Source organism: Petromyzon marinus, unplaced genomic scaffold, assembly GCF_048934315.1.
Source record: "Petromyzon marinus isolate PM22_M1 ecotype Great Lakes invasive population unplaced genomic scaffold, UKy_Petmar_22M1.pri1.0 PM_Scaffold_225, whole genome shotgun sequence".
NCBI lineage: Eukaryota > Metazoa > Chordata > Hyperoartia > Petromyzontiformes > Petromyzontidae > Petromyzon > Petromyzon marinus.
In genome coordinates this window covers 72,408-144,496 of record NW_027423197.1, presented here as the reverse complement: position 1 = coordinate 144,496, position 72,089 = coordinate 72,408, and positions in this window count along the sequence as shown.

Below are 72,089 nucleotides of genomic sequence, written 5' to 3'. Positions count from 1 at the left end.
TGGTGGATGGCAGCTTTGTCTGTGGGTTCCTGAGGATCGGTTCGAAGACCAGATCCTCAGCCGATCACGGTTGGTTCAGCCTCCTGACGGCGAGGGAGCTCCATGTCTGCAGGACGCTTCTGTAGAAGGGTGGCAGCTGTCCCAGTGGGAGGCCCTGCAGGTCCATGTAGAATAGTTGCTTGGAGCACTGCAGACCCCCCAGCTGTTTCAGGAGGAAGGAGGCCGTGACGCTCCAGGCCGGTGCAGGGGCGGCGTGCAGGAACTTTTGCGCTGCCTGCAGTCGGAAGGTGGCCAGCTGACTCCGCACGCACACCAGCCCGTGACCGCCCTCGTCCAGTGGCAGGGCCAGGACCCCAGCCGCGACCCGATGTCCTCCACCTGACCAGAAGAAGTCGAGGACTTGCTTCTGAAGTGCGTTGACAAGGCTCATGGGGGGGTGCAGGGAGAAGAGTCGGTGCCACAGTATGGACGTCACCAGCTGGTTCTCCACCAACGTCTTTGTCCTGAAGGTGAGGAACTTGCACAGGCGACTCCAGGTGGCCAGCCGCTCCTTCACCTTCTCCTCCAGCTCGACCCAGTTCCTCTGCGGTGGTTCCTCCTCTGGTCCGAGGAACCCCCCCAGGTGGTGCAGCGATGTTGTGCTCCAATTGATGGCTTTTGCCTTCTCAGGACACTCAGTCATGTCCCACGCTCCAACCAGCAGGCCGCTGCACTTTTGCCAGTTCATTTTTGATGACGAGGCTTTCGAAAAGACCTCCTGGCACTCATGCAGCAGGGCGACATCAGCCAGGGAGCGCAGGATGAGGAGGACGTCGTCGGCGTATGCCGTCAGGACCAACTTGATGCTTGGTTCCCTCAGCACCAGGCCGCTGAGTCTCCGCCTTATGAGATTCAGGAAAGGCTCTAATTCCAGGGCATAAAGTTGGCCCGACAATGGGCATCCCTGTCTCACTCCTCGCTCGAATTTGGCCGGGGCAGTGAGGGCGCCGTTGATCTTGATCATGCACTCCGCCTTGGTGTAGAGTAGGCGGATCGTTCGGACAAAGGCATCCGAAAACCCAAGGTCTTGAGGGTTCCTCCTCTTCCTCCCCCTCCTCCGTTCCGAACACAGATGGACTCGTCCGTCTGAACAAAGCTCGTCGCTCTCTGTGGTGTTAATCCCTCATACTAACATCATGCCAATCCCCCAGTTACATGCTAATTTACTGTTGATATCTAAACTCCTCTCCCCCCTCCTCCGTTCTGAACATAGATGGACTCGTCCGTCTTAACAAAGCTCGTCTCTCTCCGTGGTGCTAATCCCTCACACCAACATCATGCTCATCCCCCAGTTACATGCTAATTTATATGTAAACTGCTTTGTCAAGGTGCTCTGTTCCTCCCACACAGCTTAAAAGACGCTGCCATGCTTGGCAGGGTTCACTCAAGCGCTGTCTTCCAGACAGTCCTGTTTCTTCACCTGAGGAAGGCTACTTGTGTTGTGGCCGAAACGTTGTGAGAATTTTATTCTGTTATTATTATTTTTATTATTTCATCTCCATTCTACGTGACTTTACCGAAAGAACCCAGAAGAACAATGAGCTATCATTATTTTGTTGTTGTTTGCAAAGTGCAGGGTCTTGAGGACTTTGTGGAAAAGTGCGGAATAAATGCAAAGTAACTCCCAAGAAGTGGTGGTGGTTGGACAAAAAGGACAATGGTGACGCCGATGGCTAAGGTCTCCTCCTGCGATGGCGAGATGTAAACTCCCTCGCATGGTATACAGGAGGTCGTGGGTTCGATCCCTATCCCGACCTTAACGCCTGTTATGTATTTGGAGTCCACGTGTTCTCTCTATCTTCCCTCTGCATTTAATCTGGCTGCTGATATACATTACCACGTGATGAGCCACTTCGTTGATCTATCATTTGTGGCCAGGTGGCTTCTGAAAAGAGCTTTATACCTGGTATTTTTTTTAAGGTGGCCATGGTGCTCACCGTGATCTACATGTTCCTCATGACGGGCACGCTGCTCGCTATGGTCGGCGACATTGTCAAGAACGGTATCCTCACACCCAGCAGCATCTTCTTCATCACTCTCGCGGGCATCCATCTCATCGCCGCGGCGCTGCACCCGCGCGAGTTCTTCTGCATCGTGCACGGATTCTTGTACCTCATCTGCATTCCCACGGGATACCTGCTGCTGCTCATCTACTCATTGGTCAACATGTACAACGTATCATGGGGCACGCGTGAGACCAAGGCGCCTACTGAGCCCTCCCCTAAGGAGGTGAGTTACTTTATGTGTTATCGTTATTGTCGTTGTTGTTTTTGTGTCGAACGTTATTTGGAGTTTCGCTCCATTCTCCTCTGTTGCTCCGTCCCGCACCTCCGATTAGCATGATTGGCTACGTACATTGCAAAAAAGTGTAACATATGCCCCCAACCCCCGCCAAGACGAAGGCAGCGATCCCCATATAGCTTTTAACCGACCGTTGGGGCAAGTGCTGTTAGCGAGTAGCACCTGTGAAGTCCGGAATGGCACATAAGAGGGTAGGTGGCCAGCACCATGCCCGGCCGCCTTTGTCTCCATTGTTGTCATGTTTACTACATCACATTTGGCTATTTTTGAGGCTTTTTGAGGGAAGGCCAAGGACTGGTCCAGATGTATGTATGTTGAACTTCTTTCACACCATGTGTAGCCAACTGTGCTAATTGGAGGTGCGAAGGAAGGAACGTTTCTAAACACAAAGAGCAGTTTTTTAAGAAATTAGTTTTCAATGTAATGATTTAAAAGTGCATAGCTCCAATTGCTTTCTCATATTGGAAGGAAGAGGGTTCCAGATGGACGCACAAGCGCACCCAAAAGCACGCGATGTGGTCACTGTCTTTGTTCAATGGTTAGCCAAAATCCACTGATGAGAGGATGACCGGAGCTTGCAAAATTATCGTTTATGTTTCTTGACAAGAACGGTGGTGGTGGCTGTGCCACTCGTGTCCATTAATCCAACACGGTGGGTATCGAGGAGGAGTCATTCACTGACTTTCCAGGAGAATGTAGTATGACAATTATGGACTCTATCTGTTCCATCTGAATAGAACGCAATGTTTCCCCCTCGCATTTGTGGGTCTATTCCATGGTGTTCTGGTTTCCCGTTGGCCAATAAAATCTTCATACATGGAGGACCGCAGAGCTTGGACAGTTATTGGCGCCAGTTCACTGAGCAGCTGAAACTGCCTTCCAGCTTGTGTGCGCTTCCCGCTGGTTTGATATCATTGAAGGACCCTGCCTTCAGCACAATGTCAATCCTCCTGTCCCAGCAGAAGAAGGAACGCAAGCATCGTTTGAATGGAACGAAATGCTGTATACTGCCACTCGAGTGGGACTGCTTCCAGTGGAGGATCAGCGTCCATCCGAAGAAATACTCGGCACTGAGTCAGGAGGATGACAGTTCAAGGTGCCACCACCTCACTGAGAGCCTGTAGCCATGCTTTTAACTTTGATCCTTACCTCTCGTGTATCGATAGTTCAACGTTTATGTCCCATATTATTGAGGGACTGTGTTATCTTGGTGTGGTTTGGGACTGTTGTTTTGCTGCCTTGCCCCAAGTTATGCATTTAGTATTGAAAAATTGGCAGTAACTGATGTACTCATGCAAGTTGCACTCATATACTTTATTTATTTTATTATCTTTCCTATACTTAGCACTGCTATCGTTTTATGTTCTAACTTTACAATCCCCTACACCTACTGGGCATCTGTGAAAATAGGTTCATAGCTCATCGGACTCCTCCTGCAGTAGAAATACAGATTATGATTATTGATTGGCTGTGTCGGGTGGAGGAGGATTTACAACGTAACATTTTACTCAAGTCAATACTGAGTCTTGTCTCAACTTATTAACTGTGATTCTAGTTGTGCTTGTATCTTAGGCGCCGTGGTGGCTAGATGTTAACTACCTCCCCTGGTATGCAGGAGGTAGTGGCTTCGATCCCAAACCTGACGATGCCTGTTGCCTATATGGAGTCTGCGTCTATTCCTTTCTCTCCCCATGTTGGTGTGGATTTTACTCCGGATCCCCTGATTTTTTCCCTCCTCATTTAGAATCATCATGTGATTAGAGTATTTGGCTGCTGTAATTTCCACGTGATAAGCCGCTCATTGAGTTATAATTTGTGATATTCAGGTCGATTCTACAAAAAAGCTTCCTAGCTCAGTGGGCCTTACATGGTAAAATAAAAATAATGGTTTAGTTTAACAGTTCATCATCATCCCTCCCAGCCGAGTGGAGTCGTGCACGGTGGAACTCGACAGAGAGATGAAGCTGCGTCCAATTGAGGCCAGACAACAGGACACTACGAGCACTCAGATGGAGCATCCAGAAGGAGCAGAGATCGAGGCGAGAGGAGAGGACATCGCGAACACTCATATGGAGCACCCAGAAGGAGCAGAGACGAGACCAGAGGACATCGTGAGCACTCAGACAGATCATCCAGAAGGAGTAGAGAGTGAGGAGAGACGACAGGGCATCGCAAGCACTCAGACGGAGCATCCTGAAGGAGCAGAGATCGAGTCGAGAGGAGAGAACATCGCAAACAGTCAGATGGAGTATCCAGAAGGAGCAGAGACGAGACCAGAGGACATTGCGAGCACTCAGACAGATCATCCAGTAGGAGTAGAGAGCGAGGAGAAACGACAGGGCATCGCGAGCACTGGGACAGAGCATCCTGAAGGAGCAGAGATCGAGTCGAGAGAAGAGGACATCGCAAACACTCAGATGGAGCATTCAGAAGGAGCAGAGGCGAGACTAGAAGACATCGCGAGCACTCAGACAGAGCATCCAGAAGAAGTAGAGAGCAAAAGTCGACCTCCAGAGCAATCAGACACAGACCTCGCCCTCCATACCAAAGGTAATATTTTCATCAAACAAAGACAAAGTCTTCTTGGTTCTTTCGTTAAAGTCACATAGAATGGAAATAAAATAATAAAAATAAAATTCTCACGACGTTTTGGCCACAACACAAGTAGGTTTCTTCAGGTGGAGGAACAGAACTCTCAGGACGACAGCGCTTCAATGAACGCTGCTAAGATTCGCAACGTCTTTTAAGCTAGGTGGGAGAAGTAAAGCGCCTTGACAAAGGAGTTTACATATCAAACAGGATAATTGAGCATTGAAATAGCGGTGTTAAAGTGTTGGATCAGCAGGGTGTTAAAGTCAGAAATTCGCATGGAACTAGGAGATTAGCATGATGTTATTGTGAGAGATTAGCATGTGACTGGTCACGGAAATAGCTATGGACTGCAACTATCCAACTATCATACAATAAACCGATGTGAAAAAAACTAAGTATAAACTACATCAATATAATAAATGTACTCAATATATTCTTCAATAAGTTGAGCTATTAACATAAAGTAACTGGGTATACACTACACTATATAATGAATACCATATAGTAAACTAATAAAAAACTAAAATATAAACTACATCAATGTTATCAATAAACTCTATATACTCTCCAAACAGCTGAGCTACTAACAATAAGTCGTTATACATTACAATGCCATATGGCGAAAAAATGGGTGGTGGTATTTTCTTTTCAACGTTAGCACCACGGAAAGCGACGAGCTTTGTTCAGACGGACGAGTCCATCTATGCTCGGAACGAAGGAGGGGGGAGAAACAGCCACGATGCGCTGCTCTGTTCTGTGTTGCGTTACAACTATGTTATAAACTAGACTACAATACATTGCAATGTTATACCTTCCAATCTAAACTACAGTGTATAATATCATATACAGCCCAATGTAAGCTCTAACATTATGCATTATATTGATATGTCCCCAACTAAACTTTTTCTACATTACACGACTATACACCGTAATATACACTGCCATAGACAAACCCACCATTAAATTATACAATGCGTTACTATACACTACCCTATACTTTAGACTGTAAAATAGACTTGTAATATTACACTATGTATTATTCTACCAACCCTACTGTATACCACACTACTGTATATTCACTATACAATTACGATACCATATATTGCCTTATGAATTATGTTAAACATTACAATGTTAAACTATTTATTATACAACATGCTATACCTTTGACCGTTGTGTGAACGGTATTTAGAGACATTGTCAGGGAATGGACTGCAGTCTGAAAGTCACCGTATAATACAATCAATTAAGAACCGAAATGGTTTATAACGTCTTTCCAATGGTTACTAAGCCAGAATCCATCTTCTCGGTTGAAATTGCCTCTGTGTTTGTATATGTGGATGGCCTCATGAACGAATGTCTCATGGTAGCCGGATGGCTTGCAGAGAACCTCCGTGTCTTGTGAGCCCACTAAATTATAACAGTGATCTGCCACGGCTGAGGTGTTCGTCCTACCGTGTTTCAAGTCTGCTTTATGTTCACGGATGCGGTCCGAGATATGTCGTTTGGTTTCTCCAATGTAGCTGCTACCACAGAGGCAACTTAGTTTGTAGACGCCCGGGTACTGTATGTCTGGAACCACATCTTTTACAGACGGAACCAGATCACGCATTTTATGTACTGTGTTGAATCGGACCTGGATCTTGTGTTTATTCAGGATTTTGGAGATCTTTTTTGTGACCCCCGCAATGTAGGGTAAGGTGATGGTTTTGAATGGCTCCTCAAGAGAATCCTTCTTCATGGCTGGAGTGATGGTTTTGCGGATTGTGTAGTCGGAGTAACCATTAGCCTTGAGAGCTTGGTGTACGTGCTAGAGTTCACTGGCAATGTGTTCCTGGTCGGAAATGCATTGGGCTCTATGGTATAGAGTCTTGATGAGGGAGTTCTTCTGGGACGGATGGTGGTGGGAATCTGGTTTTAAGTAAACATCCATATGCGTAGCTTTCCTGTAGACACAGTGGCTCATTGAACCATCAGGTCTCCTTTTAATTAGGACATCCAAATAGGGTAGCTTGCCATCTTTTTCGACTTCCATGGTAAATCTGATGGCTGGGTGTATGGAATTGATGTTAGAGCTTACATTGGGCTGTGTATACGATATTATACAATGTAGTTTAGATTGGAAGGTATAACATTGCAATGTATAGTAGTCTAGTTTATAAAATAGTTGTAACGCAACACAGGACAGAGCAGCGCATCGTGGATGTTTCTCTCCCCTCCTCCGTTCCAAGCATAGATGGACTCGTCCGTCTGAACAAAGCTCGTCGCTTTCCGTGGTGCTAACGTTGAAAAGAAAAAACCGCCACCCATTTTTTCGCCATATGGCATTGTAATGTATAACGACTTATTGTTAGTAGCTCAGCTGATTGGAGAGTATATAGAGTTTATTGATAACATTGATGTAGTTTATACTTAGTTTTTTCACATCGGTGTATTGTATGATAGTTGGGTAGTTGCAGTCGTTTAGCGTCCATATACTAAATGCCTCTGTTGATATATAAACTTCGACTTTAACATAGCTATTTCCGTGACCAGTCACATGCTAATCCCTCACATTAACATCATGCTAATCTCCCAGTTACAAGCTAATTTCTGACTTTAACATCCTGCTGATCCAACACTTTAACACCGCTATTTCAATGCTAAATTATCCTGTTTGATATGTAAACACCTTTGTCAAGGCGCTTAACTTCTCCCACCTAGCTTAAAAGACGCTGCGAATCTTTGCAGCGTTCATTGAAGCGCTGTCGTCCCGACAGTTCTGTTCCTTCACCTGAAGAAGGCTACTTGAGTTGTGGCCGAAACGTCGTGAGAATTTTATTTTATTATGTTTTATTTGTATTATTTTATTTCCATTCTACGTGACTTTACCGAAAGAACCAAGAAGATGAATCCCTGCAGTCACGAAAGCTTTAAATCGAAAATTAAATGCGAAGTCATTGCTTGTCAGTTAAAAAAGACCGAGCATCTGAAATCACGCGATGCGGTGACCATCTTTGTTTGATGAATGGATGAACGAAGTGTGGGTGATGGTTAATGCTCCTAGACGAGATTAGCAAGCTATTGTGATTCATTTGTGGCAAGCACTCTGGTGTTGGACCAGAAGACGCCAAAAGGCGTACAACTCAAAAACAGCGCACTATCAGAGTATTGAGGGCTCGGGGTGAGCATTTAACACCAGTGGAGACTAGGCTCTAAGAAAAGCCGTCTCGGGTGTGGACCAATCAAATTCAAGGACAGTGCATATTATTATCAGAGTTGTCTCTTTTGTTTGCATTTTGATTGCTTGTGTTGTGGTTATTGCAAACACGATGCCTTGAATAAAGGTGTCAGTTTTTGTGCCAGTTAAAAGAGTAAAACCTATTACTATTACAATATTAATATTATTCATCGGAGTAAGTTGTTGTTATTTGGACAATCGCACAAAGTGAACCTTCTGTCCCGTGGATGGGAATGCATAGGAGGAAGACGAGTTTTGGAAGAGCATGATCAGTGACTACCTCAAGCCTCTGGAGGAAGATGACGATCACAGGAAACGCGTGAAGCAGGAACTCTTCGAGATAAGAAACAAGGTACTGGCAACGCGTCATCGCGAGTACCGGAGATGCTTCGATAACAGAAAAATTGCGTTCCAGCGACAACGCGTTGTGCAAACAGCAGGCGTTAAGCGAGTACTTACCGTACTTGGCATGTGGTAGAAGAAGATTTAAACGGCATTGAATTACCTATGCCTTATTATTCCAACGAATTAATTGTTAATTGTTCCAATAATCCGCTAATCCTGTAAAATACATGAACAATAAAACAATAACAACAGAAGTGACCATTTGGCGTCGAGAGTGGACAGTGGGGGAGAAAAATGAACGCACAAAGAGGGGATCCATAAACAGCCCGGGGTCATCCCCCCCGCCACTCGGCCAATGCAATGTAAATCAGGCCTGGTCTGTCTGTCCCAACGTGCAGGGCACTTTCGTCTACTTCATGATCAATGCACTGTGGCTGGTGGCGACCCTGGCACTGCAGTTCGTGGGAGCCGACTTCTACATCCAGATCCCGAGCACGAAGAACGAGGGGACGGTCATCGACGTGCTGCCCCTCGCCTTCATGTTCCTCATCACCTTCTCCAGCATGCTCATTGTCCAGTTCCTGGCCATGCTGTACCACAGCTGAGGAGGAGGGGAGGGGGTCGACCCATGCGTGGCCATAGGGGGTGTGTGTGCATGCCGACTCAGTGACCAACAACAGTAACGATTATCTGAAATGGTCCTGGACTTCCCCCCTTGTGCCGTACCGGCCTTCATAGGTGCCACTCGCTGACAGCACTTGCCCCAACAGTATCTTAAGGCTATCCAGGAGATCCATGTCTTTGCCTTTATGTGAGTGTGGGCAGTGTGCTTATGACCAGCTCCGGTTTCGCAGCCGAGGTCTCACTCCGAAACAGTCGGGCAGCATTATCTTTTCATCGGCTGTGTAACACTGGGTGGAAACTACTTGGTTTGTCATTCCATGCGAAGCTCCGGATTTTATTTGACCACATTGATATCTTCCCTTCTTTATTCTTTCGAGAAGGATGTTGAGGTGTCTAAAGTAACATCTGCACCGGTTAGAAACATTCAGGTCACCCTGCCTACAATGCATCCTGGGTTTAACCAGACTGGATTGTGTCAGGAGCTCACATATTCTTAAAAGATCTAGACACACTCCCATTGGTGAGCTCCTCTCACAAGCGTGGCTGTGTTGGCTGGGTCATGTAGCCCCCATGCCCAGCCACTGCATGGCAAAGCAACTATTATTTGGCAGGATAGATCAGACTAAAGGGCACGGCATGGGCTAGGGAAAAAAAGGAATGATATGGTACAAGAGGATATATAGAGATGAGTGGACTTGCCAATAACTGGTACCAGCGGTCTCAAGATTGGCCACTCCTGAGGAGATGCTACTTGGCAGTTGGAGGCAGTCGCCCACCAGCAATAATGGAGGGCAGAGGAGCGATGCTCGCATCCATAAGCAGAGCACCGGGCAGCTAAACACAACAATTTGGCACAGTAGGGGTCACAGCTGGTGCATTGTCAGTCATCTCAGTCAGTCAACCATTGGCTCCTAGGTCTGTCCCGTTAACTCCTGACAATTTGCCACCGTGGCGCCCCGTGCCCCTCCCCCTTCCCCTCCGTGCCCCCCCCCCCTCTGCCCCCGTTCAGGTTGTTCACGCTGCTGCACGTGCTCTCCTACGTGGAGTCGTCGTCGTCGGGCCAGCAGTCAAAGAGGGGTGCTGTTGGTCGAGACAACAAAGCATTCGTCAATGATGGAGACGACGATGACGCTCAGCAGCGCCGTCTCAGAGAGATTGTCTTACAGATCCCTGGACCCCCTCCTCACACGCCGCACGTGGGTCCCCTCCCCGCACACAGCACATGGACCCCTTCCACTCACGGCGCACCTGGACCCCCTCCTCACAAGCCGCAAGTGGCCCCCCTCCATGCACGCTGCTCGTGGACCCCCTCCTCGCACGCTGCTCGTGGACCCCCTCCTCGCACGCTGCTCGTGGACCCCCTACTCGCACACTGCACGTGAATCCCTTCCTCGCATCCTCGCACGCTGCACGTGGACCCCCTACTCGCATGTCATACGTGGACCCATGCACGTCGTGGTTTATCAATGACGGTGCAGTCAGTAAAGGTGCAGCCCTGCAAGATGCTTCCCTTGTTGGAAGAGGTGGGAGTTACCCACGCTTTACCCCACCACCGCATGCGACCTGCCGATCGACCAACTGTGCTGTATCCATTTACGCAGCTGGGTGGACAGAGGCAGCGAGATTTAAGAAGCTTGCAGCGTCGCTCCAAATGCCAGGCCTAAGGATCGACCTCTAGATCGCAAGTGTGGTGACGAGTTAATTGCAGCAGGGCAGCCTCTCATTACAATGGAATGCACTCAAAAGTCCTGCTGTACAACAACGGTGGACATCACTTGTGATATCATCGGCTAAAGTAAATGTAGGGGCTTTGAAGCTGCTCCTGGCCACGGACAGAGAAGTCGCTTCTATGTAGCAGTGGTCAGATGAACGAAACGTCCTGTTGTTGTTTGTATGTTAAATTTATTTTGCACTGCACTTAGCCAACCATGCTATCGTGGATGTAAACATCACCCACACATAGACTGTCCCGTTAACCATAGAAGTTGATCAAATCACATTATTACGCCTGATTAATTTAGAGGTCGAGCGACCCAGATGGGAAATCTTGTTTTGAGAAAGGTTTCTCTACCAAACACAGAAAACGATTCCCCATATCGCTTTAATAGACTTATGGAGCTGTTAGTGAGCACCTAATAACGGCAGGCACAGCACACAAGGTGGATGGCCAGCACCAAGTCAAACTGCATTACCGCACCATTTTATCATTTGAGGCTGAGTCGACCTAGGGGAGGCCCAGAACCGGTTTAGATAATCACCACTATTGTTGGTGGCCATGAGTGGAAGTGAAACTAGCGTCCCAAGGCTCAAATACTTGTGCAGGGCTATGAACACGAGTTTTATTTCACGTTCACTGATGGTCAGATATATATGCCAACATATATTTATAGATATTTTATAATACTCTTTGGTTCTTTCGGTAAAGTCACATAGGTATAAAATTAAATAAATCACGACGTTTCTATTGCAACACAAGCAATCATCATCAGGTGGGAAACCCAACAGCAAGAAGTTTTTTTCTACTGAAGTGGGAGAGAGATGCCATGGTAAGAGGTTTCTAGGTAAGAACGGGGGGCAGGGCAAGGGGGGGGGGAAGAGGGGGTGTGTGGGCTAGGGGGAGGGGATCGTTGCGTGGACGCTAGATTGATATGTATAATGTGGTTTATTTACAGAGATGTAGAGTTACATTGAGACTGTGTGGATAAATAAAACAAGACAGAGAAGAAGCAGTCATCCATCCAGAGCACCACGTTCAGATAGTTTCCCAAAAATATTGTATTGGAGATGTGAATCCATAATTTTAATGCTAAGGCAATGTTTCGCTGCTATTTGCCGCTGAGAAGATGTTATCTCCCTCGATCGGTACACAGGAGGTCATGCTGGACCCTGGCGGTGCCTCTGTTATACTTTTGGAGTTGGCGTGTGCTCTCGCTGTGGTGGTCGGAGCTTGGGTTTTTATCCGGGTTCCTTGGTTCAGATGATTAGACTGCTGTTATAAATTCTCACGTGTGGTGATATCAGCTACTGCGATCATCAGCTATCATTACGTGTGACCAGCTCGCCTATGAACAAGAGCTAAGAGCACAGTTGAGTTTAACTGGTAAATAAAACTGTGAATTCCCTTGCACCTTCTGAGGACGGTAGTGTCTTGGTCAACAGGTCACTTACCAAACGCTTAACGATCGATCCAAACCTTTTAGGTCCACGCTTCGCTGGGCGCGTATAGTGGTTACGCACACGTAAAGCTCTGTGTTTTTCTGGTGGATGCGTTGTCGGGCTGGTCCCATGGTGTCTGAAACGTGGAACAGCACGAAGGCGTTGGTGGTGAGCGGTAAAACGTGCACTCCTCCCCCATCACCCCCAGATTAATGTAGGTTACACTCCTCTGCTTGACAATAAATCCCAAAGGTTATTTTTAGTTTATAACGTCGCGATTTATAGCTTTTGTTAAACTTGACAAGATTACGTTTTAGTCCATGGCAATGAGAATAGAGTTCGTTTGTAGGAGAACATATTTGCACGATGCTATTTAAGTAAATTAACATACAATGTGGTAACACGGCACGTACTGATTATATGCACTTTATTGCCTATTGTTTTTTACTTTGCACAAATATAGTTTACTGAACTTTTGCAAGCCGTTATCAGTCATGTATTCTCGACTGCTTGCATATAGATAGTGGCGCAGCCCTGCAATGAATCACCCCTCCAGGCGATTGAGACAGCCTGCCACCTACAGATTGCGCAACAGCGCCCCATACGACTTCCAGCCGTTTGAACTCGGTCGTTGGTGTAATTTGCATTCTTATCTGGAGTAAACCAACCTCCAAATCTACATATCGCTGGGTTCACAGTTTAGCGCGCTAATCAATACTGCACCACTCACTTTAGCATTGCCACATCCAAATAAATAAATGCGTATGCACCAACCGCTTGAAATAATGCCACATCGCATAGTCGTCGTGTCGACAATTAGAGAGGTAGCCAGGTTGCTCAAAGATCAGCGCTGGACTGGTACCATTGAGAAGCTGGGTTCAACCCCGGCTACTGAAACTAAACTTTTATTTTTATTTTACCAGGTAAAGTCCACTAAGATATATACAGCTTTTTTTTAAAATAAGCGACCTGGCCACAAATAATAGCTCAACGAAGTGGATCATTAATCACGTGTACATTTGTAGCAGCAGTCAAATACTCTTAACGCACTTTGATACCAAATATGGAGAACAATCCCAGCGACCACGAAGAGAAAGAGGCATGCAATCTCCAAACAGGCATAGCATACAACAGGCATAGCAGGCGAGGTAGTTAACATCTCCTAGTCACCGTGGCACCCTGCCTGTGACTGGCAGGGCTCTCCCGGTATAGTTAGTTGATGGCCTCAGCCCGGTCACCAACGATTCAAAGACGGATTGTAAAAAAACAAATTAATTGGTATTGGTTCCCACGTGACCACTTGATTTGATTTGCTCTGACGGATGGTGGAGAGTATATCTGAATATTGCCTTTATACTCAAACCATCTAACCCAAAGTAAACAGACAGTCCTCGACTTGCGAGTGTCCGACTTACGAACGCCCACTTCCATGAAATATATAAAAAAATAAAAATATTGATTTAAAATGCGAACTTGCAATTGCAAACTGAACTGCCGGCTTACGAACCGTTCGAATTTCGAACAGGTCTCAGGAACGAACTAGGTTCGTAACCCGAATACTGCCCAGAAATAACTTCTGCTCAATAGGTTTGTGGTCATATATAGTTACTAATTATTGTTAACATGGGGATAGTACATTTGTGTGATGTAGGTGCTGGATGTGGTCATAGCTGGGATCCTATCCTTTTCTATATTTATAGAGCACCTTTGGTCAAGGCACGCTTTCCAACATTTAAAAGCTGTAACAAAAACAAAGTGATTTATATGGCAAGGGCAGTGCAAGGGCCGAGGAATGAGTGTCCCGAACAGAGGACATGTGGCTTCATGCAAGAGATATAGGGAAGGAACGGAACAAAATGGAACGGTAAAAAGGGAAGAGGAAGGGGATGGGCTATTAAAAAGAGGTGAGGCCTTCAGAGAGGAATGGAAGAAGGTTATGGAGGTGGCCTGCTTCATGTTCAAGTATCTCTCTATTTACAAAGTTCGATTTTACGATATTTCACGTTCATGCAATTGACAAATTACGTGTTCTAATGCTGTACTGTGCTGTGTGATTGTCAGGAGGCCCCCATGGTGTCAGCCAGCACTGGTCTCAAACCCTCGGTACCCACTATATCTGTTTACCTGCTATGAAGTAGGAGCATTGCTCGAAACGTCGACAATTATATACATGTCCTTTCAATGCATTGTTGTTAACGAGTGTGTTGTAGAGGAGGTTAATTGACCATACTTCACCACGCTGACCAAACCGGGTTGGTGGAGGTAGGTGAACATTGTATAAACGTGGAGAGGAAGCAAAGTACGGTACAATATTTGAATTCATACGCACACAGTGGGGAGCACAGGCGTTGCCTCTGCCAGTGATCTCAGTCAACCCACCGCTCCTGGGTCTGTCCCGTGAACTCCTCCTGCACCCAGCTGGCACAGCAGTCAACCCATAGCACCTGGGCCTGTCCTGGGACTCCTACCAGTAGCAAGCCTCCCACACTGCAAGTCGACTCAAAGTGCACTTAGCCTGTGACAAGCGCCGTGGTGCCGTCACCACCACTTAATGGCGGATGGCGGCTGTTGTTAATGCACGGTGGAACAGAGTTCAGCTTCCAATGAGTAGGATGGTACGGTGTATGTGTGTATAAAGCAGCAGCACTGGAGAGACAAAGGTGGCCGGGTGTGGTGGTACCGGGTTTTATCGGTACTTCTTGCTAACAGCACTTGTCCCAACAGCCTCATAGAGGCTATACATGAGTCTTTGTCTTTGCAGTGGTTTGTGCACTGCGCCACGGTCTCTGTGACCTTTATTGCACTGAGGTCCAGGTCGTTATAGGTCCAGCCTTGACGAACGCCTTTCAACGTATTGCATGCTTCTCCAAATTATAAGACGAATCCAAAAACATACATATTTGGCCTCACACAAGACAAACATCGCCCGTATAGCCTGAACAGACTGTTGGGGAAAGTGCTGTAAGCGAGCACCAATGAAGGCTGACACAGCACACGAGGGTTGGGTGGCCAGAACCACGCCCGGACGCCTTTATCTCTACAGTGGCCATGTTAACACATTACACCGTACCGGGTAATAATGTGAGGCTGAGTCGAAGTTAGGGGAGGCCGTGAGCAGGAATCGAACTCGGGTCACCAAGTTCGTAGCGCCGAGCGCTGCTCTTCACAATAACAAAAAGTCGCCATTCGCCACTAAGTGGTGGTGACGTTACCATGACACTTGTGCCGGGCGATGTGCACTTTGAGGCCACGTGAATTGTCGAAGACCCTCTAACAGTAGGTCACAGGACAGACCCAGGTGCCATGGGTTGACTGAGATGACTGGCAGATGCACCACCTGTGCCTCCTATTGTGCCAACTTCCTGTATTTTTTTCGACCCGGTTATCCGCTCATTGTTGTGAGCGTCGCTCCTCTGCCCTCCGCTGTTGTTGGAGGACGATTACCTCAAACTTCCCAATAGCGTTTTCTAGGTGCACGTATCCTGGCACTGCACAGTAGCATCCTTAACGAGCCTCCTCGCTCACTCTACACGAAGCTGCGGGTCGTGCTCTTACATGTGGACGTCTCCTGGATTATAACTTTTGCTTTAAAATGCACAAGCTAAATGTGCGTCTCAGAATCGGTAGACCGCGGTAGAATGGAGAAGGATGTTGGAGTGGTGGTGCCGCGCCTGGCACATTAAAATAACAACCCGCCGAGCCGAGTTAGATAGCAAGACACGGCTAACATCTGCAGTGGCGAAGTGATGACACCTTGGATGAAGGTGAATCATTCCAAAAGCACGATTAATGATGATCCATACCTCGAGATTCCTGGCTGGCTGCTGGCTGGGCGCCTCTCCACTCCAACCACAATTACTCCACTGTTAGTGGCTGATGTAGGCCGTTGCTACAGAAACTATCTGGATAACATAACTGGCTATGCGGGATTATTTGTCGAACAAATGAAATTAAACGGCTTAAACGGAAGTCCGGCAGACGTCTAATAATAGTAATAATTATAATCATTATTAATTGGCATAGATAGCGACACCGAAAAGATGGAAATAACGAATAGAGAAGACTGACCACGGCTCATTTAAAATCGCTCTAACTTTTAAATGTGCTCCTATCAACGTAATTATTTTGCCAAGATGCTTATTTCCTAGATGTGCGTGTATGTATATATATAACCTCAGTCTTTGCGTTTTATTATCAGAATCAGAATCTTTAGTTATCCTGGAGAAATATGATAAGCTATGAAGATATTTTTCAGAGATGTCCAGTAGGGATGGGTCAGAAACTTAAACGATTGGAGTAAGCAAATCACTCAAGATAAATGTATCAATAAATGAAAAACTAAAAAAAGCTATTTAATTTACCAGGTAAGGCCCACTGACTTATTAGCTATTTTCAGAATAGACTTGGCCACAAATGATAGCTCCACAAAGTGGCTTATTGTGTGGACATTGTATTGCAGGCAGACACTACACGCACATTGTTGATTCTGAATGAGGAGGGAAAAACCAGAGGACCCGAAAAAAAATGCACGCGACCACGGGGCGAGAGAGTGAGACATAAACTCAAAATATACTGAAGGTCACGGGACAGACCCAGGGGCCATGGGCTGACTGAATTAGATGACTGGCAGATGTACCACCTGTGCCCCCTACTGTCAACTTAACGCATTACATCCGCCCGGCGCTCCGCTCGATGGAGTCGGGATCTAACCCACGAACCTCGTGCAGATTACTGTTCGTGCTCCGAGCGCAGGAGGACTAAGAGACGAGTCCGAACACGGACAGCTGTCGTTTGCTTGCGTGGCTGAGCTTCGTGACCTGCGAGACGAATCCACAGCCTGCCGCGTGTGCGGTGATTCATAGGCGATTCGTCATCCCACTTGCCAGGCCGTCAGCGCTCCGCAGGGCTGAGGGACCCGCGGGGAGAACGGGATGATGGGGAAATATGGAACCGATTAATTTTTGTTTTTGTTGCTTTCTTATTTATCCATACGAGTCGCACTGAACCGTGGGGCATTTTTAGCTGCGAAGCAACTGTGTACCGCATAGTAAAGTTTTTTTTTGATTATTTCGCGTAAATATAAATGTGTCGTTAACCCACCACCACCCGACACAGCTAATCAGCAAGGTTTGTCACCTAAACAAAACGTGCCAATTACTATGGGCAGCCACCCCGCTAAGGCGGTCACAGTAGGACGATTGGGATCGGTAAGAGCAGTGTTCTTCATTTCAAGGCCCACGGGCCAATGGCGGCCCCAGGTGGCCTTCAGTGTGACCCCTGACAGCACATGGATATGAAAACACCCTTTGCAGGTGAGGCGGTGTGGCGGCTCTCAGACTGATGTCAACATCGGCTGAAGTAGCCTCCCTCTGAAAATGAGTGAAGAACACTGTTTTTGGATCAGGAGGAGGTGGTGGCAGAACCTTCGAGAAACCTTTGAGAAGGGACATGGACCACGGGGGCCCTGGGTGACTGTGCAACTCGCCCTCTCACCTATACTCACCGTTGTCCTTCACCAACGTGGTTAGGAATGGTCAAAGTCCAACACGCTCCCCACATACCCCCGACCGCGATTGCGGAATTAAACAACGATGAGGCAATTAAGGATTGCCCCTTGCTGTGGCTGAACGCTATCGCGGGATGAATGTCAAGGCAGGTGCGCGGACTTCATCCCAATCGATACACTTTGTGAGCTTTGCAATTGCAGGGATAATCAAATCACGTTCCTCTAATCACCTCGATAAGGCTTCTCACCGAGCCAGGTTGTTTATAAGTCAACATCCCCTTATCCATTCACGTTCACGTGAGACGAATTGAGTTCACATTCTACTGGGGGTATGTGCGTGCGCATGTCTGTATGCATTTGGAGCCGCGGAACAGTGAACACGAGATCGATTTCCGCTCACCTCCAATATCGGGTGACGAATATCTGAACCCGTACTGGGCCTCCCCTATGTCGACTCGGACTAAAACGAGTATCGGGTGCGGTGTGTAAAACATCAGCACTGGTGAGACAAAGGCGGCCGGATGTGGTGTTGCTCGTGCCAGCCTTCACCCATACAACCTTCAACAGTCTGTTGAAGCTTGTATGGGAGAACGTTGTCTTGCGTGTGTCTCTCTCTCTGTCTCCCGCCATATTGTGTGTCTCTCGCGTTATGCTCTCACAATCTGCCTTTAACTTCTCATCAATTCACTGCCGTTCACCAATTTCTGCACGAGTGCCTATCACATCAAAATCCGAATATTTATGTATATTGCAGGAGGAATCCGATGAGCTATGAAGCTCTTTTTCACAGATGTCCATTAGGGGTAGGTCAAAGCGTTACATCAACAAACAATACAAAACACGATAGGAGTGCAAAGTATAGGAAAGGTAAACAAATCACTACAAAAAATTGCACTCCTATCGTGAAAGGAAAATAAACAATATTTAATTTACCAGGTAAAGCCCATTGAAGTATTAGCTTCTTTTTTCAGAAGCAACCTGGCCACAAATGATAGCTTCACGAAGTTGGCTTATCATGTGGAAATGAAAAGCAGCCAAATGTATAGCAGCCAAATTATCTTAATAATCTAAACGCATGTTTAAATATCCATCCCCATGCGCTTCTGCCACCGTCTGAAACGTTTTTCCTTCCGATATTATGAAGCCACTGAAGCTATGCACTTTTAAATCATAAATTAGATTAAAATCGAATTTCTTTAGAACGGCTTTTTTTCCTTTGCCAGTACCAAAATATGAGAATAGGTTTTCCCCTTTATCTGGCAACAAAACAAGTGTTAAGATTTTGATTTAAAGCTTTCGTGACTGCAGGGATTAATATTCTTGGTTCTTTCGGTAAAGTCACGTAGAAGGGAAACAATAAAAGAATAAAAATATAAAACAATCATCATGATGATAATTGCTTGTGTTACAGTCGAAACGTCTTGAGAATTTTATTGTTTTATATTTTTATAATTTGATTGTTTCCCTTCTATGTGACTTTACCGAAAGAACCAAGAATATGAATCCCTGCAGTCACGAAAGCTTTAAATCAAAAAGAATATAGGTGTTAAGATGTTAAAACACCAAAGTGAAACCTTTAGCAAGGAATCTTGTCTGCATTAACACTGTTTGAGACTAGGCTCCAAAGAAAGCTGTCTCTGGTGTGAACCAACCAGTTTCAAAGACAATGCATATAATATATTCTTGGTTCTTTCGGTAGTTTGTTGTCCTTCCCCCGCACCTCCGATTAGCACGGTTGGCTACGTACGGTGCCAAAGAAGATCAACAAACACCTAATTATGTTGTATATTTCCCAATATTTTTAAGTCTTGCTGTTAAAATCTATCTTTTTAAAGGGCTGCCCTTGTCAGCATCGCCTATGATCGTTGTATTTCACCTGCTCTGAATAAAGATGCCATCTGTGAATGTTTCACGTGAGCCGAGTCACAATTCCCACTCTGTGTTTATTATGTTTCACAGAGATGGCCTTGAGGCAGGGAAACACCATTTCCTTTTACATTGCTAGATACATCACCCCAAAGGAGTCCCGGCGGCGATGCTGCTATCGGGCGCACAGTCACAGAGTGGGAACTCCTCAGCAGGCGATGAGTCACGAGGAGCATCTTGATGAGCACGACCCTTGCTCTGCAGAGGGACGGTCTTCTTGCTGAAATAGCCTCACGCAGTGGGTTCGTGATGTTGATGGATACCGGTCTGCCCTGCAATAAACATTACCACGATGACTGTGTCCATATGTAACATCGTACATATGAGAGAGAACCGGGTGGTGGCGGCTTCGCACGTCCCCGGTAATCCAGCACTATAGAGGCAGCAGGGAGGGTTGGTGGATTACCCACAGATGATGTCGTGAAACTCCCTTCCCGTGGGCTTCGAGGAAGTGCCTTACCCTGGCTCGTCAGGAGAGGGCGATACATCAAGTGGACTAATCGCCATCTGTTTCAATCTGAACCGGGATTGAACGTTGCCTCGTGCAACACGTGGGTTTTCACCAGGTTATTGGGTTTGCTCCCACTTGCGTATAATGATAAACACAGCTGATCATTTATTGGCTATGAACAACTTAAAATAAAAACTCAATGTAGCATCAGCAAGCCCCTCCTTAAAATGAGTCTTTCCACTCAATGTGGCTTTCCTGGATATAAGTAAATATTGATTACGAGGAAATTTAAAGTGGATTAACTGCTAATTCCTGTGGATTACGAGCTAATTGTAGATGAGTATTATTAGTAGTGTAATGCTTTGTGCTGACTGTTATTAAACCACTGTTGTCTGCACTCCTTCAATGGAGGAGGAATAACACTACACAAATTCTCTCCTGCAGTCCTCTCGTGGCTAGCAGACCTTGACATTGGCATCCAGTTCCTGAGCTCCCGAGCCGATTGCTGCCATATGCAAGAGTAGACGAGAATCAGATTCGCGTGATGACTCATCACCTGTTCTGGTTGCCTCGCTGTGCCCTGTGCACCCGATAGGAGCATTGTCGGGACTAATCTAACTGACTCACTATTTTTTTATTTTACCTGGTAAGTCCCATTAAGCTGTACAGCTCTTTTTATAAATGAGCTGACCACAAATTATAGCACAATGAAGTAACTTATCACGTGCGAATTTATAGCAGCCAAATACTCTAAAGGCATATTGATTCTAAATGTGGAGGGAAAAATTGGAGGACCCGGAGAAAAATCCACTCGACCACAGGGAGAAAGACATGCAAACTCCAAATATGCAGCAGGCGTCACAGTCGGGATCAAACCCACGGTCTTCTGTATACCAATCGAGGGAGTTAACATCTTGTCACCGTGGCCCCCCTCAGGCAAATCTCAGTTTCTCGCATTACGAGGAGGCACGACGATTTCACGGCCTCGACGGTATTTTTTTCATATAAATACATTTTGTGGTGAAATTAGTTCAGAATCAGAATCTTTATTTATCCTGGAGAAATCCGATGAGCTCTCAAGCTCTTTTTCAAAGGTGTCCCAAAGGGGCCAGTCAAAAAGTTACAACAATGCAAAAACACGAATAGGAGTGCAAAGTAGAGGAAAGGTAAGCAAAGCACCAAGAATGAATATATAACATAGATAAAGTATACAAGTTCATATTTCAAAAGTATATAAATTTCCAAGCTCGGTTTAAACAACAGCAAGAAAAGTGCCAGACGTTGCACATTAAAATTTAACTTTACATTGTAAGAAGAAAAAGACCACGCGCCTTGACAAAGGAATTAGCATATAATTTAGCATTGAAATGGCTCATTGAAATAGCTAAGTTAAAGTATACACATCCGCAGAGGTACCCCTTGACAAAGGAATTAGGCTGGAGTGGAAGAAGCCACGCTTAGATCACGACCTTTAAGCTGTGTGAGAAGAAAAAGGACAAGTGCCTTGACAAAAGAATTACCATATAATTTAGCATTGAAATGGCTCATTGAAATAGCTAAGTTAAAGTATACACATCCGCAGAGGTACCCTTTGACAAAGGAATTAGCATCGAATTTAGCATTGAAATAGCTGAGTGATTAGCTTGTAACTGCTCGCAGAAATAGCTATGTTAAATTTAGAGCATATACGTTCACCGAGGCACCTAGTACTCATCAAACAGGAGAATTTAGCGAAACACAACCACGCTCAGACATCGGACCTGTGTGCGAGCAAACAAGGTGTTCTGACAAAGAAATTAGCATAAAAAGCAAGCATTTGATTGGCGGATTTTAGGAAAGAGGTGGTGTACGTGCCGGTGGACTCGCAGTTTGGCGCGGGGGGGGGGGGGGGAGTTTACCTATTGATGGTGTGAAAAGGGGGATTTTATAAGAGCTGCGAAAGTTTGGGGTACCACTACTTGAAAACTATACTGTACCATTGAAATTAGTTTAATGTTTAGTTCGATTTAGAACATCTTTCCAATGGTTGCTTAATTTGAAACCATCCTCTCGGTTGAAATTGTGTCTGTGTTTGTAGATCTGAATTGCTTCATGAACAAATCTCTGATAAAAGCCCGTGGGTTTGCAAAGAACCTTGGTATCGGAGAAAATTATATCGTGATCCCCCACAGCGTTGTAACAGTGATCAGCCACGGCAGAATAATTCTTTTGCCGTGTTTCAAATATGATTTGTGCTCGCGAATTCGGTCAGAGACATGTCGCTTTGTCTCACCGATGTAGCAATCACCGCAGGTACAACTCAATTTGTAAACCCCGGGGTACTGTAAATCAGGAATGACATCCTTCACAGATGGGATCAGATCACGAATTTTGTGTACTGTATTGAACCGGACCTGGATCTTGTGTTTGTTTAGAATTTTGGAAATATTTTTAGTAACACCTGCTATATATGGAAGTGTGATGGTTTTCACCGGAGTATCAAGTGGTTGTTTCTGTATGGAGGGAGAGACAGCTTGGCGGATGGTACGGTCAGAGTAACCATTCCTTTTGAGGGCCAGGTGTATATGTTTTAATTCACTGGTCAGGTGGTGTTGGTCCGAAATGCAATGAGCCCTATGGTATAAGGTTTTGATGAGATAATTATTTTGGGCTGGGTGGTGGTGGGAATCAGGTTTCAAGTAGGAATCTGTGTGGGTGGGTTTCCTGTAGACAGAATGCCCCAATGAGCCATCAGATCTCATCTCAAACAGAACATCTAAGAATGGTAGCTTGCCATCTTTCTCCAGTTCCATGGTGAATTTGATGGCGGGATGTCTGGAACTGATGTGGTGTAGGAAAAGGTTCAGAGCTGGGAGGCCATGTGGCCAAATGACGAAAGTGTCATCCACATATCTCTTTCACAGGGAAGGTCTGAGGGTGGAAGTCTGGATAGCGTCTGATTCAAATTTCGACTCAGCCTCAAATGAGTACCTGGTGCGATGTGTAAACATCGCTACTCGGGAGAGACAAAGGCGGCCGGGGGTGGTGCTGGCCACCCAACCCCACGTGCCGTGCTGGCCTTCATAGGCGGTGCTCCGTAACAGCACTTGCCCCAACGGTCTGTTAAGCCTACGCGGGGGATCTTTTATTTGTTGTACCGCATGAATGTTGCGCCCCACGTGCCTGGAGCGAGCGAGCTTCCTGAGGAACTGGGCAGGCGAAACGTCGCGCATTGGCACGATGCGCCACGCGTTTTCCAACCCGAGAGCTCATCAGATAGTCGTGCAGCTACCAAACACACCGATTGCATGCCAGGCTAGGTGTTCCCTCGACTTAAACATCTTACAATCCAGTCTCACATCGCCTTGATGCAAGAAGACATCTAAAGTGGGCCCTGGTCTTTCATAAAACCCGTATTGGCAAATCTGTGTTGCACTTAGCTAATTCATTAACCCAAGAAACATAAGACGTGCATCAAATTTCCATTTAACTCTTCCTCAAACAAAAATATGAATAGGTGACCAAGCCTTTGACGTTGCAGACTATAACTGTTGTACATTTAACTAATTTTGCATAGTACGGAACCAAACGTTATAATCGGAGTTGCTGGACACAAAAGAAATTGCAGATGTGATTTGTATCCTTGATCCTTGCCCCTCATGCATCGATAGTTCAATGTTCATGTGCAGTGTGTTGTTGTTTTGGTGAAGTCTGGGACTATTCTTCTTTGGTTCTTTCGGTAAAGTCACGTAGAATGAGAATAAAATAATAAATTGATAAAAAAGATGGCAAACTACCCTTTCTGGATGTCTTAATTAAAAGGAGACATGATGGTTCAATGAGCCACTCTGTCTACAGGAAAGCTACCCATACAGATGCTTACTTGAAACCGGATTCCCACCACCATCCATCCCAGAAGAACTGCCTCATCAAGACTCTATACCATAGAGCCCAATGCATTTCCGACCAGGAACACATTACCAGTGAACTCAAGCACGTACACCAGGCTCTCAGGGCTAATGGCTACTCCGACTACACAATCCGCAAAGCCATCACTCCAGTCATGAAGAAGGATCCTCTTGTGGAGCCACTCAAAACCATCACCTTACCCTACATTGCAGGGGTCACTAAAAAGATCTCCAAAATCCTGAATAAACACAAGATCCAGGTCCGATTCAACACAGTACACAAAATCCGTGATTTAGTTCCATCTGTAAAAGATGCTCTTCCAGACATACAGTACCCGGGCGTTTACAAACTAAAGTGCCTCTGTGGTAGTAGCTACATTGGAGAAACCAAAAGACATATCTCGGACCGCATCCGCGAACATAAAGCAGACTTGAAACACGGTAAGACGAACTCCTCTGCCGTGGCAGATCACTGTTACAATTCAGTGGGCTCACATGACATTGACTTCTCCAAGACGGAGGTTCTTTGCAAACCAACTGGCTACCATGAGAGATTCGTTCATGAGGCCATTCACATATACAAGCACAGAGACAATTTCAACCGAGAAGATGGATTCAGGCTTAGTAACCACTGGAAAGATGTGTTAAATCATTTCTGTTCTTAATTAATTGTAATTTTACGATGACCTTCAGACCGCAGCTCTTTCGCCAGCATTGCCTCTTAATACCTCTCACACCACGGTTAATGGTATGGTTTACAACATGGAGTATACTAGGGCTTCGCAGCTGTCTCTCCCCCTCCTCTGTTCCGACCATGGACGAACTCGTCCGTCTGAACGGGGCCCGTAGCTATCCGTGGTACGGAAATTTGAGGGCTCTTTGTTCCTCTCACACAGCTTAAAAGCCGTGATCTGAACGTGGCTCTCTCACTCCAGCGCTGTCCTACCAGACAGTCTCGCTCCCTTCACCTGATGAAGGCCGCTTGTGTTGTGGCCGAAACGTCGTGAGAATATTATTGTGTTATTTTATTTTATCAATTTATTATTTTATTCTCATTCTACGTGACTTTACCGAAAGAACCAAAGAAGATGAATCATTGCAGTCACGAAAGCTTTAAATCGAAAAATAAAATAACACAATAATATTCTCACGACGTTTCGGCCACAACACATCGGCCTTCTGATGAGAATATTATTGTGTCATTTTATTTTATCAATTTATTATTTTATTCTCATTCTACGTGACTTTACCGAAAGAACCAAAGAAGATGAATCATTGCAGTCATGAAAGCTTTAAATCGAAATCTGGGACTATTGTTTTTTGTTTTGCTGCCTTGCCCCAAGAATGCATTCAGTGTTGCAAATTTGGACTTCATAATTTGTTTGGTTATGTATTTATGTTTTGTGACTTTCTTACCTTTTCTCTATTTTGCACGATTTTCCTTAAGACCAAAACAGGTGAATTTATACACAATGCTTGCTGCCGCCTGATGATGCTAGTTCTGAGCGTTGCTCCTCCAACCTCTGCTGTTGTTAGAGGGTGACGGCCTCCAACTGCCCAATAGACTCACAGTGCACCTACCCTGGCACTGCCCAGTAGCGTCCTTCACGAGCCTGCTCCTCTGCCTCCTCTACAGAGGCCGACCTATGCTGTGTAGCAAACAAAGACAAAGATCCCCGCTGAAGCCTTAACAGCACCATTCCCAGCCGCCTTTGTCTCCTCAGTGGCGAAGCTTACTACAAACTGCACTAGGTACTCATTTAAGGCTAAGTCGACCAAGGGGAGGCCCGGGACCGGTTCAGATAACCATCGCAGGTGTTGACCGTGAACGGGAATCGAACCTGGATTGCCGGGTTTGTATCACAGCACGTTAACCATAGCACTACCGCAACCTGAAATGTGTAGCACCGTAGGCTGTAATGTATGAATTGTTTATCCTGACGCAAACATGAGGATATAATCTGTTAGCGGAGATTAGAGTATGTAGTCTTCCATATTCAACGCGCCCCTGTGTTACAACTTGCCCAATAATCTAACGGAGATAGACCCCACATCGAAGTTCTGTGTGGAAGCCACTGTCCCCGCAATATCCCCATGCACCCGCGCAATGCAATAATCCACGAGCTTACATTCCAACGTTCAAAGTCCACTCTATTTGTCCTCCACGGGGATTTCTAGATTTTCTCAACTCATCCCCCATTTCAAGACGAGAGTCTGTGTAATATCGGCAGTTCACCAACACTGATTCAAGGGAGCCCGATGCTGCTGACGAGGCACCATACGTCGTAAGCGGTCAAGACGTTTTGGTGTCTTCATTTATTAAGGAGCATAAACCATGGCTTAAAGCTTTCGTGACTGCAGGAATCCATACTTTTTGGTTATTTCGGTAAAAGTTACGTAGGTATGGCCCGCTGGTTCTTCAGTTCCATTGCTGGATTATTTTTTTCTGTCTGAGAATGACCGATTGTGTTGCAATCGAAACGTCGTGATATATAATTTTTATTTTTTTATTTTTATACCTACGTTCCTTTTCGAAAGAACCAAAGAGTATCTTTTGGTAAAGTCACGCAGAACAAAATTATAAAACAAAAAACTATGACGTTTCGATCGCAACATAAGCAATCGTCATCAGGAGGAAAAAGGAGGGGGAAAGCTGCTGAGGCAGACTTTTTATAGGTTTGAAATGGGTGTAGCCCAAGGGTCACAAACAAAGTGGGCGGGGCTAGTGATGTTAAATGAGAAATTTGCATGTTAATGTAAGATGGGAGGGCGACTTCCACGCCGAGGGCACAGAGGTGGCTATTGTAATGTGAGAGATTAGCATGTTAATGTAAGATTGCAAAGCCGCCGCGATGTCGAGGACGTGAGTGATGGTGGCTGTGTTAGTGTGAGACATTTAACCTATTAATGTAAAATCAGAAAGTCGAAAATAACAACTAACATCGGAAGCTAGGATGGAAACATCACAGCCAGTTATGACTTGAACTGGTTAATAACGTCCTTCAAATGATTGCTCAGTTTGTACCCATATTCTCGGTTGAAATTGTGTCTGTGTCTATATATCTGGATGGCTTCATGAACGAATCTTTGGTGATAGCCGGTGGGTTTGCAAAGTACTTTCGTTTTGGATAAATCAATTTCGTGTGAGCTCATCGCATTTAAACAGTGATCAGCCACAGCCGAGGTATTGGTCCTACCATGTTTCAGATCTGCCTTATGTTCCCGAACACGGTCCGAGACATGTCGCTTAGTTTTCCCAATGTAACTACTGCCACAGACACAGCTTAGTTTGTAGACGCCGGGGTATTGCATGTCAGAGATCACATCCTTCGCAGATTATGAATGATTTTGGAAATATTTTTGGTGACCCCTGCTATGTATGGCAAGGTGACGGTATTGATTGGGTCCTCAGATGGTTCTTTCTCAGCGGTTGGGGTGATAGCTTTAAGCATTGTGTAGTCTGAATATCCATTCATCTTGAGAGCTTGGTGTACGTGTTCCAGTTCACTGGCTAGGAGATGATGGTCGGAAATACATCGAGCTCTATGGTGTAGAGTTTTGATGAGGGAATTCTTCTGGGATGGATGGTGGTGGGAGTCAGGTTTTAGGTAGGCATTCATATGGGTGGCTTTCCTGTAGACAGTGTCCCATTGAGCCATCTGGTCTCTTTTCGATTAAAACATCCAAGAATGGTAACTTGCCATCCTTTTCCACCTCCATGGTGAATTTGATGGCTGGGTGTATGGAATTGGTTGAGGAACTGGTTCAGAGCTGGTCGGTCACATGGCCAGATGACGAACGTGTCATCTGCGTACCTCTTCCACAAGGACGGACATACAGTGCATGCCTGTATGGCATCTGTCACAAATTTTTCCGTGAAAACATCAGCTACAACAAAGTTAGAGGTTGACACGATTGTTATCATTCAGAGTAACAGTCCAATTTCCGACAGCCTAAAATCGGTTCTAGCCAAAGGGTTGAATTTTGCAGTCACCCCTAAACACATCCCAGTTGATGATATAATTGCCCAGGTCTAAGGAGACCTTAAGGGTTTGGGACATATTACTGCAGACGTGGCAAGATCGGAAATCGCTGCAATCCTTAAAAACGCTAAGTCACCTACTAGCAACATCGGTAAGGATGAGCACTTTGAGCTTTCTCAATTCAAAAAGATAGAGCACATCGTCATTCTCTCAGCTGGACCTCGGGGCTGTTGCTGGAAGTGGGATCCCCATCGTGCTTCTCAAGTACATCGTCGTCACCATCTCGTCGTCATCACCATCTCCTCGTCGTCGTCTCCATCTTCACCATCATGGGACGCGGCTAGTCAGACAGCCTACCAACAGTTCTAACTGAGTAGTGGTTGCTGACAATAGACAGACTTAATAATAATAGTGTTCACCCACGTCAGGTGTGTGTCATCCTGAAGGTCCTTTTGAAATAAAATAAGTGCCTCAAAGTCTTACTGTCTCCGAGTTGAGTCACTACATTTGGTGCTAGAAACGGAAAGAAAAAAAATATTGATATTGAAAGCAGCGACGTGGAAGAACCCACGTGTAGTGTCCTCAGAGGACGATGATAACAGAAACGTTATCCCCTTAACAGCCCCGGAATCCGGGAACCCGGCCATGTGTCCTGAGGCAGCGGCCGACGAGGGATCACGCGAACTCACCGGGTGCCTCGGACAACTGTTCTCCTCTGCTGCACAGCTGATCATCCAAATTGGGCTGGCTGCACCCGCCGGAGGATCCGCAGCGCAGGGGCTGCAGGCGGATGGGTCGCCTTCCACCGCCGCGCCCACGCGGGAACCAGTGGTTGTTTCACCCGCGCACGCGGGTGGCCACCAGCAGCCAGAGCTATACCCCTACATCACCCCTCCCCCATGAAAAAAAAAAAACAGCTGTCTCGGCTAACATAATTACTTTAACAGGGGTTAGCGGACATCAGCAACAAGACCCCGTAATTATTTAACCAGAACCGTGAGGGAAGTGCAACAATTCATGACGTCCGCAGGCACGCCGCAGTCACGAGCATTAGGGTGGATCCCAGATCAACCGGAAGCTGCAGTCTGGCTTGCGGTGGTGGCCACCAGCCGGATGACGTCGGAACACAATTGTCATGATGGGAAGGGAGCTGTTCAGCGCAAACGAAGCACTCTTGGAGCGAGTCCTCGACGCCAGTCCCCCACCACGAGCAGGAACTTGCGCGCTGGGAACCACCGGAACATCACAAATGGCCTAAAGGGTGCGGCTCCTCCCTGGGAGAAGAAGATGGCAACTGGGCTTCCATGCACGGTCCTTCACACGGAAGCGCTGCCGGGGGATCCCTGGACTTCAGCTTCTGGGCTCAGTCGCCCCGACTCGTCGGACACATCCGACGCCCGCCGCTCTGGAGATGGAGATGAACTATCTAATAGGGTGGAACATAGGGTTTTAACCGTGACGGGTGCACAAAATAGCGATGGCGACCGACCTGTATATACACAAACTGCGGCCTCTTGACCTTGATCACCTCAACAGGGCCCTGCAACGGCCAGTATAATTTAGGGGACATACCCAGGGACACCTGGGGACAATGCAACGACGCCTTGTCCCCAGTTGTCCATGGGGCCCCGGACTCCCGTTGCCCCACGAACTTCTCATTTGCATGCTGCCGTTTGGCCGAATTTTCCTGAGACGCCTCCCGCGCCTCCTTCAAACGCCTAAGCATGACCTGCATGGGCATGGGCATGACGGCCCTCTTTTTACCCAAGTCCATGCCCAACTGTGCTTCCATGGGGGGATCACTCTCCCTCCTGTACATGATATTAAACGGGGAGAATCCTGTTAAAGCATGATGGGCCAATCTATATGCAGCCAGGACACCGGGGATGTGCAAATTCCAGTCCAACTGCACCTCATTAACTCTTTGGCACAACATGGACATAAGAGTCCTGTGCAAGCGTTCCACCATCCCATCCGTCTGAGGATGGTAGAGCGAAGTTCTAATTTTTCTTGTACCCAGCGAGTCACACACCTCCCATAACAATTTAGAAGAAAAATTCCACCCCTGATCTGTAATAAGTTGTTCAGGAGCTCCTTTATCCATTACGTAGACGTGCAGAAATTTGTCCACAATGGATGTGGCCGACTGGTCTGGCAGAGGCCATGCCATCGGCCACCGGGAAAGATATTCCACCCCGACCAGGAGAAATGTTTTCCCCTCTGAGTAGTGGGAATGGCCCCAGAACATCTACTTTGACTAGCTCGTTAATTTGAGACACCGTGATATTTGTGATAGTGGCTTGTGGCGTGTGCAGTCAGTACAACATTTCACCATGTAGTATACATGATCCATCATACCGGGCCAATAGAAGTCACGCTTCAGCATTAGCAAAGTTTTACGGACTCTGAGACAAACACGAACCGCAGATGCTTATAAATGCTCCTGAAACTTTGACTTAAAACGTTCGTGACTGCAGGAATTCATATTCTTGGTTCTTTCGGTAAAATCACGTATATAGAAACAAAAAGAAATACAAAAATAATAATAATAATAAAAACAAAGAAAAAAACAATAAAAATAAAAAGTTAAAATTGTAAAATTAAATGTAAATTACAAATTAAAATATGGCTTACTAAAAATCCATGAAGAAGGTATACCCCTTCGTCTCATCGTCTCCACCATTGACTCACGCACCTACAAACTGGCCCGATATCTGTCGGAGACCTTGCAGCCATTCACTGGCAAGACCACCTCTTCTATTCTTAACTCAGCTCACCTGGTTTCACTGTCCCCAGGTGATTTGCTCGTTAGTTTCAATGTAGTTTCTTTGTTCACCAAAGTTCCTGTGCCCGATACCATTGCAATAATTGAAGATTTGGTCCAACAAGGACTGAATGCTGATGTAACAGCCCTGGTGAGACACTGCCTCACCAATACAGTCTTCACTTGGAATGGACCATTCTACAAACAAACTGAAGGCACCCCAATGGGTTCTCCCTCATCTCCGGTTGTGGCCAACATTTGAATGGAAAAATTTTAGACGGACGCCATCCAGGCATCCACTCTACGCCCGTCTTTGTGGAAGACGTACGTGGATGACACGTTTGTCATCTGGCCACATGGCCGACCAGCTCTGAAATAATTCCTCAACCACATCAATTCCATACACCCAGCAAACAAATTCACTATGGAGATAGAAAAAGATGGCATGAGACCAGATGGCTCAATGAGCCACTCTGTCTACACGAAAGTAAACCTGATTCCCACCACCATCCATCCCAGAAAAATGCCCTCATCAAAACGCTACACCATAGAGCTCAATGTATCCCCGACCATGAACACCTGACCAGTGAACTCAAGCACGTACACCAAGCTCTCAAGGCGAATGGATATTCTGACTACACTATCCACAAAGCCATCACCCCAACCGTGAAGGAGCCATCTGAGGATCCAATCAAAACCATCACCTTGCCATACATAGCAGGGGTAACCAAAAATATTTCCAAAATAATGAACAAACACAAGATCCAGGTTCGATTTAACACAGTGCATAAAATTTGTGACCTGATCCCATCTGTGAAGGACAAAATTCCTGACATGCAATATCCCGACGTCTACAAACTAAGCTGTATTTGTAGCAGCAGTTACATTGGGGAAACTAAGCAACATGTCTCTGACCGTGTTCTTGAACATAAGGCAGATCTCAAACACGACAGGACCAATACTTCTGTCGTGGCTGATCATTACTTTAATGCAGCTGGCTCACATGAAATTGATTTCTCTAAGACAATGGTACTTTCCAAGCCGACTGACTATCAACAAAGATTCGTTCACGAAGCCATCCATATATACAGACACAGTCACAATTTCAACCGAGACGACGGTTTTAAACCCAGCAATCATTGGAAAGATGTCATCAACCACTTTGGGTCATGACTTATGTTTTCTTGTCAACCTTTACCGTCAGTAGTGTGGATGTGTGGAGCGAGTTGAAATGCCCCCCCCATCTCTACCCCCTGCTCCCCCCCTATTTCTGACCCCCCCCTCCACCATCCTCTCCCCCTATCTCTGCCCCCTTCCTCCCCCCCATTGTCTGCTCCTACATTACCGCTGGCTGACTGGCTACCCCGCCCATGCTGGTTGCGCTGCACAAGCTCCTGCATTAGCGTGTTGCTTGCGCAGCTCTCGTCCCCCGCCCACTCACTTTGGAACCCTTATACATTTGGAGGCTTGCCGCCTCTTTTCTCTCCGCCTGATGAAGAACACTTGTATTGTGATAGAAACGTCTTAGGTTTTTTGTATTTATTCTTTTTAATTTATTTATAATTTTATTTTACTATTTTTTTTTTTTATTTTCATTGTGTTTTTTTGCTTTCATAATATTTAATTCATCATTATTTTTATTATTTTTTAAAAAAATGTATTAAAATTTTCTTATTTATATTTTTCTATCTACGTGATTTTACCAAAAGAACCAAGAATATGCTCCTGAAATGTGTCCCCGAATACAATGCCATCGTCCAGGTAAATGAGGCACAAGTCCCATTGAAGACCTGCCAAGACCATTTCCATAAGCTGCTGGAATGTGGCAGAAGCCGATTGCAGCCCCATAGGGAGGCAATTAACTTGGAACAATCCTTGGGGTATATTCTTAGTTTTTTCGGTAAAGTCACATGGTTTTAGGCTTGGATTCTTCATCCAAAGGCAAGTGCCAAAATCCGGACAACAAATCGAGGGTTAAAAAGAACCGTGTACACAACAAAGCATCCAAGGAGTCATCCATCCAAGGGAGTGGATATGCGTCCGCCACAGAAAATGTGTTCTGCTTGCGGAAATCAATGCAAAATCGCAGACTCCCATAAAATGGAAGCCCCCCATGGGCTGATAGAGGGGGAAATAATGTCCGCACCCCGGGATGGTGAAGACGGAGACGACAACGAGGACATGGTGATGACGACGAGATGGCGATGACAATGGTCTTGAACAACCATGACGGGGATTCCACTTCCTGCACCAGCCCCGAGCAATGCAATGGTGTAGTCATAGCAGGATACCACCGCAGTCAGTATGCAATGCTGAAGTCATAGCAGGATACCACTGCAGTCAGTATGCAATGCTGTAGTCATAGCAGGATACCACAACAGTCAGCATGCAATGCTGTAGTCATAGCAGGATACCACTACAGTCAGTATGCAATGCTGTAGTCATAGCAGGATACCACCACAGTCAGCATGCAATGGTGTAGTCATAGCAGGATACCACCACAGTCAGCATGCAATGCTGTAGTCATAGCAGGATACCACCAGTCAGCAAGCAATGCTGTAGTCATAGCACGATACCACCACAGTCAGCATGCAATGCTGTAGTCATAGCAGGATACAACCACAGTCAGCATCACAATGCTGTAGTCATAGCAGGATACCACCAGTCAGCATGCAATGCTGTAGTCATAGCCGGATACCACCACAGTCAGTATGCAATGCTGTAGTCATAGCAGAATACCACCACAGTCAGTATGCAATGCTGTAGTCATAGCAGGATACCACCATAGTCAGCATGCACTGCTATAGTCATAGCAGGATACAACCACAGTCAGCATGCAATGCTGTAGTCATAGCAGAATACCACCACAGTCAGCATGCAATGTTGTAGTCATAGCAGGATACCACCACAGTCAGCAAGCAATGCTGTAGTCATAGCAGGATACCACCACAGTCAGAATGCAATGCTGTAGTCATAGCAGGATACCACCACAGTCAGTATGCAATGCTGTCATCATAGCAGGTCTCACCACAGTCAGTATGCACTGGTGTAATCATAGCAGGTACCACAACAATATGCACTGCTGTAATCATAGCAGGTACCACCAGTCAGTATGCACTGCTGTAATCATAGCAGGTACCACAGTCAGTATGCACTGCTGTAATCATAGCAGGATACCACCACCGTCAGCATGCAATACTGTAGTCATAGCAGGAAACCACCAGTCAGCATCCAATGCTGTAGTCATAGCAGGAGACCACCGCAGTCAGTATGCAATGCTGTAGTCATAGCAGGATACCACCACTGTCAGTATGCAATGCTGTAGTCATAGCAGGATACCACCACAGTCAGTATGCAATGCTGTAGTCATAGAAGGACACCACCAGTCAGCATGCAATGCTGTAGTCATAGCAGGATAACACCAGTCAGGATGGAATGCTGTAGTCATAGCAGGATATTACCATAGTCAGCATGCACTGCTATAGTCATAGCAGGATACAACCACAGTCAGCATGCAATGCTGATGTCATAGCAGGATACAACGGCAGTCAGCATGCAATGCTGTAGTCATAGCAGGATACCACCGCAGTCAGTATGCAATGCTGAAGTCATAGCAGGATACCACCACAGTCAGCATGCAATGCTGTAGTCATAGCAGGATACCACCACAGTCAGCATACAATGCTGTAGTCATAGCAGGATACCACCACAGTCAGCATGTAATGCTGTAGTCAAAGCAGGATACCACCACAGTCAGCATACAATGCTGTAGTCATAGCAGGATACCACCAAAGTCAGCATGCAATGCTTGAGTCATAGCAGGAAATGACCTCAGTCAGCATGCAATGCTGTAGTCATAGCAGGATACCACCACAGTCAGCAAGCAATGCTGTAGTCATAGCAGGATACCACCACAGTCAGCATGCAATGCTGTAGTCATTGCAGGATACCACCACAGTCAGCATGCAATGCTGTAGTCATAGCAGGATACCACCACAGTCAGCATGCAATGCTGTAGTCACAGCAGGATACCACCACAGTGAGCATGCACTGCTATAGTCATAGCAGGATACAACCACAGTCAGCATGCAATGCTGTAGTCATAGCAGGATACAACCACAGTCATCATGCAATGCTGTAGTCATAGCAGGATACCACCACAGTCAGTATGCAATGCTGTAGTCATAGCAGGATACCACCACAGTCAGCATGCAATGCTGTAGTCATAGCAGGATACCACCACAGTCAGCATGCAATGCTGTAGTCAAAGCAGGATACAACCACAGTCAACATGTAATGCTGTAGTCATAGCAGGATACCACCACAGTCAGTATGCAATGCTGTCATCATAGCAGGTCCCACCACAGTCAGTATGCACTGCTGTAATCATAGCAGGTACCACGACAATATGCACTGCTGTAATCATAGCAGGTACCACAACAGCAGTTTCCACTGCTGTAATCATAGCAGGTACCACCAGTCAGTATGCACTGCTGTAATCATAGCAGGTACCACAGTAAGTATGCACTGCTGTAATCATAGCAGCATACCACCACCGTCAGCATGCAATACTGTAGTCATAGCAGGAAACCACCAGTCAGCATGCAATGCTGTAGTCATAGCAGTAGACCACCGCAGTCAGTATGCAATGCTGTAGTCATAGCAGGATACCACCACTGTCAGTATGCAATGCTGTAGTCATAGCAGGATACCACCACAGTCAGTATGCAATGCTGTAGTCATAGCAGGACACCACCAGTCAGCATGCAATGCTGTAGTCAAAGCAGGATACCACCACAGTCAGGATGCAATGCTGTAATCATAGCAGGATACCACCACAGTCAGTATGCAATGCTGTAGTCATAGCAGGATATCACCATAGTCAGCATGTACTGCTATAGTCATTGCAGGATACAACCACAGTCAGCATGCAATGCTGAAGTCAAAGCAGGATACAACGGCAGACAGCATGCAATGCTGTAGTCATAGCAGGATACCACCGCAGTCAGTATGCAATGCTGTAGTCATAGCAGGATACCACTACCGTCAGTATGCAATGCTGTAGTCATAGCAGGATACCACCACAGTCAGCATGCGATGCTGTAGTCATAGCAGGATACCACCACCGTCAGTATGCAATGCTGTAGTCACAGCAGGATACCACCACAGTCAGCATGCAATGCTGTAGTCATAGCAGGATACCACCACAGTCAGCATGTAATGCTGTAGTCATAGCAGGATACCACCACAGTCAGCATACAATGCTGTAGTCATAGCAGGATACCACCACAGTCAGCATGCAATGCTTGAGTCATAGCAGGAAACGACCACAGTCAGCATGCAATGCTGTAGTCATAGCAGGATACCACAACAGTCAGCACGCAATGCTGTAGTCATAGCAGGAAACGACCACAGTCAGCATGCAATGCTGTAGTCATAGCAGGATACCACAACAGTCAGCACGCAATGCTGTAGTCATAGCAGGATACCACCACAGTCAGCATGCAATGCTGTAGTCATAGCAGGATACCACCACAGTCAGTATCACAATGCTGTAGTCATAGCAGGATACCACCATAGTCAGCATGCACTGCTATAGTCATAGCAGGATACCACCACAGTCAGCATGCAATGCTGTAGTCATAGCAGGATATAACTACAGTCAGCATGCAATGCTGTAGTCATAGCAGGATACCACAGCAGTCAGTATGCAATGCTGAAGTTATAGAAGGATACCACTGCAGTCAGTATGCAATGCTGTAGTCATAGCAGGATACCACCACAGTCAGCATGCAATGCTGTAGTCATAGCAGGATACCACCACAGTCAGCATACAATGCTGTAGTCATAGCACAATACCACCACAGTCAGCATGCAATGCTGTAGTCATAGCAGGATGCAACCACAGTCAGCATCACAATGCTGTAGTCATAGCAGGATACCACCACAGTCAGTATGCAATGCTGTAGTCATAGCAGGATACCACTACCGTCAGTATGCAATGCTGTAGTCATAGCAGGATACCACCACAGTCAGCATGCGATGCTGTAGTCATAGCAGGATACCACTACCGTCAGTATGCAATGCTGTAGTCATAGCAGGATACCACCACAGTCAGCATGCAATGCTGTAGTCATAGCAGGATACCACCACCGTCAGTATGCAATGCTGTAGTCATAGCAGGATACCACCACAGTCAGCATGCAATGCTGTAGTCATAGCAGGATACCACCACAGTCAGCATGTAATGCTGTAGTCATAGCAGGATACCACCACAGTCAGCATACAATGCTGTAGTCATAGCAGGATACCACCACAGTTAGCATGCAATGCTTGAGTCATAGCAGGAAACGACCACAGTCAGCATGCAATACTGTAGTCATAGCAGAATACCACCACAGTCAGCACGCAATGCTGTAGTCATAGCAGGATACCACCACAGTCAGCATGCAATGCTGTAGTCATAGCAGGATACCACCACAGTCAGTATCACAATGCTGTAGTCATAGCAGGATACCACCATAGTCAGCATGCACTGCTATAGTCATAGCAGGATACCACCACAGTCAGCATGCAATGCTGTAGTCATAGCATGATACAACTACAGTCAGCATGCAATGCTGTAGTCATAGCAGGATACCACAGCAGTCAGTATGCAATGCTGAAGTTATAGAAGGATACCACCACAGTCAGCATGCAATGCTGTAGTCATAGCAGAATACCACCACAGTCAGCATGCAATGCTGTAGTCATAGCAGGATACCACCACAGTCAGCATACAATGCTGTAGTCATAGCACGATACCACCACAGTCAGCATGCAATGCTGTAGTCAAAGCAGGATACAACCACAGTCAGCATCACAATGCTGTAGTCATAGCAGGATACAACCACAGTCAGCATCACAATGCTGTAGTCATAGCAGGATACCACCACAGTCAGCATGCAATGCTGTAGTCATTGCAGGATACCATCACAGTCAGCATGCAATGCTGTAGTCATAGCAGGATACCACCACAGTCAGCATGCAATGCTGTAGTCATAGCAGGATACCACCACAGTCAGCAAGCAATGCTGTAGTCAAAGCAGGATACAACCACAGTCAGCATGCAATGCTGTAGTCATAGCAGGATACCACCACAGTCAGTATGCAATGCTGTCATCATAGCAGGTCCCACCACAGTCAGAATGCACTGCTGTAATCATAGCAGGTACCACGACAATATGCACTGCTGTAATCATAGCAGGTACCACAACAGCAGTTTCCACTGCTGTAATCATAGCAGGTACCACCAGTCAGTATGCACTGCTGTAATCATAGCAGGTACCACAGTAAGTATGCACTGCTGTAATCATAGCAGGATACCACCACCGTCAGCATGCAATACTGTAGTCATAGCAGGAAACCACCAGTCAGCATGCAATGCTGTAGTCATAGCAGGAGACCACCGCAGTCAGTATGCAATGCTGTAGTCATAGCAGGATACCACCACTGTCAGTATGCAATGATGTAGTCATAGCAGGATACCACCACAGTCAGTATGCAATGCTGTAGTCATAGCAGGACACCACCAGTCAGCATGCAATGCTGTAGTCAAAGCAGGATACCACCACAGTCAGGATGCAATGCTGTAATCATAGCAGGATACCACCACAGTCAGTATGCAATGCTGTAGTCATAGCAGGATATCACCATAGTCCCCATGCACTGCTATAGTCATAGCAGGATACAACCACAGTCAGCATGCAATGCTGAAGTCATAGCAGGATACAACGGCAGTCAGCATGCAATGCTGTAGTCATAGCAGGATACCACCGCAGTCAGTATGCAATGCTGTAGTTATAGCAGGATACCACTACCGTCAGTATGCAATGCTGTAGTCATAGCAGGATACCACCACAGTCAGCATGCGATGCTGTAGTCATAGCAGGATACCACCACCGGCAGTATGCAATGCTGTAGTCATAGCAGGATACCACCACAGTCAGCATGCAATGCTGTAGTCATAGCAGGATACCACCACAGTCAGCATACAATGCTGTAGTCATAGCAGGATACCACCACAGTCAGCATGCAATGCTTGAGTCATAGCAGGAAACGACCACAGTCAGCATGCAATGCTGTAGTCATAGCAGGATACCACCACAGTCAGCACGCAATGCTGTAGTCATAGCAGGATACCACCACAGTCAGCATGCAATGCTGTAGTCATAGCAGGATATCACCACAGTCAGCATCACAATGCTGTAGTCATAGCAGGATACCACCATAGTCAGCATGCACTGCTATAGTCATAGCAGGTTACCACCACAGTCAGCATGCAATGCTGTAGTCATAGCAGGATACAACTACAGTCAGCATGCAATGCTGTAGTCATAGCAGGATACCACCGCAGTCAGTATGCAATGCTGAAGTTATAGAAGGATACCACTGCAGTCAGTATGCAATGCTGTAGTCATAGCAGGATACCACCACAGTGAGCATGCAATGCTGTAGTCATAGCAGGATACCACCAGTCAGCAAGCAATGCTGTAGTCATAGCACGATACCACAACAGTCAGCATGCAATGCTGTAGTCATAGCAGGATACAACCACAGTAAGCATCACAATGCTGTAGTCATAGCAGGATACCACCAGTCAGCATGCAATGCTGTAGTCATAGCCGGATACCACCACAGTCAGTATGCAATGCTGTAGTCATAGCAGAATACCACCACAGTCAGTATGCAAGGCTGTAGTCATAGCAGGATACCACCATAGTCAGCATGCACTCATATAGTCATAGCAGGATACAACCACAGTCAGCATGCAATGCTATAGTCATAGCAGGATACCACCACAGTCAGCATGCAATGTTGTAGTCATAGCAGGATACCACCACAGTCAGCAAGCAATGCTGTAGTCATAGCAGGATACCACCACAGTCAGCAAGCAATGCTGTAGTCATAGCAGGATACCACCACAGTCAGCATACAATGCTGTAGTCATAGCAGGATACCACCACAGTCAGTATGCAATGCTGTCATCATAGCAGGTCCCACCACAGTCAGTATGCACTGGTGTAATCATAGCAGGTACCACAGTCAGTATGCACTGCTGTAATCATAGCAGGATACCACCACCGTCAGCATGCAATACTGTAGTCATAGCAGGAAAACACCAGTCAGCATCCAATGCTGTAGTCATAGCAGGAGACCACCACAGTCAGTATGCAATGCTGTAGTTATAGCAGGATACCACCACTGTCAGTATGCAATGCTGTAGTCATAGCAGGATACCACCACAGTCAGGATGCAATGCTGTAGTCATAGCAGGACACCACCAGTCAGCATGCAATGCTGTAGTCATAGCAGGATAACACCAGTCAGGATGCAATGCTGTAGTCATAGCAGGATATTACCATAGTCAGCATGCACTGCTATAGTCATAGCAGGATACAACCACAGTCAGCATGCAATGCTGAAGTCATAGCAGGATACAACGGCAGTCATCATGCAATGCTGTAGTCATAGCAGGATACCACCGCAGTCAGTATGCAATGCTGAAGTCATAGCAGGATACCACCACAGTCAGCATGCAATGCTGTAGTCATAGCAGGATACCACCACCGTCAGTATGCAATGTTGTAGTCATAGCAGGATACCACCACAGTCTGCATGCAATGCTGTAGTCATAGCAGGATACGACCACAGTCAGCATGTAATGCTGTAGTCATAGCAGGATACCACCACAGTCAGCATACAATGCTGTAGTCATAGCAGGATACCACCAAAGTCAGCATGCAATGCTTGAGTCATAGCAGGAAACGACCACAGTCAGCATGCAATGCTGTAGTCATAGCAGGATACCACCACAGTCAGCAAGCAATGCTGTAGTCATAGCAGGATACCACCACAGTCAGCATGCAATGCTGTAGTCATAGCAGGATACCACCACAGTCAGCATGCAATGCTGTAGTCATAGCAGGATACCACCACAGTCAGCATGCAATGCTGTAGTCACAGCAGGATACCACCACAGTCAGCATGCAATGCTGTAGTCATAGCAGGATACCACCACAGTCAGCAAGCAATGCTGTAGTCATAGCAGGATACCACCACAGTCAGCATGCAATGCTGTAGTCATAGCAGGATACCACCACAGTCAGCATGCAATGCTGTAGTCATAGCAGGATACCACCACAGTCAGCATGCAATGCTGTAGTCACAGCAGGATACCACCACAGTGAGCATGCACTGCTATAGTCATAGCAGGATACAACCACAGTCAGCAAGCAATGCTGTAGTCATAGCAGGATACAACCACAGTCATCATGCAATGCTGTAGTCATAGCAGGATACCACCGCAGTCAGTATGCAATGCTGTAGTCATATCAGGATACCACCACAGTCAGCATGCAATGCTGTAGTCATAGCAGGATACCACCACAGTCAGCATGCAATGCTGTAGTCAAAGCAGGATACCACCGCAGTCAGTATGCAATGCTGATGTCATAGCAGGATACCACCACAGTCAGCATGCAATGCTGTAGTCACAGCAGGATACCACCACAGTGAGCATGCACTGCTATAGTCATAGCAGGATACAACCACAGTCAGCAAGCAATGCTGTAGTCATAGCAGGATACAACCACAGTCATCATGCAATGCTGTAGTCATAGCAGGATACCACCGCAGTCAGTATGCAATGCTGTAGTCATATCAGGATACCACCACAGTCAGCATGCAATGCTGTAGTCATAGCAGGATACCACCACAGTCAGCATGCAATGCTGTAGTCAAAGCAGGATACCACCGCAGTCAGTATGCAATGCTGATGTCATAGCAGGATACCACTGCAGTCAGTATGCAATGCTGTAGTCATAGCAGGATACCACCACAGTCAGCATGCAATGCTGTAGTCATAGCAGGATACCACCACAGTCAGCATCACAATGCTGTAATCATAGCAGGATACCACCATAGTCAGCATGCACTGCTATAGTCATAGCACGATACCACCACAGTCAGCATGCAATGCTGTAGTCATAGCAGGATACAACTACAGTCAGCATGCAATGCTGTAGTCATAGCAGGATACCACCGCAGTCAGTATGCAATGCTGAAGTTATAGAAGGATACCACTGCAGTCAGTATGCAATGCTGTAGTCATAGCAGGATACCACCACAGTCAGCATGAAATGCTGTAGTCATAGCAGGATACCACCACAGTCAGCATGCAATGCTGTAGTCATAGCAGGATACCTCCACAGTGAGCATGCACTGCTATAGTCATAGCAGGATACAACCACAGTCAACATGCAATGCTGTAGTCATAGCAGGATACCACCACAGTCAGCAAGCAATGCTGTAGTCATAGCAGGATACATCCACAGTCAGCATGCAATGCTGTAGTCATAGCAGGATACCACCACAGTCAGCATACAATGCTGTAGTCATAGCAGGATACAACCACAGTCAGCATGCAATGCTGTAGTCATAGCAGGTTACCACCACAGTCAGTATGCAATGCTGTCATCATAGCAGGTCCCACCACAGTCAGTATGCACTGCTGTAATCATAGCAGGTACCACGACAATATGCAGTGCTGTAATCATAGCAGGTACCACAACAGCAGTTTCCACTGCTGTAATCATAGCAGGTACCACCAGTCAGTATGCACTGCTGTAATCATAGCAGGTACCACAGTAAGTATGCACTGCTGTAATCATAGCAGGATACCACCACCGTCAGCATGCAATACTGTAGTCATAGCAGGAAACCACCAGTCAGCATGCAATGCTGTAGTCATAGCAGGAGACCACCACAGTCAGCATGCAATGCTGTAGTCATAGCAGGATACCACCACAGTCAGCATGCAATGCTGTAGTCATAGCAGGATACCACCACAGTCAGCATGCAATGCTGTAGTCACAGCAGGATACCACCACAGTCAGCATGCAATGCTGTAGTCATAGCAGGATACCACCACAGTCAGCAAGCAATGCTGTAGTCATAGCAGGATACCACCACAGTCAGCATGCAATGCTGTAGTCATAGCAGGATACCACCACAGTCAGCATGCAATGCTGTAGTCATAGCAGGATACCACCACAGTCAGCATGCAATGCTGTAGTCACAGCAGGATACCACCACAGTGAGCATGCACTGCTATAGTCATAGCAGGATACAACCACAGTCAGCAAGCAATGCTGTAGTCATAGCAGGATACAACCACAGTCATCATGCAATGCTGTAGTCATAGCAGGATACCACCGCAGTCAGTATGCAATGCTGTAGTCATATCAGGATACCACCACAGTCAGCATGCAATGCTGTAGTCATAGCAGGATACCACCACAGTCAGCATGCAATGCAGTAGTCAAAGCAGGATACCACCGCAGTCAGTATGCAATGCTGATGTCATAGCAGGATACCACCACAGTCAGCATGCAATGCTGTAGTCACAGCAGGATACCACCACAGTGAGCATGCACTGCTATAGTCATAGCAGGATACAACCACAGTCAGCAAGCAATGCTGTAGTCATAGCAGGATACAACCACAGTCATCATGCAATGCTGTAGTCATAGCAGGATACCACCGCAGTCAGTATGCAATGCTGTAGTCATATCAGGATACCACCACAGTCAGCATGCAATGCTGTAGTCATAGCAGGATACCACCACAGTCAGCATGCAATGCTGTAGTCAAAGCAGGATACCACCGCAGTCAGTATGCAATGCTGATGTCATAGCAGGATACCACTGCAGTCAGTATGCAATGCTGTAGTCATAGCAGGATACCACCACAGTCAGCATGCAATGCTGTAGTCATAGCAGGATACCACCACAGTCAGCATCACAATGCTGTAGTCATAGCAGGATACCACCATAGTCAGCATGCACTGCTATAGTCATAGCACGATACCACCACAGTCAGCATGCAATGCTGTAGTCATAGCAGGATACAACTACAGTCAGCATGCAATGCTGTAGTCATAGCAGGATACCACCGCAGTCAGTATGCAATGCTGAAGTTATAGAAGGATACCACTGCAGTCAGTATGCAATGCTGTAGTCATAGCAGGATACCACCACAGTCAGCATGAAATGCTGTAGTCATAGCAGGATACCACCACAGTCAGCATGCAATGCTGTAGTCATAGCAGGATACCTCCACAGTGAGCATGCACTGCTATAGTCATAGCAGGATACAACCACAGTCAGCATGCAATGCTGTAGTCATAGCAGGATACCACCACAGTCAGCAAGCAATGCTGTAGTCATAGCAGGATACATCCACAGTCAGCATGCAATGCTGTAGTCATAGCAGGATACCACCACAGTCAGCATACAATGCTGTAGTCATAGCAGGATACAACCACAGTCAGCATGCAATGCTGTAGTCATAGCAGGTTACCACCACAGTCAGTATGCAATGCTGTCATCATAGCAGGTCCCACCACAGTCAGTATGCACTGCTGTAATCATAGCAGGTACCACGACAATATGCAGTGCTGTAATCATAGCAGGTACCACAACAGCAGTTTCCACTGCTGTAATCATAGCAGGTACCACCAGTCAGTATGCACTGCTGTAATCATAGCAGGTACCACAGTAAGTATGCACTGCTGTAATCATAGCAGGATACCACCACCGTCAGCATGCAATACTGTAGTCATAGCAGGAAACCACCAGTCAGCATGCAATGCTGTAGTCATAGCAGGAGACCACCGCAGTCAGTATGCAATGCTGTAGTCATAGCAGGATACCACCACTGTCAGTATGCAATGCTGTAGTCATAGCAGGATACCACCACAGTCAGTATGCAATGCTGTAGTCATAGCAGGACACCACCAGTCAGCATGCAATGCTGTAGTCATAGCAGGATAGTACCACAGTCAGGATGCAATGCTGTAATCACAGCAGGATACCACCACAGTCAGTATGCAATGCTGTAGTCATAGCAGGATATCACCATAGTCAGCATGCACTGCTATAGTCATAGCAGGATACAACCACAGTCAGCATGCAATGTTGAAGTCATAGCAGGATACAACGGCAGTCAGCATTTAATGCTGTAGTCATAGCAGGATACCACCGCAGTCAGTATGCAATGCTGTAGTCATAGCAGGATACCACTACCGTCAGTATGCAATGCTGTAGTCATAGCAGGATACCACCACAGTCAGCATGCGATGCTGTAGTCATAGCAGGATACCACCACCGTCAGTATGCAATGCTCTAGTCATAGCAGGATACCACCACAGTCAGCATGTAATGCTGTAGTCATAGCAGGATACCACCACAGTCAGCATACAATGCTGTAGTCATAGCAGGATACCACCACAGTCAGCATGCAATGTTTGAGTCATAGCAGGAAACGACGACAGTCAGCATGCAATGCTGTAGTCATAGCAGGTTACCACCACAGTCAGAACGCAATGCTGTAGTCATAGCAGGATACCACCACAGTCAGCATGCAATGCTGTAATCATAGCAGGATACCACCACAGTCAGCATCGCAATGCTGTAGTCATAGCAGGATACCACCATAGTCAGCATGCACTGCTATAGTCATAACAGGATACCACCACAGTCAGCATGCAATGCTGTAGTCATAGCAGGATACAACTACAGTCAGCATGCAATGCTGTAGTCATAGCTGGATACCACCACAGTCAGTATGCAATGCTGAAGTTATAGAAGGATACCACTGCAGTCAGTATGCAATGCTGTAGTCATAGCAGGATACCACCACAGTGAGCATGCACAGCTATAGTCATAGCAGGATACAACCACAGTCAGCATGCAATGCTGTAGTCATAGCAGGATACCACCACAGTCAGCATGCAATGCTGTAGTCATAGCAGGATACATCCACAGTCAGCATGCAATGCTGTAGTCATAGCAGGATACGACCACAGTCAGCATACAATGCTGTAGTCATAGCAGGATACAACCACAGTCAGCATGCAATGCTGTAGTCATAGCAGGATACCACCACAGTCAGTATGCAATGCTGTCATCATAGCAGGTCCCACCACAGTCAGTATGCACTGCTGTAATCATAGCAGGTACCACGACAATATGCAGTGCTGTAATCATAGCAGGTACCACAACAGCAGTTTCCACTGCTGTAATCATAGCAGGTACCACCAGTCAGTATGCACTGCTGTAATCATAGCAGGTACCACAGTAAGTATGCACTGCTGTAATCATAGCAGGATACCACCACCGTCAGCATGCAATACTGTAGTCATAGCAGGAAACCACCAGTCAGCATGCAATGCTGTAGTCATAGCAGGAGACCACCGCAGTCAGTATGCAATGCTGTAGTCATAGCAGGATACCACCACTGTCAGTATGCAATGCTGTAGTCATAGCAGGATACCACCACAGTCAGTATGCAATGCTGTAGTCATAGCAGGACACCACCAGTCAGCATGCAATGCTGTAGTCATAGCAGGATACTACCACAGTCAGGATGCAATGCTGTAATCACAGCAGGATACCACCACAGTCAGTATGCAATGCTGTAGTCATAGCAGGATATCACCATAGTCAGCATGCACTGCTATAGTCATAGCAGGATACAACCACAGTCAGCATGCAATGCTGAAGTCATAGCAGGATACAACGGCAGTCAGCATGCAATGCTGTAGTCATAGCAGGAGACCACCGCAGTCAGTATGCAATGCTGTAGTCATAGCAGGATACCACCACAGTCAGTATGCAATGCTGTAGTCATAGCAGGACACCACCAGTCAGCATGCAATGCTGTAGTCATAGCAGGATACTACCACAGTCAGCATGCAATGCTGTAGTCATAGCAGGATACCACCACAGTCAGCATGCAATGCTGTAGTCATAGCAGGATACCACCACAGTCAGCATGCAATGCTGTAGTCATAGCAGGATACCACCACAGTCAGCATGTAATGCTGTAGTCATAGCAGGATACCACCACAGTCAGCATACAATGCTGTAGTCATAGCAGGATACCACCAAAGTCAGCATGCAATGCTTGAGTCATAGCAGGAAACGACCACAGTCAGCATGCAATGCTGTAGTCATAGCAGGATACCACCACAGTCAGCAAGCAATGCTGTAGTCATAGCAGGATACCACCACAGTCAGCATGCAATGCTGTAGTCATTGCAGGATACCACCACAGTCAGCATGCAATGCTGTAGTCATAGCAGGATACAACCACAGTCATCATGCAATGCTGTAGTCATAGCAGGATACCACCGCAGTCAGTATGCAATGCTGTAGTCATAGCAGGATACCACCACAGTCAGCATGCAATGCTGTAGTCATAGCAGGATACCACCACAGTCAGCATGCAATGCTGTAGTCAAAGCAGGATACAACCACAGTCAGCATGCAATGCTGTAGTCATAGCAGGATACCACCACAGTCAGTATGCAATGCTGTCATCATAGCAGGATACCACCACAGTCAGTATGCAATGCTGTAGTCATAGCAGGATATCACCATAGTCAGCATGCACTGCTATAGTCATAGCAGGATACAACCACAGTCAGCATGCAATGCTGAAGTCATAGCAGGATACAACGGCAGTCAGCATGCAATGCTGTAGTCATAGCAGGAGACCACCGCAGTCAGTATGCAATGCTGTAGTCATAGCAGGATACCACCACAGTCAGTATGCAATGCTGTAGTCATAGCAGGACACCACCAGTCAGCATGCAATGCTGTAGTCATAGCAGGATACTACCACAGTCAGCATGCAATGCTGTAGTCATAGCAGGATACCACCACAGTCAGCATGCAATGCTGTAGTCATAGCAGGATACCACCACAGTCAGCATGCAATGCTGTAGTCATAGCAGGATACCACCACAGTCAGCATGCAATGCTGTAGTCAAAGCAGGATACAACCACAGTCAGCATGCAATGCTGTAGTCATAGCAGGATACCACCACAGTCAGTATGCAATGCTGTCATCATAGCAGGTCCCACCACAGTCAGTATGCACTGCTGTAATCATAGCAGGTACCACGACAATATGCACTGCTGTAATCATAGCAGGTACCACAACAGCAGTTTCCACTGCTGTAATCATAGCAGGTACCACCAGTCAGTATGCACTGCTGTAATCATAGCAGGTACCACAGTAAGTATGCACTGCTGTAATCATAGCAGGATACCACCACCGTCAGCATGCATTACTGTAGTCATAGGAGGAAACCACCAGTCAGCATGCAATGCTGTAGTCATAGCAGGAGACCACCGCATTCATTATGCAATGCTGTAGTCATAGCAGGATACCACCACTGTCAGTATGCAATGCTGTAGTCATAGCAGGACACCACCAGTCAGCATGCAATGCTGTAGTCAAAGCAGGATACCACCACAGTCAGTATGCAATGCTGTAATCATAGCAGAATACCACCACAGTCAGTATGCAATGCTGTAGTCATAGCAGGATATCACCATAGTCAGCATGCACTGCTATAGTCATAGCAGGATACAACCACAGTCAGCATGCAATGCTGAAGTCATAGCAGGATACAACGGCAGTCAGCATGCAATGCTGTAGTCATAGCAGGATACCAACGCAGTCAGAATGCAATGCTGTAGTCAAAGCAGGATACCACTACCGTCAGTATGCAATGCTGTAGTCATAGCAGGATGCCACCACAGTCAGCATGCAATGGTGTAGTCATAGCAGGATACCACCACCGTCAGTATGCAATGATGTAGTCATAGCAGGATACCACCACAGTCAGCATGTAATGCTGTAGTCATAGCAGGATACCTCCACAGTCAGCATACAATGCTGTAGTCATAGCAGGATACCACCACAGTCAGCATGCAATGCTTGAGTCATAGCAGGAAACGACCACAGTCAGCATGCAATGCTGTAGTCATAGCAGGATACCACCACAGTCAGCACGCAATGCTGTAGTCATAGCAGGATACCACAACAGTCAGCATGCAATGCTGTAGTCATAGCAGGATACCACCACAGTCAGTATGCAATGCTGTAGTCATAGCAGGACACCACCAGTCAGCATGCAATGCTGTAGTCATAGCAGGATACTACCACAGTCAGGATGCAATGCTGTAATCACAGCAGGATACCACCACAGTCAGTATGCAATGCTGTAGTCATAGCAGGATATCACCATAGTCAGCATGCACTGCTATAGTCATAGCAGGATACAACCACAGTCAGCATGCAATGCTGAAGTCATAGCAGGATACAACGGCAGTCAGCATGCAATGCTGTAGTCATAGCAGGAGACCACCGCAGTCAGTATGCAATGCTGTAGTCATAGCAGGATACCACCACAGTCAGTATGCAATGCTGTAGTCATAGCAGGACACCACCAGTCAGCATGCAATGCTGTAGTCATAGCAGGATACTACCACAGTCAGCATGCAATGCTGTAGTCATAGCAGGATACCACCACAGTCAGCATGCAATGCTGTAGTCATAGCAGGATACCACCACAGTCAGCATGCAATGCTGTAGTCATAGCAGGATACCACCACAGTCAGCATGTAATGCTGTAGTCATAGCAGGATACCACCACAGTCAGCATACAATGCTGTAGTCATAGCAGGATACCACCAAAGTCAGCATGCAATGCTTGAGTCATAGCAGGAAACGACCACAGTCAGCATGCAATGCTGTAGTCATAGCAGGATACCACCACAGTCAGCAAGCAATGCTGTAGTCATAGCAGGATACCACCACAGTCAGCATGCAATGCTGTAGTCATTGCAGGATACCACCACAGTCAGCATGCAATGCTGTAGTCATAGCAGGATACAACCACAGTCATCATGCAATGCTGTAGTCATAGCAGGATACCACCGCAGTCAGTATGCAATGCTGTAGTCATAGCAGGATACCACCACAGTCAGCATGCAATGCTGTAGTCATAGCAGGATACCACCACAGTCAGCATGCAATGCTGTAGTCAAAGCAGGATACAACCACAGTCAGCATGCAATGCTGTAGTCATAGCAGGATACCACCACAGTCAGTATGCAATGCTGTCATCATAGCAGGATACCACCACAGTCAGTATGCAATGCTGTAGTCATAGCAGGATATCACCATAGTCAGCATGCACTGCTATAGTCATAGCAGGATACAACCACAGTCAGCATGCAATGCTGAAGTCATAGCAGGATACAACGGCAGTCAGCATGCAATGCTGTAGTCATAGCAGGAGACCACCGCAGTCAGTATGCAATGCTGTAGTCATAGCAGGATACCACCACAGTCAGTATGCAATGCTGTAGTCATAGCAGGACACCACCAGTCAGCATGCAATGCTGTAGTCATAGCAGGATACTACCACAGTCAGCATGCAATGCTGTAGTCATAGCAGGATACCACCACAGTCAGCATGCAATGCTGTAGTCATAGCAGGATACCACCACAGTCAGCATGCAATGCTGTAGTCATAGCAGGATACCACCACAGTCAGCATGCAATGCTGTAGTCAAAGCAGGATACAACCACAGTCAGCATGCAATGCTGTAGTCATAGCAGGATACCACCACAGTCAGTATGCAATGCTGTCATCATAGCAGGTCCCACCACAGTCAGTATGCACTGCTGTAATCATAGCAGGTACCACGACAATATGCACTGCTGTAATCATAGCAGGTACCACAACAGCAGTTTCCACTGCTGTAATCATAGCAGGTACCACCAGTCAGTATGCACTGCTGTAATCATAGCAGGTACCACAGTAAGTATGCACTGCTGTAATCATAGCAGGATACCACCACCGTCAGCATGCATTACTGTAGTCATAGGAGGAAACCACCAGTCAGCATGCAATGCTGTAGTCATAGCAGGAGACCACCGCATTCATTATGCAATGCTGTAGTCATAGCAGGATACCACCACTGTCAGTATGCAATGCTGTAGTCATAGCAGGACACCACCAGTCAGCATGCAATGCTGTAGTCAAAGCAGGATACCACCACAGTCAGTATGCAATGCTGTAATCATAGCAGAATACCACCACAGTCAGTATGCAATGCTGTAGTCATAGCAGGATATCACCATAGTCAGCATGCACTGCTATAGTCATAGCAGGATACAACCACAGTCAGCATGCAATGCTGAAGTCATAGCAGGATACAACGGCAGTCAGCATGCAATGCTGTAGTCATAGCAGGATACCAACGCAGTCAGAATGCAATGCTGTAGTCAAAGCAGGATACCACTACCGTCAGTATGCAATGCTGTAGTCATAGCAGGATGCCACCACAGTCAGCATGCAATGGTGTAGTCATAGCAGGATACCACCACCGTCAGTATGCAATGATGTAGTCATAGCAGGATACCACCACAGTCAGCATGTAATGCTGTAGTCATAGCAGGATACCTCCACAGTCAGCATACAATGCTGTAGTCATAGCAGGATACCACCACAGTCAGCATGCAATGCTTGAGTCATAGCAGGAAACGACCACAGTCAGCATGCAATGCTGTAGTCATAGCAGGATACCACCACAGTCAGCACGCAATGCTGTAGTCATAGCAGGATACCACAACAGTCAGCATGCAATGCTGTAGTCATAGCAGGATACCACCACAGTCAGCATCACAATGCTGTAGTCATAGCAGGATACCACCATAGTCAGCATGCACTGCTATAGTCATAGCAGGATACCACCACAGTCAGCATGCAATGCTGTAGTCATAGCAGGATACAACTACAGTCAGCATGCAATGCTGTAGTCATAGCAGGATACCACCGCAGTCAGTATGCAATGCTGAAGTTATAGAAGGATACCACTGCAGTCAGTATGCAATGCTGTAGTCATAGCAGGATACCACCACAGTCAGCATGAAATGCTGTAGTCATAGCAGGATACCACCACAGTCAGCATGCAATGCTGTAGTCATAGCAGGATACCACTACAGTGAGCATGCACTGCTATAGTCATAGCAGGATACAACCACAGTCAGCATGCAATGCTCTAGTCATAGCAGGATACCACCACAGTCAGCATGCAATGCTGTAGTCATAGCAGGATACATCCACAGTCAGCATGCAATGCTGTAGTCATAGCAGGATACCACCACAGTCAGCATACAATGCTGTAGTCATAGCAGGATACAACCACAGTCAGCATGCAATGCTGTAGTCATAGCAGGATACCACCACAGTCAGTATGCAATGCTGTCATCATAGCAGGTCCCACCATAGTCAGTATGCACTGCTGTAATCATAGCAGGTACCACGACAATATGCAGTGCTGTAATCATAGCAGGTACCACAACAGCAGTTTCCACTGCTGTAATCATAGCAGGTACCACCAGTCAGTATGCACTGCTGTAATCATAGCAGGTACCACAGTAAGTATGCACTGCTGTAATCATATCAGGATACCACCACCGTCAGCATGCAATACTGTAGTCATAGCAGGAAACCACCAGTCAGCATGCAATGCTGTAGTCATAGCAGGAGACCACCGCAGTCAGTATGCAATGCTGTAGTCATAGCAGGATACCACCACTGTCAGTATGCAATGCTGTAGTCATAGCAGGATACTACCACAGTCAGTATGCAATGCTGTAGTCATAGCAGGATACCACCACAGTCAGCATGCAATGCTGTAGTCATAGCAGGATACCACCACAGTCAGCATGCAATGCTGTAGTCATAGCAGGATACCACCACAGTCAGCATGCAATGCTGTAGTCAAAGCAGGATACAACCACAGTCAGCATGCAATGCTGTAGTCATAGCAGGATACCACCACAGTCAGTATGCAATGCTGTCATCATAGCAGGTCCCACCACAGTCAGTATGCACTGCTGTAATCATAGCAGGTACCACGACAATATGCACTGCTGTAATCATAGCAGGTACCACAACAGCAGTTTCCACTGCTGTAATCATAGCAGGTACCACCAGTCAGTATGCACTGCTGTAATCATAGCAGGTACCACAGTAAGTATGCACTGCTGTAATCATATCAGGATACCACCACCGTCAGCATGCATTACTGTAGTCATAGGAGGAAACCACCAGTCAGCATGCAATGCTGTAGTCATAGCAGGAGACCACCGCATTCATTATGCAATGCTGTAGTCATAGCAGGATACCACCACTGTCAGTATGCAATGCTGTAGTCATAGCAGGACACCACCAGTCAGCATGCAATGCTGTAGTCAAAGCAGGATACCACCACAGTCAGTATGCAATGCTGTAATCATAGCAGAATACCACCACAGTCAGTATGCAATGCTGTAGTCATAGCAGGATATCACCATAGTCAGCATGCACTGCTATAGTCATAGCAGGATACAACCACAGTCAGCATGCAATGCTGAAGTCATAGCAGGATACAACGGCAGTCAGCATGCAATGCTGTAGTCATAGCAGGATACCAACGCAGTCAGAATGCAATGCTGTAGTCAAAGCAGGATACCACTACCGTCAGTATGCAATGCTGTAGTCATAGCAGGATGCCACCACAGTCAGCATGCAATGGTGTAGTCATAGCAGGATACCACCACCGTCAGTATGCAATGATGTAGTCATAGCAGGATACCACCACAGTCAGCATGTAATGCTGTAGTCATAGCAGGATACCTCCACAGTCAGCATACAATGCTGTAGTCATAGCAGGATACCACCACAGTCAGCATGCAATGCTTGAGTCATAGCAGGAAACGACCACAGTCAGCATGCAATGCTGTAGTCATAGCAGGATACCACCACAGTCAGCACGCAATGCTGTAGTCATAGCAGGATACCACAACAGTCAGCATGCAATGCTGTAGTCATAGCAGGATACCACCACAGTCAGCATCACAATGCTGTAGTCATAGCAGGATACCACCATAGTCAGCATGCACTGCTATAGTCATAGCAGGATACCACCACAGTCAGCATGCAATGCTGTAGTCATAGCAGGATACAACTACAGTCAGCATGCAATGCTGTAGTCATAGCAGGATACCACCGCAGTCAGTATGCAATGCTGAAGTTATAGAAGGATACCACTGCAGTCAGTATGCAATGCTGTAGTCATAGCAGGATACCACCACAGTCAGCATGAAATGCTGTAGTCATAGCAGGATACCACCACAGTCAGCATGCAATGCTGTAGTCATAGCAGGATACCACCACAGTGAGCATGCACTGCTATAGTCATAGCAGGATACAACCACAGTCAGCATGCAATGCTCTAGTCATAGCAGGATACCACCACAGTCAGCATGCAATGCTGTAGTCATAGCAGGATACATCCACAGTCAGCATGCAATGCTGTAGTCATAGCAGGATACCACCACAGTCAGCATACAATGCTGTAGTCATAGCAGGATACAACCACAGTCAGCATGCAATGCTGTAGTCATAGCAGGATACCACCACAGTCAGTATGCAATGCTGTCATCATAGCAGGTCCCACCATAGTCAGTATGACTGCTGTAATCATAGCAGGTACCACAGTAAGTATGCACTGCTGTAATCATAGCAGGATACCACCACCGTCAGCATGCATTACTGTAGTCATAGGAGGAAACCACCAGTCAGCATGCAATGCTGTAGTCATAGCAGGAGACCACCGCATTCATTATGCAATGCTGTAGTCATAGCAGGATACCACCACTGTCAGTATGCAATGCTGTAGTCATAGCAGGACACCACCAGTCAGCATGCAATGCTGTAGTCAAAGCAGGATACCACCACAGTCAGTATGCAATGCTGTAATCATAGCAGAATACCACCACAGTCAGTATGCAATGCTGTAGTCATAGCAGGATATCACCATAGTCAGCATGCACTGCTATAGTCATAGCAGGATACAACCACAGTCAGCATGCAATGCTGAAGTCATAGCAGGATACAACGGCAGTCAGCATGCAATGCTGTAGTCATAGCAGGATACCAACGCAGTCAGAATGCAATGCTGTAGTCAAAGCAGGATACCACTACCGTCAGTATGCAATGCTGTAGTCATAGCAGGATGCCACCACAGTCAGCATGCAATGGTGTAGTCATAGCAGGATACCACCACCGTCAGTATGCAATGATGTAGTCATAGCAGGATACCACCACAGTCAGCATGTAATGCTGTAGTCATAGCAGGATACCTCCACAGTCAGCATACAATGCTGTAGTCATAGCAGGATACCACCACAGTCAGCATGCAATGCTTGAGTCATAGCAGGAAACGACCACAGTCAGCATGCAATGCTGTAGTCATAGCAGGATACCAACGCAGTCAGAATGCAATGCTGTAGTCAAAGCAGGATACCACTACCGTCAGTATGCAATGCTGTAGTCATAGCAGGATGCCACCACAGTCAGCATGCAATGGTGTAGTCATAGCAGGATACCACCACCGTCAGTATGCAATGATGTAGTCATAGCAGGATACCACCACAGTCAGCATGTAATGCTGTAGTCATAGCAGGATACCTCCACAGTCAGCATACAATGCTGTAGTCATAGCAGGATACCACCACAGTCAGCATGCAATGCTTGAGTCATAGCAGGAAACGACCACAGTCAGCATGCAATGCTGTAGTCATAGCAGGATACCACCACAGTCAGCACGCAATGCTGTAGTCATAGCAGGATACCACAACAGTCAGCATGCAATGCTGTAGTCATAGCAGGATACCACCACAGTCAGCATCACAATGCTGTAGTCATAGCAGGATACCACCATAGTCAGCATGCACTGCTATAGTCATAGCAGGATACCACCACAGTCAGCATGCAATGCTGTAGTCATAGCAGGATACAACTACAGTCAGCATGCAATGCTGTAGTCATAGCAGGATACCACCGCAGTCAGTATGCAATGCTGAAGTTATAGAAGGATACCACTGCAGTCAGTATGCAATGCTGTAGTCATAGCAGGATACCACCACAGTCAGCATGAAATGCTGTAGTCATAGCAGGATACCACCACAGTCAGCATGCAATGCTGTAGTCATAGCAGGATACCACCACAGTGAGCATGCACTGCTATAGTCATAGCAGGATACAACCACAGTCAGCATGCAATGCTCTAGTCATAGCAGGATACCACCACAGTCAGCATGCAATGCTGTAGTCATAGCAGGATACATCCACAGTCAGCATGCAATGCTGTAGTCATAGCAGGATACCACCACAGTCAGCATACAATGCTGTAGTCATAGCAGGATACAACCACAGTCAGCATGCAATGCTGTAGTCATAGCAGGATACCACCACAGTCAGTATGCAATGCTGTCATCATAGCAGGTCCCACCATAGTCAGTATGACTGCTGTAATCATAGCAGGTACCACAGTAAGTATGCACTGCTGTAATCATAGCAGGATACCACCACCGTCAGCATGCATTACTGTAGTCATAGGAGGAAACCACCAGTCAGCATGCAATGCTGTAGTCATAGCAGGAGACCACCGCATTCATTATGCAATGCTGTAGTCATAGCAGGATACCACCACTGTCAGTATGCAATGCTGTAGTCATAGCAGGACACCACCAGTCAGCATGCAATGCTGTAGTCAAAGCAGGATACCACCACAGTCAGTATGCAATGCTGTAATCATAGCAGAATACCACCACAGTCAGTATGCAATGCTGTAGTCATAGCAGGATATCACCATAGTCAGCATGCACTGCTATAGTCATAGCAGGATACAACCACAGTCAGCATGCAATGCTGAAGTCATAGCAGGATACAACGGCAGTCAGCATGCAATGCTGTAGTCATAGCAGGATACCAACGCAGTCAGAATGCAATGCTGTAGTCAAAGCAGGATACCACTACCGTCAGTATGCAATGCTGTAGTCATAGCAGGATGCCACCACAGTCAGCATGCAATGGTGTAGTCATAGCAGGATACCACCACCGTCAGTATGCAATGATGTAGTCATAGCAGGATACCACCACAGTCAGCATGTAATGCTGTAGTCATAGCAGGATACCTCCACAGTCAGCATACAATGCTGTAGTCATAGCAGGATACCACCACAGTCAGCATGCAATGCTTGAGTCATAGCAGGAAACGACCACAGTCAGCATGCAATGCTGTAGTCATAGCAGGATACCACCACAGTCAGCACGCAATGCTGTAGTCATAGCAGGATACCACAACAGTCAGCATGCAATGCTGTAGTCATAGCAGGATACCACCACAGTCAGCATCACAATGCTGTAGTCATAGCAGGATACCACCATAGTCAGCATGCACTGCTATAGTCATAGCAGGATACCACCACAGTCAGCATGCAATGCTGTAGTCATAGCAGGATACAACTACAGTCAGCATGCAATGCTGTAGTCATAGCAGGATACCACCGCAGTCAGTATGCAATGCTGAAGTTATAGAAGGATACCACTGCAGTCAGTATGCAATGCTGTAGTCATAGCAGGATACCACCACAGTCAGCATGAAATGCTGTAGTCATAGCAGGATACCACCACAGTCAGCATGCAATGCTGTAGTCATAGCAGGATACCACCACAGTGAGCATGCACTGCTATAGTCATAGCAGGATACAACCACAGTCAGCATGCAATGCTCTAGTCATAGCAGGATACCACCACAGTCAGCATGCAATGCTGTAGTCATAGCAGGATACATCCACAGTCAGCATGCAATGCTGTAGTCATAGCAGGATACCACCACAGTCAGCATACAATGCTGTAGTCATAGCAGGATACAACCACAGTCAGCATGCAATGCTGTAGTCATAGCAGGATACCACCACAGTCAGTATGCAATGCTGTCATCATAGCAGGTCCCACCATAGTCAGTATGACTGCTGTAATCATAGCAGGTACCACGACAATATGCAGTGCTGTAATCATAGCAGGTACCACAACCGCAGTTTCCACTGCTGTAATCATAGCAGGTACCACCAGTCAGTATGCACTGCTGTAATCATAGCAGGTACCACAGTAAGTATGCACTGCTGTAATCATATCAGGATACCACCACCGTCAGCATGCAATACTGTAGTCATAGCAGGAAACCACCAGTCAGCATGCAATGCTGTAGTCATAGCAGGAGACCACCGCAGTCAGTATGCAATGCTGTAGTCATAGCAGGATACCACCACTGTCAGTATGCAATGCTGTAGTCATAGCAGGATACCACCACAGTCAGTATGCAATGCTGTAGTCATAGCAGGACACCACCAGTCAGCATGCAATGCTGTAGTCATAGCAGGATACTACCACAGTCAGGATGCAATGCTGTAATCACAGCAGGATACCACCACAGTCAGTATGCAATGCTGTAGTCATAGCAGGATATCACCATAGTCAGCATGCACTGCTATAGTCATAGCAGGATACAACCACAGTCAGCATGCAATGCTGAAGTCATAGCAGGATACAACGGCAGTCAGCATGCAATGCTGTAGTCATAGCAGGATACCACCGCAGTCAGTATGCAATGCTGTAGTCATAGCAGGATACCACTACCGTCAGTATGCAATGCTGTAGTCATAGCAGGATACCACCACAGTCAGCATGCGATGCTATAGTCATAGCAGGATACCACCACCGTCAGTATGCAATGCTGTAGTCATAGCAGGATACCACCACAGTGAGCATGCACTGCTATAGTCATAGCAGGATACAACCACAGTCAGCATGCAATGCTCTAGTCATAGCAGGATACCACCACAGTCAGCATGCAATGCTGTAGTCATAGCAGGATACCACCGCAGTCAGTATGCAATGCTGTAGTCATATCAGGATACCACCACAGTCAGCATGCAATGCTGTAGTCATAGCAGGATACCACCACAGTCAGCATGCAATGCTGTAGTCAAAGCAGGATACCACCGCAGTCAGTATGCAATGCTGATGTCATAGCAGGATACCACTGCAGTCAGTATGCAATGCTGTAGTCATAGCAGGATACCACCACAGTCAGCATGCAATGCTGTAGTCATAGCAGGATACCACCACAGTCAGCATCACAATGTTGTAATCATAGCAGGATACCACCATAGTCAGCATGCACTGCTATAGTCATAGCACGATACCACCACAGTCAGCATGCAATGCTGTAGTCATAGCAGGATACAACTACAGTCAGCATGCAATGCTGTAGTCATAGCAGGATACCACCGCAGTCAGTATGCAATGCTGAAGTTATAGAAGGATACCACTGCAGTCAGTATGCAATGCTGTAGTCATAGCAGGATACCACCACAGTCAGCATGAAATGCTGTAGTCATAGCAGGATACCACCACAGTCAGCATGCAATGCTGTAGTCATAGCAGGATACCTCCACAGTGAGCATGCACTGCTATAGTCATAGCAGGATACAACCACAGTCAGCATGCAATGCTGTAGTCATAGCAGGATACCACCACAGTCAGCAAGCAATGCTGTAGTCATAGCAGGATACATCCACAGTCAGCATGCAATGCTGTAGTCATAGCAGGATACCACCACAGTCAGCATACAATGCTGTAGTCATAGCAGGATACAACCACAGTCAGCATGCAATGCTGTAGTCATAGCAGGTTACCACCACAGTCAGTATGCAATGCTGTCATCATAGCAGGTCCCACCACAGTCAGTATGCACTGCTGTAATCATAGCAGGTACCACGACAATATGCAGTGCTGTAATCATAGCAGGTACCACAACAGCAGTTTCCACTGCTGTAATCATAGCAGGTACCACCAGTCAGTATGCACTGCTGTAATCATAGCAGGTACCACAGTAAGTATGCACTGCTGTAATCATAGCAGGATACCACCACCGTCAGCATGCAATACTGTAGTCATAGCAGGAAACCACCAGTCAGCATGCAATGCTGTAGTCATAGCAGGAGACCACCGCAGTCAGCATGCAATGCTGTAGTCATAGCAGGATACCACCACAGTCAGCATGCAATGCTGTAGTCATAGCAGGATACCACCACAGTCAGCATGCAATGCTGTAGTCACAGCAGGATACCACCACAGTCAGCATGCAATGCTGTAGTCATAGCAGGATACCACCACAGTCAGCAAGCAATGCTGTAGTCATAGCAGGATACCACCACAGTCAGCATGCAATGCTGTAGTCATAGCAGGATACCACCACAGTCAGCATGCAATGCTGTAGTCATAGCAGGATACCACCACAGTCAGCATGCAATGCTGTAGTCACAGCAGGATACCACCACAGTGAGCATGCACTGCTATAGTCATAGCAGGATACAACCACAGTCAGCAAGCAATGCTGTAGTCATAGCAGGATACAACCACAGTCATCATGCAATGCTGTAGTCATAGCGGGATACCACCGCAGTCAGTATGCAATGCTGTAGTCATATCAGGATACCACCACAGTCAGCATGCAATGCTGTAGTCATAGCAGGATACCACCACAGTCAGCATGCAATGCTGTAGTCAAAGCAGGATACCACCGCAGTCAGTATGCAATGCTGATGTCATAGCAGGATACCACCACAGTCAGCATGCAATGCTGTAGTCACAGCAGGATACCACCACAGTGAGCATGCACTGCTATAGTCATAGCAGGATACAACCACAGTCAGCAAGCAATGCTGTAGTCACAGCAGGATACAACCACAGTCATCATGCAATGCTGTAGTCATAGCAGGATACCACCGCAGTCAGTATGCAATGCTGTAGTCATATCAGGATACCCCCACAGTCAGCATGCAATGCTGTAGTCATAGCAGGATACCACCACAGTCAGCATGCAATGCTGTAGTCAAAGCAGGATACCACCGCAGTCAGTATGCAATGCTGATGTCATAGCAGGATACCACTGCAGTCAGTATGCAATGCTGTAGTCATAGCAGGATACCACCACAGTCAGCATGCAATGCTGTAGTCATAGCAGGATACCACCACAGTCAGCATCACAATGCTGTAGTCATAGCAGGATACCACCATAGTCAGCATGCACTGCTATAGTCATAGCACGATACCACCACAGTCAGCATGCAATGCTGTAGTCATAGCAGGATACAACTACAGTCAGCATGCAATGCTGTAGTCATAGCAGGATACCACCGCAGTCAGTATGCAATGCTGAAGTTATAGAAGGATACCACTGCAGTCAGTATGCAATGCTGTAGTCATAGCAGGATACCACCACAGTCAGCATGAAATGCTGTAGTCATAGCAGGATACCACCACAGTCAGCATGCAATGCTGTAGTCATAGCAGGATACCTCCACAGTGAGCATGCACTGCTATAGTCATAGCAGGATACAACCACAGTCAGCATGCAATGCTGTAGTCATAGCAGGATACCACCACAGTCAGCAAGCAATGCTGTAGTCATAGCAGGATACATCCACAGTCAGCATGCAATGCTGTAGTCATAGCAGGATACCACCACAGTCAGCATACAATGCTGTAGTCATAGCAGGATACAACCACAGTCAGCATGCAATGCTGTAGTCATAGCAGGTTACCACCACAGTCAGTATGCAATGCTGTCATCATAGCAGGTCCCACCACAGTCAGTATGCACTGCTGTAATCATAGCAGGTACCACGACAATATGCAGTGCTGTAATCATAGCAGGTACCACAACAGCAGTTTCCACTGCTGTAATCATAGCAGGTGCCACCAGTCAGTATGCACTGCTGTAATCATAGCAGGTACCACAGTAAGTATGCACTGCTGTAATCATAGCAGGATACCACCACCGTCAGCATGCAATACTGTAGTCATAGCAGGAAACCACCAGTCAGCATGCAATGCTGTAGTCATAGCAGGAGACCACCGCAGTCAGTATGCAATGCTATAGTCATAGCAGGATACCACCACTGTCAGTATGCAATGCTGTAGTCATAGCAGGATACCACCACAGTCAGTATGCAATGCTGTAGTCATAGCAGGACACCACCAGTCAGCATGCAATGCTGTAGTCATAGCAGGATAGTACCACAGTCAGGATGCAATGCTGTAATCACAGCAGGATACCACCACAGTCAGTATGCAATGCTGTAGTCATAGCAGGATATCACCATAGTCAGCATGCACTGCTATAGTCATAGCAGGATACAACCACAGTCAGCATGCAATGTTGAAGTCATAGCAGGATACAACGGCAGTCAGCATTTAAAGCTGTAGTCATAGCAGGATACCACCGCAGTCAGTATGCAATGCTGTAGTCATAGCAGGATACCACTACCGTCAGTATGCAATGCTGTAGTCATAGCAGGATACCACCACAGTCAGCATGCGATGCTGTAGTCATAGCAGGATACCACCACCGTCAGTATGCAATGCTCTAGTCATAGCAGGATACCACCACAGTCAGCATGTAATGCTGTAGTCATAGCAGGATACCACCACAGTCAGCATACAATGCTGTAGTCATAGCAGGATACCACCACAGTCAGCATGCAATGCTTGAGTCATAGCAGGAAACGACGACAGTCAGCATGCAATGCTGTAGTCATAGCAGGTTACCACCACAGTCAGAACGCAATGCTGTAGTCATAGCAGGATACCACCACAGTCAGCATGCAATGCTGTAATCATAGCAGGATACCACCACAGTCAGCATCGCAATGCTGTAGTCATAGCAGGATACCACCATAGTCAGCATGCACTGCTATAGTCATAACAGGATACCACCACAGTCAGCATGCAATGCTGTAGTCATAGCAGGATACAACTACAGTCAGCATGCAATGCTGTAGTCATAGCTGGATACCACCACAGTCAGTATGCAATGCTGAAGTTATAGAAGGATACCACTGCAGTCAGTATGCAATGCTGTAGTCATAGCAGGATACCACCACAGTGAGCATGCACAGCTATAGTCATAGCAGGATACAACCACAGTCAGCATGCAATGCTGTAGTCATAGCAGGATACCACCACAGTCAGCATGCAATGCTGTAGTCATAGCAGGATACATCCACAGTCAGCATGCAATGCTGTAGTCATAGCAGGATACCACCACAGTCAGCATACAATGCTGTAGTCATAGCAGGATACAACCACAGTCAGCATGCAATGCTGTAGTCATAGCAGGATACCACCACAGTCAGTATGCAATGCTGTCATCATAGCAGGTCCCACCACAGTCAGTATGCACTGCTGTAATCATAGCAGGTACCACGACAATATGCAGTGCTGTAATCATAGCAGGTACCACAACAGCAGTTTCCACTGCTGTAATCATAGCAGGTACCACCAGTCAGTATGCACTGCTGTAATCATAGCAGGTACCACAGTAAGTATGCACTGCTGTAATCATAGCAGGATACCACCACCGTCAGCATGCAATACTGTAGTCATAGCAGGAAACCACCAGTCAGCATGCAATGCTGTAGTCATAGCAGGAGACCACCGCAGTCAGTATGCAATGCTGTAGTCATAGCAGGATACCACCACTGTCAGTATGCAATGCTGTAGTCATAGCAGGATACCACCACAGTCAGTATGCAATGCTGTAGTCATAGCAGGACACCACCAGTCAGCATGCAATGCTGTAGTCATAGCAGGATACTACCACAGTCAGGATGCAATGCTGTAATCACAGCAGGATACCACCACAGTCAGTATGCAATGCTGTAGTCATAGCAGGATATCACCATAGTCAGCATGCACTGCTATAGTCATAGCAGGATACAACCACAGTCAGCATGCAATGCTGAAGTCATAGCAGGATACAACGGCAGTCAGCATGCAATGCTGTAGTCATAGCAGGAGACCACCGCAGTCAGTATGCAATGCTGTAGTCATAGCAGGATACCACCACAGTCAGTATGCAATGCTGTAGTCATAGCAGGACACCACCAGTCAGCATGCAATGCTGTAGTCATAGCAGGATACTACCACAGTCAGCATGCAATGCTGTAGTCATAGCAGGATACCACCACAGTCAGCATGCAATGCTGTAGTCATAGCAGGATACCACCACAGTCAGCATGCAATGCTGTAGTCATAGCAGGATACCACCACAGTCAGCATGTAATGCTGTAGTCATAGCAGGATACCACCACAGTCAGCATACAATGCTGTAGTCATAGCAGGATACCACCAAAGTCAGCATGCAATGCTTGAGTCATAGCAGGAAACGACCACAGTCAGCATGCAATGCTGTAGTCATAGCAGGATACCACCACAGTCAGCAAGCAATGCTGTAGTCATAGCAGGATACCACCACAGTCAGCATGCAATGCTGTAGTCATTGCAGGATACCACCACAGTCAGCATGCAATGCTGTAGTCATAGCAGGATACAACCACAGTCATCATGCAATGCTGTAGTCATAGCAGGATACCACCGCAGTCAGTATGCAATGCTGTAGTCATAGCAGGATACCACCACAGTCAGCATGCAATGCTGTAGTCATAGCAGGATACCACCACAGTCAGCATGCAATGCTGTAGTCAAAGCAGGATACAACCACAGTCAGCATGCAATGCTGTAGTCATAGCAGGATACCACCACAGTCAGTATGCAATGCTGTCATCATAGCAGGATACCACCACAGTCAGTATGCAATGCTGTAGTCATAGCAGGATATCACCATAGTCAGCATGCACTGCTATAGTCATAGCAGGATACAACCACAGTCAGCATGCAATGCTGAAGTCATAGCAGGATACAACGGCAGTCAGCATGCAATGCTGTAGTCATAGCAGGAGACCACCGCAGTCAGTATGCAATGCTGTAGTCATAGCAGGATACCACCACAGTCAGTATGCAATGCTGTAGTCATAGCAGGACACCACCAGTCAGCATGCAATGCTGTAGTCATAGCAGGATACTACCACAGTCAGCATGCAATGCTGTAGTCATAGCAGGATACCACCACAGTCAGCATGCAATGCTGTAGTCATAGCAGGATACCACCACAGTCAGCATGCAATGCTGTAGTCATAGCAGGATACCACCACAGTCAGCATGCAATGCTGTAGTCAAAGCAGGATACAACCACAGTCAGCATGCAATGCTGTAGTCATAGCAGGATACCACCACAGTCAGTATGCAATGCTGTCATCATAGCAGGTCCCACCACAGTCAGTATGCACTGCTGTAATCATAGCAGGTACCACGACAATATGCACTGCTGTAATCATAGCAGGTACCACAACAGCAGTTTCTACTGCTGTAATCATAGCAGGTACCACCAGTCAGTATGCACTGCTGTAATCATAGCAGGTACCACAGTAAGTATGCACTGCTGTAATCATAGCAGGATACCACCACCGTCAGCATGCATTACTGTAGTCATAGGAGGAAACCACCAGTCAGCATGCAATGCTGTAGTCATAGCAGGAGACCACCGCATTCATTATGCAATGCTGTAGTCATAGCAGGATACCACCACTGTCAGTATGCAATGCTGTAGTCATAGCAGGACACCACCAGTCAGCATGCAATGCTGTAGTCAAAGCAGGATACCACCACAGTCAGTATGCAATGCTTGAGTCATAGCAGGAAACGACGACAGTCAGCATGCAATGCTGTAGTCATAGCAGGTTACCACCACAGTCAGAACGCAATGCTGTAGTCATAGCAGGATACCACCACAGTCAGCATGCAATGCTGTAATCATAGCAGGATACCACCACAGTCAGCATCGCAATGCTGTAGTCATAGCAGGATACCACCATAGTCAGCATGCACTGCTATAGTCATAACAGGATACCACCACAGTCAGCATGCAATGCTGTAGTCATAGCAGGATACAACTACAGTCAGCATGCAATGCTGTAGTCATAGCTGGATACCACCACAGTCAGTATGCAATGCTGAAGTTATAGAAGGATACCACTGCAGTCAGTATGCAATGCTGTAGTCATAGCAGGATACCACCACAGTGAGCATGCACAGCTATAGTCATAGCAGGATACAACCACAGTCAGCATGCAATGCTGTAGTCATAGCAGGATACCACCACAGTCAGCATGCAATGCTGTAGTCATAGCAGGATACATCCACAGTCAGCATGCAATGCTGTAGTCATAGCAGGATACCACCACAGTCAGCATACAATGCTGTAGTCATAGCAGGATACAACCACAGTCAGCATGCAATGCTGTAGTCATAGCAGGATACCACCACAGTCAGTATGCAATGCTGTCATCATAGCAGGTCCCACCACAGTCAGTATGCACTGCTGTAATCATAGCAGGTACCACGACAATATGCAGTGCTGTAATCATAGCAGGTACCACAACAGCAGTTTCCACTGCTGTAATCATAGCAGGTACCACCAGTCAGTATGCACTGCTGTAATCATAGCAGGTACCACAGTAAGTATGCACTGCTGTAATCATAGCAGGATACCACCACCGTCAGCATGCAATACTGTAGTCATAGCAGGAAACCACCAGTCAGCATGCAATGCTGTAGTCATAGCAGGAGACCACCGCAGTCAGTATGCAATGCTGTAGTCATAGCAGGATACCACCACTGTCAGTATGCAATGCTGTAGTCATAGCAGGATACCACCACAGTCAGTATGCAATGCTGTAGTCATAGCAGGACACCACCAGTCAGCATGCAATGCTGTAGTCATAGCAGGATACTACCACAGTCAGGATGCAATGCTGTAATCACAGCAGGATACCACCACAGTCAGTATGCAATGCTGTAGTCATAGCAGGATATCACCATAGTCAGCATGCACTGCTATAGTCATAGCAGGATACAACCACAGTCAGCATGCAATGCTGAAGTCATAGCAGGATACAACGGCAGTCAGCATGCAATGCTGTAGTCATAGCAGGAGACCACCGCAGTCAGTATGCAATGCTGTAGTCATAGCAGGATACCACCACAGTCAGTATGCAATGCTGTAGTCATAGCAGGACACCACCAGTCAGCATGCAATGCTGTAGTCATAGCAGGATACTACCACAGTCAGCATGCAATGCTGTAGTCATAGCAGGATACCACCACAGTCAGCATGCAATGCTGTAGTCATAGCAGGATACCACCACAGTCAGCATGCAATGCTGTAGTCATAGCAGGATACCACCACAGTCAGCATGTAATGCTGTAGTCATAGCAGGATACCACCACAGTCAGCATACAATGCTGTAGTCATAGCAGGATACCACCAAAGTCAGCATGCAATGCTTGAGTCATAGCAGGAAACGACCACAGTCAGCATGCAATGCTGTAGTCATAGCAGGATACCACCACAGTCAGCAAGCAATGCTGTAGTCATAGCAGGATACCACCACAGTCAGCATGCAATGCTGTAGTCATTGCAGGATACCACCACAGTCAGCATGCAATGCTGTAGTCATAGCAGGATACAACCACAGTCATCATGCAATGCTGTAGTCATAGCAGGATACCACCGCAGTCAGTATGCAATGCTGTAGTCATAGCAGGATACCACCACAGTCAGCATGCAATGCTGTAGTCATAGCAGGATACCACCACAGTCAGCATGCAATGCTGTAGTCAAAGCAGGATACAACCACAGTCAGCATGCAATGCTGTAGTCATAGCAGGATACCACCACAGTCAGTATGCAATGCTGTCATCATAGCAGGATACCACCACAGTCAGTATGCAATGCTGTAGTCATAGCAGGATATCACCATAGTCAGCATGCACTGCTATAGTCATAGCAGGATACAACCACAGTCAGCATGCAATGCTGAAGTCATAGCAGGATACAACGGCAGTCAGCATGCAATGCTGTAGTCATAGCAGGAGACCACCGCAGTCAGTATGCAATGCTGTAGTCATAGCAGGATACCACCACAGTCAGTATGCAATGCTGTAGTCATAGCAGGACACCACCAGTCAGCATGCAATGCTGTAGTCATAGCAGGATACTACCACAGTCAGCATGCAATGCTGTAGTCATAGCAGGATACCACCACAGTCAGCATGCAATGCTGTAGTCATAGCAGGATACCACCACAGTCAGCATGCAATGCTGTAGTCATAGCAGGATACCACCACAGTCAGCATGCAATGCTGTAGTCAAAGCAGGATACAACCACAGTCAGCATGCAATGCTGTAGTCATAGCAGGATACCACCACAGTCAGTATGCAATGCTGTCATCATAGCAGGTCCCACCACAGTCAGTATGCACTGCTGTAATCATAGCAGGTACCACGACAATATGCACTGCTGTAATCATAGCAGGTACCACAACAGCAGTTTCTACTGCTGTAATCATAGCAGGTACCACCAGTCAGTATGCACTGCTGTAATCATAGCAGGTACCACAGTAAGTATGCACTGCTGTAATCATAGCAGGATACCACCACCGTCAGCATGCATTACTGTAGTCATAGGAGGAAACCACCAGTCAGCATGCAATGCTGTAGTCATAGCAGGAGACCACCACATTCATTATGCAATGCTGTAGTCATAGCAGGATACCACCACTGTCAGTATGCAATGCTGTAGTCATAGCAGGACACCACCAGTCAGCATGCAATGCTGTAGTCAAAGCAGGATACCACCACAGTCAGTATGCAATGCTGTAATCATAGCAGAATACCACCACAGTCAGTATGCAATGCTGTAGTCATAGCAGGATATCACCATAGTCAGCATGCACTGCTATAGTCATAGCAGGATACAACCACAGTCAGCATGCAATGCTGAAGTCATAGCAGGATACAACGGCAGTCAGCATGCAATGCTGTAGTCATAGCAGGATACCAACGCAGTCAGAATGCAATGCTGTAGTCAAAGCAGGATACCACTACCGTCAGTATGCAATGCTGTAGTCATAGCAGGATGCCACCACAGTCAGCATGCAATGGTGTAGTCATAGCAGGATACCACCACCGTCAGTATGCAATGATGTAGTCATAGCAGGATACCACCACAGTCAGCATGTAATGCTGTAGTCATAGCAGGATACCTCCACAGTCAGCATACAATGCTGTAGTCATAGCAGGATACCACCACAGTCAGCATGCAATGCTTGAGTCATAGCAGGAAACGACCACAGTCAGCATGCAATGCTGTAGTCATAGCAGGATACCACCACAGTCAGCACGCAATGCTGTAGTCATAGCAGGATACACAACAGTCAGCATGCAATGCTGTAGTCATAGCAGGATACCACCACAGTCAGCATCACAATGCTGTAGTCATAGCAGGATACCACCATAGTCAGCATGCACTGCTATAGTCATAGCAGGATACCACCACAGTCAGCATGCAATGCTGTAGTCATAGCAGGATACAACTACAGTCAGCATGCAATGCTGTAGTCATAGCAGGATACCACCGCAGTCAGTATGCAATGCTGAAGTTATAGAAGGATAGCACTGCAGTCAGTATGCAATGCTGTAGTCATAGCAGGATACCACCACAGTCAGCATGAAATGCTGTAGTCATAGCAGGATACCACCACAGTCAGCATGCAATGCTGTAGTCATAGCAGGATACCACCACAGTGAGCATGCACTGCTATAGTCATAGCAGGATACAACCACAGTCAGCATGCAATGCTCTAGTCATAGCAGGATACCACCACAGTCAGCATGCAATGCTGTAGTCATAGCAGGATACATCCACAGTCAGCATGCAATGCTGTAGTCATAGCAGGATACCACCACAGTCAGCATACAATGCTGTAGTCATAGCAGGATACAACCACAGTCAGCATGCAATGCTGTAGTCATAGCAGGATACCACCACAGTCAGTATGCAATGCTGTCATCATAGCAGGTCCCACCATAGTCAGTATGCACTGCTGTAATCATAGCAGGTACCACGACAATATGCAGTGCTGTAATCATAGCAGGTACCACAACAGCAGTTTCCACTGCTGTAATCATAGCAGGTACCACCAGTCAGTATGCACTGCTGTAATCATAGCAGGTACCACAGTAAGTATGCACTGCTGTAATCATATCAGGATACCACCACCGTCAGCATGCAATACTGTAGTCATAGCAGGAAACCACCAGTCAGCATGCAATGCTGTAGTCATAGCAGGAGACCACCGCAGTCAGTATGCAATGCTGTAGTCATAGCAGGATACCACCACTGTCAGTATGCAATGCTGTAGTCATAGCAGGATACTACCACAGTCAGTATGCAATGCTGTAGTCATAGCAGGATACCACCACAGTCAGCATGCAATGCTGTAGTCATAGCAGGATACCACCACAGTCAGCATGCAATGCTGTAGTCATAGCAGGATACCACCACAGTCAGCATGCAATGCTGTAGTCAAAGCAGGATACAACCACAGTCAGCATGCAATGCTGTAGTCATAGCAGGATACCACCACCGTCAGCATGCATTACTGTAGTCATAGGAGGAAACCACCAGTCAGCATGCACTGCTATAGTCATAGCAGGATACAACCACAGTCAGCATGCAATGCTGAAGTCATAGCAGGATACAACGGCAGTCAGCATGCAATGCTGTAGTCATAGCAGGAGACCACCGCAGTCAGTATGCAATGCTGTAGTCATAGCAGGATACCACCACAGTCAGTATGCAATGCTGTAGTCATAGCAGGACACCACCAGTCAGCATGCAATGCTGTAGTCATAGCAGGATACTACCACAGTCAGCATGCAATGCTGTAGTCATAGCAGGATACCACCACAGTCAGCATGCAATGCTGTAGTCATAGCAGGATACCACCACAGTCAGCATGCAATGCTGTAGTCATAGCAGGATACCACCACAGTCAGCATGTAATGCTGTAGTCATAGCAGGATACCACCACAGTCAGCATACAATGCTGTAGTCATAGCAGGATACCACCAAAGTCAGCATGCAATGCTTGAGTCATAGCAGGAAACGACCACAGTCAGCATGCAATGCTGTAGTCATAGCAGGATACCACCACAGTCAGCAAGCAATGCTGTAGTCATAGCAGGATACCACCACAGTCAGCATGCAATGCTGTAGTCATTGCAGGATACCACCACAGTCAGCATGCAATGCTGTAGTCATAGCAGGATACAACCACAGTCATCATGCAATGCTGTAGTCATAGCAGGATACCACCGCAGTCAGTATGCAATGCTGTAGTCATAGCAGGATACCACCACAGTCAGCATGCAATGCTGTAGTCATAGCAGGATACCACCACAGTCAGCATGCAATGCTGTAGTCAAAGCAGGATACAACCACAGTCAGCATGCAATGCTGTAGTCATAGCAGGATACCACCACAGTCAGTATGCAATGCTGTCATCATAGCAGGATACCACCACAGTCAGTATGCAATGCTGTAGTCATAGCAGGATATCACCATAGTCAGCATGCACTGCTATAGTCATAGCAGGATACAACCACAGTCAGCATGCAATGCTGAAGTCATAGCAGGATACAACGGCAGTCAGCATGCAATGCTGTAGTCATAGCAGGAGACCACCGCAGTCAGTATGCAATGCTGTAGTCATAGCAGGATACCACCACAGTCAGTATGCAATGCTGTAGTCATAGCAGGACACCACCAGTCAGCATGCAATGCTGTAGTCATAGCAGGATACTACCACAGTCAGCATGCAATGCTGTAGTCATAGCAGGATACCACCACAGTCAGCATGCAATGCTGTAGTCATAGCAGGATACCACCACAGTCAGCATGCAATGCTGTAGTCATAGCAGGATACCACCACAGTCAGCATGCAATGCTGTAGTCAAAGCAGGATACAACCACAGTCAGCATGCAATGCTGTAGTCATAGCAGGATACCACCACAGTCAGTATGCAATGCTGTCATCATAGCAGGTCCCACCACAGTCAGTATGCACTGCTGTAATCATAGCAGGTACCACGACAATATGCACTGCTGTAATCATAGCAGGTACCACAACAGCAGTTTCTACTGCTGTAATCATAGCAGGTACCACCAGTCAGTATGCACTGCTGTAATCATAGCAGGTACCACAGTAAGTATGCACTGCTGTAATCATAGCAGGATACCACCACCGTCAGCATGCATTACTGTAGTCATAGGAGGAAACCACCAGTCAGCATGCAATGCTGTAGTCATAGCAGGAGACCACCACATTCATTATGCAATGCTGTAGTCATAGCAGGATACCACCACTGTCAGTATGCAATGCTGTAGTCATAGCAGGACACCACCAGTCAGCATGCAATGCTGTAGTCAAAGCAGGATACCACCACAGTCAGTATGCAATGCTGTAATCATAGCAGAATACCACCACAGTCAGTATGCAATGCTGTAGTCATAGCAGGATATCACCATAGTCAGCATGCACTGCTATAGTCATAGCAGGATACAACCACAGTCAGCATGCAATGCTGAAGTCATAGCAGGATACAACGGCAGTCAGCATGCAATGCTGTAGTCATAGCAGGATACCAACGCAGTCAGAATGCAATGCTGTAGTCAAAGCAGGATACC